The sequence below is a fragment of the Vitis riparia genome, chromosome 11 (genome assembly GCF_004353265.1).
Source record: "Vitis riparia cultivar Riparia Gloire de Montpellier isolate 1030 chromosome 11, EGFV_Vit.rip_1.0, whole genome shotgun sequence".
Classification (NCBI taxonomy): domain Eukaryota; kingdom Viridiplantae; phylum Streptophyta; class Magnoliopsida; order Vitales; family Vitaceae; genus Vitis; species Vitis riparia.
This window is the reverse complement of record NC_048441.1, coordinates 6,937,045-7,009,133: the sequence shown is the minus strand read 5'-3', so window position 1 is coordinate 7,009,133 and position 72,089 is coordinate 6,937,045. Positions and strand designations below refer to the sequence as shown.

At 36.1% G+C, this 72,089-nt stretch overlaps 3 protein-coding genes across 4 annotated transcripts in view; 1 reads left to right on the top strand and 2 right to left on the bottom strand.

Annotated features, from left to right (window-relative positions):
- LOC117925492 (proteasome subunit beta type-6-like) overlaps positions 1–9,595 on the bottom strand; it is a 14,077-nt gene extending 4,482 nt beyond the window's left edge. Inside the window, exons 1-5 of the mRNA XM_034844510.1 lie at positions 9,405–9,595; positions 9,095–9,171; positions 7,692–7,747; positions 4,994–5,066; positions 4,278–4,389 (exon numbers count right to left, since the gene is read on the bottom strand). Coding sequence (XP_034700401.1) covers positions 4,278–4,389; positions 4,994–5,066; positions 7,692–7,747; positions 9,095–9,171; positions 9,405–9,504 — 418 coding nt within the window. The 5' untranslated portion in view covers positions 9,505–9,595. The remainder of the gene's footprint in view (positions 1–4,277; positions 4,390–4,993; positions 5,067–7,691; positions 7,748–9,094; positions 9,172–9,404) is intronic.
- Positions 9,596–37,311: 27,716 nt separating this feature from the next.
- LOC117925207 (DExH-box ATP-dependent RNA helicase DExH10) lies at positions 37,312–66,820 on the top strand. 2 transcript variants are annotated; one of them, XM_034844141.1, is made up of 17 exons: positions 37,312–37,399; positions 37,829–38,871; positions 39,331–39,645; positions 39,774–39,878; positions 39,982–40,050; positions 40,333–40,500; positions 40,583–40,654; positions 40,761–40,877; positions 48,078–48,299; positions 48,382–48,540; positions 49,314–49,403; positions 49,555–49,647; positions 50,565–50,718; positions 58,628–58,776; positions 58,869–58,964; positions 65,703–65,795; positions 66,381–66,820. In XM_034844141.1, the coding sequence occupies exons 2-17, from the start codon at positions 37,897–37,899 to the stop codon at positions 66,489–66,491; spliced, it is 2,988 nt and encodes a 995-aa protein (XP_034700032.1). In that variant the 5' UTR covers positions 37,312–37,399; positions 37,829–37,896; the 3' UTR covers positions 66,492–66,820. The 2 variants fall into 2 exon arrangements, with proteins under 2 accessions (XP_034700032.1, XP_034700033.1); XM_034844142.1 differs by lacking the exon at positions 37,312–37,399 and adding an exon at positions 37,435–37,772 and having other exon boundaries at positions 37,874–38,871.
- Positions 66,821–66,945: 125 nt separating this feature from the next.
- On the bottom strand, positions 66,946–68,873 carry LOC117925208 (cytochrome P450 CYP73A100-like). The gene is made up of 2 exons (XM_034844143.1): positions 67,965–68,873; positions 66,946–67,856 (listed from the first exon to the last, which is right to left on the bottom strand). Exons 1-2 carry the CDS (start codon positions 68,825–68,827, stop codon positions 67,121–67,123), a joined length of 1,599 nt encoding a protein of 532 aa, XP_034700034.1. The 5' UTR covers positions 68,828–68,873; the 3' UTR covers positions 66,946–67,120.
- Positions 68,874–72,089: the final 3,216 nt, after the last annotated feature.

Below are 72,089 nucleotides of genomic sequence, written 5' to 3'. Positions count from 1 at the left end.
GAAGCTTGCCTTAGGCAAAGCCAAGGAATTCCAAATAATACAACTGGGAAAGGAACTAACTTCCCAGTACCAGGACGCCATAAAGGTATTTGACGGAAAAAAATTTGCTCTTTGCCTCTATCCAAATCATCCTATCGTCAACTTCCCTATTCACTGCCTTCCTTTGCAGTCTTGAAAAGAATCACTCCACATTTTCGATCTTCTAATCATTTAAATGTCTAGATTTGCAAGAATTCCAAAAACCCCCTTCATTTGAATAATCCCCATAAATCTGCATAGCTATGGAAAATAAAGAAAGGAAAGATTCACACAAAGGCTCATGTCCACAGCACTTACACATCTCCCATTGCCCATCAAAAAGGAGACTTTATTGCTAAAAGGATCTCAATCCTTCTTGATGACATTCCATAACCCAACTCCATACCTCATCTCTCACTTCATGAGAATGCCACCACCCTTCATCTTCCCCATATTTTCTACCTGTAACCTGCTTCCAGAAAGTCCCCCTTTGCAAAGCAAAATGCTAATTCCACTTGCATCGAAGGGCCTTGTTAAGCAAAGATGGACACCTAACACCCAAGCCACCCTTCCTCTTATCTAAACAAATAGTCGCACATTTACTAAATATGGTTCTCTCTAAAGCGCCCCCCCCCCCCCCCCCCCCCCCCCCCCCCCCCCCCCCCCCCCCCCCCCCCCCCCCCCCCCCCCCCCCCCCCCCCCCCCCCCCCCAACAAAAAGAAATCCCCTTGAATATGCTCCAACCTCAATCTAAATACTCTTGGCATGCAAAACAAAAACATAAAATAGACAAGCAAACTAGATAAAGTGTTTCATATTAGAGTGAGTCACACCTTTGGAGATATATTGACTTCTCCACAATGGATGTCTTTTACGAAACTACTGTCCCAACCCGTTCTAAGATGCTATTGATTTAAAAGGGGCATCCAAAGGAAGACCTAAGCAAGTGGGCGGAAGATTTTGCACTTTACAACCCCTCACTCTAAAGCCAAATCTTCCATTTTCTCTACCCTCTAGACTAGAATCAACTTGCTCTTGTCCAGGTTTATTTTCAGCTTTGAAATGGCCTCAAACCACATAAGCAATCAGCTTAAGCCATTGGATCATAAGAAGCCTCATAGAAAACTATACTATCATTAGCAAACAACTCATGAGATACATCCAACCCCTCTCCACCTTTGCTCCTCACCCTAAACCCCAACAAGAAGCACCCGTCCCTAGCCCTCTTGAGATGGCAACTGAGCGCTTGCATGGCTAGCACAAACAAATAGGGTGAGAGAAAGTCTCTTTGCACCAAGCCCCAAGAGCTTTGGAAAAATCCAAACGAGATGCCATTAATAAGGATAGAGAGTTATGTTTTTTCAATGTCAAGCTTGCACAACACACCACAACTATTACTTTTCAACATAGAGTCAATAGCCTCATTAGCTATAAGTATTGTATCTAAAATTTGTCTTCCCTCCACAAATGCATTTTGGAACTTGGAAACCACTTTACCCACCACCTTCTTTAGTCTATTTCCAATACTTAAGCTAAAATCTTATAAAGGCCGCCCACCAAGCTTATATGCCTAAAATCTTTAAGGTCTTTTGCCCCAACTCCCCCACCCCCACCCCAACCCCAGCACACACACACAACACCTTTCTTTATCTCATTTTCCTTTGTTAATCAAACCCCAATAGAAAACTTAGTATCACAATACCTGGTTTTGCAAAATATCTTTAACAAAACAAATTTCAGAAAACTCCACTTCATATGATTAAGTATTGCAAACCTTTTCACACTTATCCATTGCAGAGAAAAAGATTGGGTATTTGAATTTAAAACGAATCTCATCACACCATCTATGAAGGCAAAAGTTAAGGCAACAGTGGGTTGTATTGCCATTTTTCATGCTTTCACATTAGGAACCTACTCATTTATTCATGTCTTGTATTTTTCTTTTGGAAAAATGATAATTGTAAGGTAGTCATGATTATTTCCTATTTGAGAAAACTAACACAGTAAACCACTTTTTACACTTTGAATCTCAACATTTTTGGAAGAGCTCCAATTAATTGTGGTGACCATGAGGGTGGGTGGTATTGGAGGTGGCAATGATTGTGTTACAGAGGTTGTGTAGTGGCAGTGGAGGCTGGGATAGTGGCAGAGGCAGTGATGGGATGATGGTGGAGGTAGAAGTGCAGATGGGATGGTGGCAGCAGACAGCAGAGGTAATGAGGTGGTTGAGAAATGGCAGCAGTTGTATGGTGGGAAGAGGGATGAATGTAAAACCAACAGGGCAAGCATGGCAGGAGATGGGGACAGGGGTGAGGACAGTAGTAGTGGTGGTGGCAGCAGTGATGTGGTGTTTGTGATGAAGTGGTAGTCATTACAGAGGAGGTGATGAACCAAATCGTGTTGGTGGCGCAGCACTTAATTCGCAGTACTTTGTCTAATCTGCCGATCTATTTCATGTCTATTTTCTAGTTGCCTAGGGCAGTTAGAATGAGATTGGAGCAGATTCAAAGGGATTTTTTGTGGGGTGGTGGGGCTCTTGAGCAAAAACTTCACTCAGTAAGGTGGTCGATCGTTTGTTTAGATAAAAGAAAAGGAGGGCTGGGGGTTAAGAGTCTTGGGACATTCAATAGGGCTCTCCTTGGCAAGTAAAGTTGGCGCTTTGCAAATGAAAGAAAGGCCCTTTGGAACCAAGTGATTAAAAGGAAATATGGGGAGGAAAGAGGAGGGTGGAGCTTTTATGAGGCTAGGGAGGCTTATGGAGTTGGGTTGTGGAAAGCAATTAGAAAGTTGGGGCACCTAGTGACCCCTTCTTTTGACTTTGTGGTGGGTAATGGAAGGAAGGTGAGATTTTGGAAAGACAAGTGGTGTGGAACCACTCCTTTGTGCAAGTCCTTCCCTTGTTTATTTGCTCTAGCAACTTCAAAGAGGCTTGGGTAAATGAAGTTTGGACAACTGCGGGGGAAAGGGGGGGAAGTTGGAGCCCTTGTTTCACTAGGTCTTTCAATGATTGGGAGATGGAAGAGGTGGGAAGGTTGTTTTGTTGCTTGGATGGGAAGAAGGTAAATGTGGGTGAGGAGGATAGGGTGAGGTGGATGGACTTGAAGGATGGCTTGTTTTCGGTTTAGTCTTTGTTTAGAGCCTTGCATCCGGTTTCTCTTGTTTCTTTCCCTTCGAAGATTATATGGAACTCTTGTGTGCAACCTAAATTAAGTTTCTTTGCTTGGGAGGCTTCGTGGGGAAAAGTTCTAACTTTGGACCGTTTGCAAAAGAGGGGTTGGGCTTTGGCTAATAGATGCTTTCTGTGCCAAATGTTTGAGGAGACGATTGATCACCTCCTTCTCCATTGTGAAAAAACAAGGGAAGTGTGGATGTTGCTCCTTTCTTTGTTTGGAGTGTCTTGGGTGTTTCCCTTTTCAGTAAAGGAAACCCTCTTAGGGTGAAGGGGTTCTTTTGTGGGTAAAAAGAGGAAGGCGGCGTGGCAAGTGGGACCGTTATGTTTTTTTTGGGTCATATGGAAAACAAGGAATAAAATTGCCATTGAAGATAGTGTGTTGTCCATCCAAAGGCTAAAAGCTTCTTTTATGTATTTACTGTGGTTGGAGACCAAATTGTGGATAAAAGGTGGTACTTCGACCTTAATAGATTTTATAGATTGGGTGGGTTCGCAGTGAGGGAGAAGGTTTTTTGTTTCCTTCTTGTTTTTGGGTTCAGATGTAAGGGGGTGAGTGTCTCTATACTGTACTTCTTTGGGTCGCTATTTTAGCGCCTCTTCGTAATACAATTTTTTTGCTTATTTATCAAAAAAATATGGTGCTGGTGGTGCAGCAGTAGTGATGTGGCATAGAGCCTATAAAATAAAACTTTAGGAAGTATGGGAACATAAGGGTCTTTTTAGGAACATTTTCAAAAAACGGTTTTCAAAATAGTTCAGTAGCCCATCAAACTTGATGCATGTTGCCACCCAAAAAATGAACCAGTATAGATGGAATGCAATCACCCTAGTGGATCTAACATCTTGCTCTTTGATATCCATACTGGGAGCAACCAATTAAGAAGACTCAAGAAAAATTTATGCTTCTCACTAGAAGATTCACCTACCGATCATAGAATAGAACAAGATAGGCATATTTAAAGCAAAAGAAATTACAGGAGAAACAGATAATCACCATCAACAAGCCAAAAAGAGCAATTCTCAAAGTAATAAGTGATCAGAGCAGAATCATCATAAGGATAATTTTTATCATAAGATGAGAACACACCTCCAATGGCAAAAGGCTGCTCCAAAATTGTCCCTCCAAGAGGCACTCCATATATTTTACCTCCCTCATGCTTGTCCCATCCACCAACAATCAGACCAGTTTGTAGCATATTCTGTCAAAGTGTAAAAAGGTAAATGAAAAGCACACCAAAAATGTGATATATGATTAGCCTGTGGAAATACACGTGCAATTGTTTGTTCCTTTCCTTAACAAGTTATTCACGTATTTGGAATATTCATCCTCTGCTAATCCATATATATGTATGTATGTATGTATACACTTCATATTCATTCAACAATGATATCTAATGCAACATCTAATAGATGGAAAGATGGAAACAATGCAAAGTTTCTTAGGAATATCTTGCATATCTTGGCCAATCTTCTTTTTGGCTTGAGAATAACATCCTTCACAAGCTTAGTTATGATATACTTGCTATCAACCACCAAATTTGGAAGGTAACCAGCTCTTGCAAATTGCCCACTATGTAACATATTTTTTCATTATCCGCAATGTAACATATTACACAGTCTATTGACCAAACAAGTCCAATGGAGATATGAAAGAATTAATTCAAAATAAATAAATAAAAGGACCTGTATGAGAAAAAAAGGCCAAATTTGTTTAATAGTGTGAATTTATAGACAGGACCCAGAGCATTTCCCAAACTGTAATAATTTAACAGATTAAGATACAATAAGAAAATAAAACCATACCTTATTATTGTATGATATTAACCTGACAAGGTTTGCAGCAACCTTGACAGTGGCAGGTTGCCCAAGCTGTATACTACATGAAACATTATGGCTTGAGTAAGAGTTCCATATTAAAAAAGAAAAAGTTAGAAGCATCAACAACAAAAAATTGCAGCTGCATGACTAGTACAAGTAACAACAACAAAAACAAGTTAAATTAAACCCTAGGTGTCTTGTTCCCATAAGTATAACAAGAAAATCCAAGGACATATGTCTATGACAGAATCAAATACAGGGGAAATAAAATAATGGAATATAAAAAATAAGTGCGAAAAAATTGAGTAAGGCTTAAATTATATTTCTATACTAAGTTCCAATGAAACAGAAATACATGACTACAGACAAAACCTCCTTGGTAGAGCAGCCTAAGGATTAAACAATGATAGACCACAAAGATCCATAAAAAGGGTATGCAAGAAATGGCATATATCACATGTTAAAGAGTTTCATTTTTTACTTTCTTTCAGATTGCTAACATTCAAAATTCTGACCAAATTTTTTATCAGGAAAAAATTTGATCGACTTTGATCAATTAAGCCATTTAAAAGAAAGCCCATGATGTTTGTATGTTGTCTTGATTTGTGCTTTGTATGACCTCCCTTGGCTTGTTTAACCTTTTTTGGGAACTCATTGGCAACTCTTGACTCTTCTTCGTTTGAACCATATTATGATGGGGCCCATGCCAAGACATACTTTTTTTGGAAATATAACAACAACATTGTCATTGCAACGCTTTTTTGATAGGCAAACAAACATACATTAGTAACATCTAATGAAAAGATATATGTGTGTGGGGTGGGGTGAGGGGTTGCACCCCAAATACAAGTGAGGCATACAAATGATCAGGGATTGAAAAATTGGGAAATATCGGATATCGGTCGTCACCGAAACGATAATCGCCACCGATTATCGATCCACGGAAATATCGCCAAAAAATCGGCAAAATCGTCGATATATCGGCGAACTATCGGTGAAGCACCGATAAATGGGAGAAAAATCGCAAGTGGATCTGACGCGCGAAGCAACCGGAGGTATTTTACCAATTTTTCGGAAAATTTCCCGATATTTCCTACCAGTCCAGCCCGCACAGTTGTGTTTTTCAGCCTGGCTCAAAAATCGTGGATTTAGGGTTCGTGAAATTTAAATCCAATGGCACAACAGCAAAGAGACCCCTAAAACAGATCCAGAAAACACAAGGAGCAAAAGAAAAGCAATTTTTTTTGGTTTTCTTTGGGGGTTTTGAATGGATTTTCTCGGAAATCAAACGAGGATGAATTTTCCCGGAAATCGAATGGGGGATGGATTTTCTTGGGAATCAAACGGGGGTCGCAAAAAAAAATAATAATAACATGATTAGAATAGTACCTGCGAGGATTGAGATTTGAGAGTAGCAGAGGAAAATAGGGCTTTTTTTAGGGATTCTCTCGTTGGAGGACAACTTCAGAAAAGGGTTCTTGCTGCCCGAGAGAGAAGTGGGTGCCTTTTTTATTTTTTTATTTTTAGATTTAGTGGAGATAAAAAAATAAAAAATAAAAAATAAAAAAATCATGAGAACAATTTTCCACTCTCTATATAAATAATTATTAATTACCAACCTTTATTTTGATTATTAAATAAATTAATATTAATAAAAAAAGTTGTTACCACATATTTTTAATAAAATTTTAAAAATTAAATCTCAAATAAGATATTTTATATAAATTAATTTAATTTTTCATTTAAAATATAATAAAATATGTTTTAATAAAAGTATTTTAAAATTTTTAAAATAAATATTGTCTTTAACAAGATGAACTCCCTTCATCTAACAATATAATGAAACCACATCGATATCTTCCTTAGTATAAGGACTATTGCAATCTCATATGTATTATATTTATATATAAATTGTTTTTATTCAATAAAATCAAATATTTCTTAACTCAATTTTAACTTTATACACTTTCAAAATTCATATATATTATTTTTAAAATTCAAATATCGAATCTACCAATATATCTCTGTTTATGATATTTTTCTTCTTAATTATATATATATATATCAATTACACTTACAAGATAACTTTAAAATGTGTATTCTTACTTATTTTATCATTTTTTGAAGTTTTTTCAAGCATTCCTATTAATTTTAAATAATTTTCACTCCACCAATATTTGTGAAAAAATATCCACCGATATTTCTCCGATATTTCCGATATATCCTTAAAATCGAAGTACCGATATATCCGTAAAAACCGATATTTCAATCCTTGCAAATGATGCCTACAGATGGGGAAAAAAACAACCAAAAGCCACAACAACATTGCCACAACTTAGCACTCAACCATTCAATAAAGGTTATCAAGGGCAAAGAACCAGCTTGAAGAGACTGGGCAGACCATAAAAATTATAACAAGTTCTAATGATAGATAACCATTCAACAATGATAAATGATAACAAGTTCTAATAAAAGATGCCTATAGATGGAAAAAAACAACCAAAAGCCACAACAGCATTGCCACTCCTTTGCACTCAATCTTTCAATAAAGTTTATCAAGGACAAAAAGGACCAGCTTGAAGAGACTAGAACGACAATAAAAATTATCACTAGTTCTACTAATAGAAAACCATTCAACAACAATAAATGGAAATTGTAATCGAAACCATCAAAATTCACTTACGTGTGCTGATGGAGATAGTAACGCACATAATCAGATAAAATTTGAGAATCTGCCGCCTGAAAATGAGCAATGTTGTGAATGGATAACAGAAATAAAGCCACACTAATGTATAAGTCACTAATTTTCAAGTATTCCACTAATTTAGTTATTTCACTCAAACAATGTGTCTGATTTCTGGACTAATCAACAACTCTATAACAGATTCATGTCATGCAAAAAACATTTACAAGCTTTTATGCATAACGCATTTGAAAAGAGCATAAAGTATTGAGAATAGTGCATGCCTTGATAGAAATGGGTAACATGGTTCAGAACTTGAGATAGTGATGTCCAATTGAGATATTGTTCTTAAGCAACTCACTAACTAAATAAAAGCAAACTGTTCTCTCAGCTTCTGAAAAAGTGTTAGGCACACGCGGACATTTTGTTGTGTCAACAAGCATCCGATTTACTAAACAAGAGGGGGGAGATGTGCCTTCTATATCATAGCTTAACACATGTGGTAGATATTGTAATTAGCTTGATTATGTCTCTCACTGGATATGCAGCTTGGGCCATTTATGCTTATCAATATAATTCGTGATTACTCTAGACCAACAAAAACAGAATTCATAATCTCTGAGTTTTAGACACATTGTCATATGGCATGCCTAAAGGTCCTCCATGAGTAAGAGATACAATAATGCCCATTTAAATCCCACCAGGGCCATGATTATCCTATGCTCACAACATGCGTGCAGTTTAAATCCTACGCACCCAAAAAGGTCTACAAAACCTCCTTGAAAACAGAATATAAGAAAGAAATGGGAGAGCGTTCAATGATGTCGAATGGGCTGACCAAACCATCAAATATTCCTTTTTGTTTATTTTTGTAGATTGGTCATTCATTAAGTAAAGGGTGGGCTTGTTTGTCTTTGTGATGCCTAGTGTTTTGGGCGTTTAGTGTATACTTCGCATGTACTGTTTTCGCCATTTTTTGGCTTTTCTAATACATGCTCTTACTTACCTATCAAAAAAAAAAAAAAAAAAACAGAATAGAAGAAAGACACCATCATTGTGCTTGTTACAATTTCTACCTTTGTTTAGCTCACTCCTAGCATGATTTCTTATTCATGCATCAAACCATTGTGAATGAAACCAACTTTGCTTTAGCTCACCCAAAGTCCCGAGTGTTAGGAAAGTTAATTAGAACAGAGAACATACAAAAAATTTTGCCCTAGGGTGCATTGAATATTATTTTTGAAATCCACGCGGTTTCACAGTTGGGCAAAGTATATAAGAAACCTGGACTTGGACCATAAATGAAAAGAAAACTCAGAGCACGGGCTTTCAATAACAGATCTTATATAACAAAAAAATCAAACTTAGCATGACATTATACGGAAAAGCGGAGAAAGCATTACCGATCCAGAACGACACAAGTAGACATTATCAGTCAGCTGCGTGATCTTGTCGGATGCTCGATTCGCAACATAAACTCCTGAAGTAAAACAAATTACACAATCAAAACTAATTTCAGGAAAATCCGACGCCAAAACAAGATAGGATTTTCAAATTCTATTAGAGGCCAAGAAAGTAACAATGCACGATCTAAACAAGCGGAATCAAATCTCCGTTTGGTTGCCGAGAATGAGCCAGTGAAAATTTTGTTTGGTTTTCCCCATCTTCTCGGAACCAAACAGCTGAAGGTGCAATAGAGAGTAGAAGTAGAACCGGTGCTAGTTCGAGAATCGGCGCCAAGAACGACGCCTCCGTTGTAGGTGACGCCGATGATGGTGGTGCCCATGGAATGAGGTTGATTGAGATGGTCCATTTTTAGAATCCCCGAAATCACAAAACCCTAGAAATGGAAGAAGAGTTGAGCTTTCTTGCCTGTCAAGCCACTGTATTTGGTGTTCCACCTCCAGATGATCAATTGTGGGCATTTTATATACCAACACATATTTATATAATTATACCATTATTTTAAAAAGGACCGGAAATAAAAACTTTTTATTCTATTATAATAATAATAATAATAATAATAATCAACTTTTTATTTTAGAAAATAGTTTTTGATGTTTTTAAAAATAAAATTATGTTTGAAAACTGAATTTAAAAAAATAGTTTTTGTTATCAAAAGCCAAAAAATAATGTTTAATAGTGTTAATAAAAAACATGTTTGGGAAGTGTTTTTTAAAATAGTTATAGAAAATAGTTTTTGATGTTTTTAAAAATAAAATTATGTTTGAAAACTGAATTTTAAAAAATAGTTTTTGTTATCAAAAGTAAAAAAGCTATGTTTAATTGAGTTAATAAAAAAACATATTTGGGAAGTATTTTTTAAAACAATTTTAGAAAACAGTTTTTAATGTTTTTAAAAACAAAATTATGTTTAGAAACTAAATTTCAAAAAATTGTTTTTGTTATTAAAAACAAAAAAACCATGTTAAATTAAGTTAATAAAAATATTTTTTAAAACAATTAAATGTTTTCTTCAATTAACTTGATATTATAAATATATAAATAATTTTTACATTAACATTTTATTAAAATTTAAAACAAATTATTCTACTTTGAAAATTATTTGCATCAGTTTTAATTTTTTAAAACAAAGTACTAATTTGTAAACAAATCTAACTATAGTTGATTTTAATAAAAAATTTATTTGTACTTGATTTTTTTTTTTTTTGTTATAAATGTTGAGGGGTCACCCAGTCGTGACAACAAAAGATACCTCAGAATTAGTGCTTTACGCCCCATTGCCTCTCGACAACTACGTAACCTTTTGTCGGACCCTATCCTGTGAGGTAAACCCTAGGGATAAGAGCCAACACTTCATCACACTATCATGTAGTGAGAACCAAGGAGGAAAATGTCGAGATATATCAGTGATATATCATGTATCGGGAGAGGTCGACACGATATTTCGTGGAGAAAAATCGGAGGAGAGATATTTCCGTAAAAATTGCCAAAATATCGATGATAAATCGGCTCGGGGAGATAAATCGGCGATTTTGTGAAAAAATCGCCTCTGGTGGCAATAAATCACTAATATATCGGCAATTAATCGGATATATATCGCCGATTTTTTGGCGATATTTCCCTTCCTTCATGAAGCATGAATAGACGACCCAGATCACGCCCGTGTTGATCCGATGCCCTAAATGTGATTCCAACGGTAATATAGCAATCCAACGGCCAGATTGCTCCCAGTTTTTTATCCAACGGCCAAAATTGATTTTCAATGGTAAATTAATGTTCCAACGGCTATTTTGGCCCAAATTTCTTCTATAAATAGCCCAAATTTCATCCATTTCATCCATTTTGCTTTTATTATTTATTTGCTCTCTCATTACTCCAATTTTTATTAAGGTTGCTCAATTATTCAATCATTTTAAGGTATTTTTGTTTTAAATTGTAATTAATTTTGTTTTCAATTGTAATTAATTCATGTATTTTCAATTAATTAGTATGTTTGCAATATGGATGATTTAATGTTATTTTTACATTCAATTGTGATTAATTTTTATATTTTTATTGAATTAACTTAGGTTAATTTGATTATTTAATTATAAATTGATATGTTTATTTTGGATGATTATTTGTGATTTATTTTCACATTTAAAATTAAATTAAACTAATTAACTTAGCTAAATTATTTAATTAATTTATTAACATGCTAAATTATTTAATTAATTTAATTAACATGAACTAGTATATTTTGAATATGAAATATGTTTATTTAATGAATTTAATGTGTACAAATTATTGATATTTAATGAAATGAAGTATTTTATGTGACTTTATAATGAGAACAATTACAAAATTAACATTTCTTATAGATCGACATGATATAATTACATCTAATATCGCAAATTATATCATGTGTTAGTCCAAGGGTTCTCCTAATCGGGTTTTGCTGATAACAAACCATGGTTAAGTGTCTAATTGGTTTAAAGATTAAGAATCTTAGGTATAAACTCGAAAATTCATCAAATAACCAAATGGATACAAGATCGAGACACTTGGAAGACTTGTGATAATAGGAAACTAATGTAAGATGAATGCATGAGTGCACTTAGGATTTTCACACGTTTCATGCATCTTTGAAAACTCGGTTTATTCTTTAAAAAGTCGATTTCATTAAAACCCGAGTTTTTAACTAATGTACCTTAGGCAAAATGTTTCAAAATTGGCTTAATAAGTTACCTAAAGACCTTGCCTAAGTGTTAGAAAAGAAATGAATTAAAAAAATAGGTTTTCGGGGCCAAAAAGGCTCAATCGGTAGAAGCTATGGCCAATCAGCTCAACTGGTTAAGGAACCGGTCGAGGAAGGTCAAAAACCGTCTCTCTCTCCTAGTAGCCTTCTTTTCCCGATCGAGGTGTTTCTCTTACCGGTCGAGGATCGGTCAAGGTTCGGTTGAGGCAACGATAACCTGTTATGCATTAAATGCTCCAACGGCTAGTAAACCGGTTGACCCCTAGCTCAACTGGACGAGGTTAGCTTTTGTTGTTTTTTACTCCCGAGCTTGGAAACCTATAAATTGAGAGCTCTACTTCATTTATTGACAAAAGAACACTTGCATTCAATAGCCTACCTACCTGTTCTTGATAAAAAAGCTCTCATTTCTTTCATAGTGCATTAAATCACCACTTGCATATCATTTAGTTCACTCTTGTGTGTCATCCTAGTTTTATCTTGTATTTGAGCTATCTTTAAGCTAGGTTGAGGGATTATATCTTGTAAAAATCTGAGTGTTAGAGCCTTCAAGAGGGTTGAATCTTGAAGAGGTTGTGTAAGAGCCCATTAGAGTCGGAATCCAAGTGTAAGAAGATTGGAAGCTTGGTTGAAGCTTCAAGTTAATGGAACCCTCACTTGGTTAGGAGGTTGAGGAGAGTGGACGTAGACAAGGAAGTGTCGAACCACTATAAACCCGAGTTTGAATTCTCTAAACTCTATCTCTTTACTTTGTTTATATTGTGTTTGAATTTGTTGTGATTGAAAAGATTTTAAAAACCCAATTCACCCTCCCCCTCTTTTAGGTGTTTTTTGTTAACTAAGCATAGCCTTCGTTTTCTCAATATGTATATCAAAATTTTCAATAAAATAACTTTTAAATGTCTATTATACTTATAATTATATTATTATGAGGTTTTCTTTGCATTTCCATGAGTTTTTAACAATTTTAAGTTTACCGATATTTTTTTTCAAAATATCCGCCGATATATCCGTAAAATCAAAGTACCGATATATCCGTGATTACCTATATTTTCATCCTTGGTGAGAACACCCCATAGGCTCAACATGCCTCTTAAATAGGGAGAGGACTTATAGCACCGCTAGCTCTGATACCATTCACACTTAGGACATATAACAGTTCATGCATACAAAAAATTAATAATTCTGTTTATGAATCAAAACAGAAAAATAGAAAAAACAAAAATTTAATGTCTAATTTATAATAGAAATTGAACACAAGAACATAGAAATTGAATCTGAAATAAAACTTTTGTATTGAAAATTATATATACTAACTTGTTGACAACATAGGGATATGAATACAAGGGAAGAGATTTTTAGAAAGAGAGAGATTACAAAAGCTAAGAGAGATTTTTATAGAGCAGTCTTGAAGGCTTTGATCTTCACTTTCTCCGCTCCTATCGCTCTGTCTTGTGATGAGCTCTTTGTCTTTATTTATAGAGGAAATTAACGGATTTGAAACTTGACGAAGTCCACGGGCTTAAGACTTGTATAAATCCAAAAATAATTTGAGGAGACAATTGGGTGGTCTTTTGCTTGATTCGAAAAAATAAAATTTCATGTCAGGAAGGCTTAGGTCAACACTATTTCAATAGTGTTTGATTTTATTTATTTATTTATTTTTGCATTTTATACTTCTCTTCTTTTCCAAACTTTTTATTATTATTATTTTTATTTTTATTGGATAAGTACAAGGAGACAAATGTACAAATATACAATTGTACAAAAGATTTTGAAATCTTTCAATCGAGCATCTCTAGGAGAATTTTTTCAAACTCTCTTCAAGCTTGCTTTTCTTGAACGTAATCTTTTTTGTATTTATCAACAAGATAGGAAAATTGGGTTTGGAATAGAAGAGGGACTTTAGGAAAAACATTTGTAGAGATGATTTTTTGAATATTGTCCTCAATGATAAGTTTATAGTTAGAAGAACTATAAATCTCAAAATCAAGGTCTCTTGCTATCATTCTTGACCTCCAATGACGAATTTTTTTTTTTGAGGTTGACTTTAGTACAGGGTCAAGGGTCCTCTATACCAAACAATTGATACTTTCTGTAATTAGCTTTAAGAAGGATGATTTGTTGGGCTGGGTAGACTTCTTCATCATTCGACCACTCAGGAGGCTTACTTTCAATAATGAGTTGAACATATTTGAATTATAGGATAAAGACGTTTAATATGCAAACTATTAATTTCCTTCCAAATCCATTAGTTTGCTCAGGATTGGAGAAAATTAGTTAATAAAGTAACCCATAATCCATGAGGAGAGCAAGGGTCAATTATATTGACTCATTGTTGAATTTAATGATTATTGGTCTATATTTGTCTAAGTTGATACTGGCCTTATAAATACTATAAGTGAGGGCACACTTACAATCTTGCATTTCTAATGGAATTGCCCTACACAAGGGGTCAAGCTTTGGACACTCAATATTGGTGTTGCCATAATGAGTATGCCAAATAAAATTCATCAATTGAATAATAACTCCAAAAATGCTACGGTCAGCAATAAATTACATTATATGCTCTTGCTCAGCTTCCCCTATAACTGCCTTCAGACTTATTATCTATCTAAGGTCTTGAGGGAAATTTAAAATCTTTTGTTTATAAAAATAAATTTTTGATTTTTGAAATTCTAAACTTTCTTCATAAAGTTTTGGAAATTCATTTTGAAGGAATTTTGAAAATGTGATTATTGACTTTTCTTTTGTTTCCTGCAATTGAAAATTTTAAGATCTATATCCATTGGGATGCAATGTATATCAGAACTTGAAAGGTTAGAAAAACTATCTAAATTATCATTAGTATATTTAAAATGAAAAGATAAGACATTTAAAGCTTCTAACTTTTGGCTATCACTTCGTGCATTCCAAAGGTTGTCTAAAATGCATTTCTATGATCTGTCTAAATTTTTTTATGTCTTTATGAATTTGAAATGACAAATTACTTTTAGGAAATACGGGAATAGTGAATTTCCCAATCCTAATCCGTTCTTGCTCTATCTATAAAGAAAATTCAAATGTTAGTAAATTCTTGAAAACATAAATAAGATATCTAAGCATTTTATCTTTAGTATACCAAAATTGAAAATATATTGAATTTATAAGGGGCAGATAATTATGAATAAAAATATTTAAAGGAGTTTTTGAACCTTTTGAAATTAAATTTATAAATTTATAAGAACATGCACAAATACCATTAAATCTTTTTTATCGTCTGATTCATTTTGACTTGATTTTACACTTGATATTTCTTGAGTTATTAATATTTGATTTTCTTCTTTTGATTCATAATATTCACTAGAATCTTTTTCTCTTTCTTCTTTATTAATCATTAATTCTATCATTAGATTTTTGAGTTTATCGCTTATTTTTAGGGAATTAATTTTGTTTTCTAATTGACAATCTTTTAAATAGTAACCTATCTTGCCACATTTATAACAAGTTGAAGTTTTCTTTTTGAAGGTTGCTTTATTATAATATTTTGATTTATTATTATTATTATTTACAAATTTCTTTTGATATTTTGACTCAATTAATGACCTTTTACCCTTTGTATTATTTTGTTTATTTTTTCTTTTTGAGGGGGCTATTGTATTAAATTGAATGTTTTCTTCAACTAACTTGATATTATAAATATATAAATAATTTGTAAATTAAACACTTTATTAAAATTATATAATACAAATTATTCTATTTTGAAAATTATTTGCATCAAATTTTTTTTAAATAAAGTACTACTTTGTAAACAAATCTAACTATAGTTGATTTTAATAAAAAAATTATTTGTACTTATTTTTTTTAGTTATAAATGCATCATATTAATATCTATTTTCCTTAAAAAAAATTGTCTAAATTACATGTATATTAATGCAATCAATATTAATACAAATAAATATTATAACACTAATATCATATTTTAATATAATATATTAAAGTTTCAGAGTTTATTGATGATAATTTTTTAGATAATATATACATTCACTTAACAATAATTAAAATAGGAGGAAGAAATATGAAAAATAATAACAAATAAATGACGACCAATAAGTAGAAGACAATTTTAAGGATTTGTTATAGGTATTGGGTGTTGTAAGTTGGCAACTAGTTGTTGAAGTTGTAGATCATACTCATGAACTTATGTAAAGCAGTTCAAATGTTTCTATAATACAAAAATTGTTAAAAAGAATGAAATATGATGTGTGTATTCATTAATATCAATTTATTTTCATGAGTTAGTTAAATATACTTACATGATATAATGGATAACGATAAAATCAACAACCATTGTTCTTCTGTGTTTTCGGCATGAAAATGCACATACATCCACACCTACAGTAACACATGAGTCTTTTGTCCATCTTACTTTTATAATTATAAATCAAATTTATAAGCAATATTTAATCGCTAGAAATTACAACATACATCACATAACACTAATGACAATTAGTTAACAACTATATATAAATTCTGACATATAATTGAAGTATTAAAAAATATTTAGAATTAAAAATAGTACAAGCCATGGATTGATATTGATATAATTTGCCCACATCACTTGAGTAATTTGATTTCTACAGCTGTCATAGTTGATGCACTTTTATTTGATAAATCAATTGAGTGGCTTACGCTACTTATGCACTTTTCTTCACTTTAGATCGAAAGATCTTCTATCTCATTTTTCTTAAACAATTAATCATTTCATGTCGATAGACAAATCCAATTATGAAGGGTACAACATGCAACAACAATTGATAATTTTCAACTTAGTTTATTTTAGACCTTCCATTTTGTCCTTTTAACAGGTGTGACACCAGGTGTCTTCCCATGCTTCTTTTTTTACTCGTAGTTGTCTCTTAGCTGCCTTTCGAGCTTAATTTAGGCTTCTTAGACACACCTAACCCATTAGGCACACTAGGCCCGTTTAGTTGCGCTTGGTCCATTAGGTATACTCCTAGGTCACTTGACTCATTTCTGATCACCCTACATCACTTATGCACTTTTCTAAACCTTCTAGGTCACTTAGCACATTTTTTATCATTTAGGCCCATTTAGGTACACCTAATCCATTTAAGCTCATTTGGACTCTCACTGTCACCTTGACCACCTTTCGAGCTTAGGTTAGATTTCACTTAGTTGCGTTCCCACTTAGCTCACTTAAACACCTCCTTAGTTTAATTTCCACCTAGTTCACCTTGGCACTTCCCACTTAGGTCACTTAGGCGCTTTTCACCTAGGTTACTTAGATGTTTTTTTAGGCTTGATTCCTTTAGATTGATTTTTTTTGATAATGCACATCTTTAGAAAAAAGTTATGAAGGCATAGTTAGAATCCTTGTGATTCTAATGTAGTCTGGGTTCCTGTACAAGCACCTGAAGAGATAAAACCCATAGGTGTAAGTTGGTCTACAAGAGGAACGAAGGAGTAGAAGGAAAAAGTTGAGATTTATGTGGCTAGGTTGTAGCTAAAAGTTATAGTTCAAAACACTGTTTCGAATATAGGAAACCTTTTCACCAGTAGCCATATTAAGATCCATCAGAGTATTCTTACCTATTGCGGTGTATCTTATTTATGAGATGTTGCAATAGGATGTCAAGATAATGTTTTTGAACAATTATCTTGTTATAAACATCTATACTGTTAGCCCAAGGGTTCTCCTAATCAAATTTTGATGATAACAAACCATGGTTAAGTTACTAATTGGTTTGAATTGTAAAGAATCTCAAGTATTAATTTGGAAATTCATCAAAGGACCTAATGGATACAAGATCAAGACATTTGGAAGACCTTTAATCATAGGAAACAAATGTAAGATGAATGCATGGGTGCACTTAGGTTTTCCATATCATTGCAAGCATCTTTGGAAAACTCGGTTTATGCTTTAAAGTTACAATTTCATTAAAACCTGAGTTTTATCAAATGTACCTTAGGCAAAACGTTTCAAAATTGAGGCTACTAGGCCGACCGGCTCAACCGGCCAAGGTACCGGTCGACCGGTTCCCTTTGCCAGATCGAGGTCCGGTCGAGGAGTGCAAAAACACTTTCTCTCTCTTCCAGTGGCTTTCCCTTCCCGGTCGAGGTATCCTCCTTCTCGGTCAACCTCTGGTCAAAGTTTGGTCGAAGCAACGGTAATTTGCCAAAGCATTAAATGCTTTAACGGCTAGTGAACCAGTCGATACCCAGCTCGATCAATTGAGGCTGCTTTTTTATTTTCTTGGCTCCTAAAGTTAGAAACCTATAAATAGAGAGCTCCACTTCATTTATGATATATAGAACACCTGTATTTATTTGTCTACCCACTTATTCTTGCCTTAAAATCTCTCATTTCTTTCTTGGTGCTTTAAATCTTCACTTGCATATCCTTTAGTGCACCTTTGTGATTCATCCTAACTTTGATTTGTATTTGAACTATCATTGAGCTAGGTTGAGGGATTCATTCTTGTAAAGTTGAGTGTTAAAGTCTTTAAGTGAGTTGAATCTTGAAGAGATTGTGTAAGAGCTCATTAGAGCTAAAATCCAAGTGTAAAGGAGATTAGAAGCTTGGTTGAAGCTTCAAGTTAGTAGAACCCTCACTCGGTTAAGAGCTTGAGGAGAGTGGATGTAGGTAAGGAAGTGTCGAACCACTATAAAATCTGAGTTTGATTTTTCTAACTCTATCTCTTCATATTTGCTTCTATTAAGCTTGAATTTGTTGTGTTCAAAAAGAATTTTAAAAACTCAATTCACCCCCCCCCCCCTCCCCCCCCCTCTTGGGTGTTTTTCTCATTTAAGATTAACATTTATTTTCTCAATTGGTATTAGAGTTAGGCCTCTTGTTTAAGACTTAATCATCTAAAAGGAAATTACTATTCCATCAAGCTCATCTCACACTGAAAGTTTTGCAAAAAATAGAGCTCCATTTTTTACGGGAACTAATTATCCCTATTGGAAAACTAAAATGACTTGGTATTTACAATTAACCGATTTGGACGTATGGGACGTCATTGAAGATGGCCCAACTTTTCCTACAAAACTAGTTGATAGAGTCATGGTTCCAAAACCCAAGCAAGAATGGAATGAGTTTGATAGAAGAAATTTTCAATTAAATGTGAAGGTCGTTTTCACCTTGCAATGCGCTATGAATAGAAATGAATATGATAGAATATGTCAATGCAAATTGGGTAAATAAATTTGGAGATTGCTTGAAATAACTCATGAATGAACAAATCAAGTGAAAGAGTCAAAAATCAATTTACTTGTTCATAGCTATGAATTGTTTTTTATGAAAGAAAATGAGAATATTGTTGAGATGATCACTAGGTTCACTGACATTGTTAATGGTCTTGAAACATTGGGAAAAACCTACAAGGAATCCGAAAAGGTGATGAAGATCTTGAGGTCACTCCCATCAAAGTGGCATACAAAGGTCACCACAATTCAAGAAGCCAAAAACTTTACCAAGCTACCTATGGAGGAGCTCATAGGGTCATTAATGACATATGAGATTAATTTGGCAAAGAAGCTATAAGAAAGTGAAGACAAAAAGAAAAAGAGCATAACTCTCAAAGCTACAACTAAGGAAGAAGAAGAAGTTGAAGAATAAAAACAAAGTCAGATGATGATTTAGCCCTCATCACAAGAAAGCTCAGCGAATACATGAGGGGTGAAAGTTTTAGAGGAAGAAGGTTCACATCTAGAAGAGACCTTTCTAAAAAGGAATCTTCATCTCATGGTGACAAAGAGAAATGGGAAGAGCAAAGAGATTTGGTGTGTTTCAAATGCAAGAAACCGAGACACATTAAATATGTTTTCCTCTATACAAAAGTGAAGCTAAGAAAATAATGAAGAAGACAATGATGGCCACTTGGAGCGAAAGTGAAGAATCCTCCAAAAAAAAAAAAAAAAATGAGGAAGAAGTGGCAAACATGTGCTTCATGGCAATAGATGACCTTGATGAGGTAAACTCTAACTTTAGTGATGAAGATATGCCTGATGTTTTTAAAGAATTGTATGAGGATTTTGAAAGACTTAGTTTGAAAAATATTTCTCTTTAAAAGAAAATTCAACAACTTGAAAAAGAACTTGGAGAAGTAAAAGAAAAATTTTCAATTGTTGAAATTTCTAAAACTCATCTTCAAAAAGAAAATGAGATTTTGAGAAAGAAAAATGAATGGTTGACCTCATCTCTTTTAATATTTCTTGAGGACAAAAATATTTTAAAATGATTCTAACTAGCCAAAAATGTGTTTTTGACAAACAATGACAAGGATTCAAATCTTCAAAAAATCAAAATTATTTTAAAAACTGTTTTGTAAAAGAATCCACAAGTGCAAGTCCTTCCACTACTTGCAATTTTTATGGAATAGGAGGGCACATTAGTAGTACATGTCCTTTAAGAAATTGTTCTCAAAAGAATTCAAATGCAAAAGTTAAAAAGGTTTAGATTGAAAAATCCAAGGTCACAAACCCTCAAGAACCCAAAAAGACATGGATACCTAAATCAACTTGAGTTTTATATTGTAGGGTTCAAAGAAGGATAAGTAGTTCTTGGGTAGTGGATGCTCAAGATACATGACAAGAGATGAATCCAAGTTTGCTTTCCTTACAAAGAAAAAAGAAGGATATATTACATTTGGAGACAATGCAAAAGGAAGAATCATTGGTCAAGGCAGCATTGGTAATGACACATCCTCTCTTATTGAAAGTGTTTTATTAGTAGATGGTTTAAAATATAACCTTTCAAGCATTAGTCAACTTTGTGACAAATGTTTTAAAGTAATTTTTGAAGCATCTCATTGCATCATTAAGGATATTCAAAATGATAAAACCATCTTCATGGGTCATAGATGTGATAATGTTTACACTATAAATATTTCAAAATATGAGGACCATGATAGATGCTTTTCAAGCATGCATGATCAAAGTTGGTTGTGGCATAGGGGGTTGGGACATGCTAACATGGACCTCATTTCCCAACTCAACAAATATGAACTTGTTAGAGGCCTTCCCAAAATAAATTTTCAAAAAGATAAAGTTTGTGAAGCTTATTAAGTGGGAAAGCAAATAAAAAACTCTTTCAAAAACAAAAACTTCACTTCCACATCTAGGTCACTTAATTTGTTGCATATGGATTTATTTGGTCCCTCTAGGACACCAAGTCTTGGAGGAAAGTCTTATGCATATTTTATTATGGATGACTTCTCTAGATACACATAGGTCTTGTTTTTAAGCCAAAAGAATGAAGCCTTTTATGAATTTTCAAAATTTTGCAATAATATTCAAAATGAAAAAGGTTTTCCAATTACTTGTATAAGAAGTGATCATAGGAGAGAATTTCAAAATATTGATTTTGAAGAGTATTGCAATGAGCCTGGAATTAACCATAATTTTTCGGTTCCTAGAACTCCTCAACAAAATGGGGTGGTTGAAAGGAAAAATAGAACTTTTCAAGAAATGGCTAGAACCATGCTAAATGAAAACAATTTAGCAAAATATTTTTGGGCCAAAGCGGCTAACACTTCTTGTTATGTTTTAAATAGAATATTGTTGAGGCCCATTATTAAGAAAACTCCCTATGAGCTTCGGAAAAATAAAAAACCCAACATTAGTTATTTCAAAGTCTTTGGGTGCAAATGTTTTATATTAAACATCAAAGACAATCTTGTAAAATTTGATGCAAAATTGGATGTTGGAATTTTCTTTGGTTACTCAACTTCAAGTAAAGCTTTTAGAGTTTTTAACAAAAGAACCATGGTTGTAGAGGAGTCCATCCATGTTATTTTTTAATGAATCTAACAATTATCTCCAAGAAAGAGAGAGTTTTGATGATGATTTAGGTTTGGAGACCTCCATGGGAAGATTGCAAATTGAAGATAGAAGGCAACAAGAAGTAATTGGAGAGGATCCCAAGAAAGAAGAATCACCATTGACACTACCCCATTCTCAACAAGTGCAAGGTGAATTAAGCCAAGACCTTCCTAAAGATTGGAAGTTTGTCATCAATCACCCATAAGATCAAATTATAGGTGATCCATCTAGTAGGATAAGAACTAGATCATCTCTTAGAAACATTTGCAATAATCTTACTTTTATCTCTCAAATTGAGCCTAAAAATATCAATGATGCTTTAGATGATGAAAATTGGATGATTGTTATGTAATAAGAGTTAAATCAATTTGAAAGAAGTGAAGTATGAGAATTAGTACAAAGACTTTCAAATCAAAGTGTTATTGGGACTAGATGGGTGTTTAGAAATAAAATGGATGAAAATGACATAATTGTTAGAAATAAAGCAAGATTAGTAGCCCAAGGTTTTAATCAAGAAGAAGGGATAGATTATGAAGAAACCTTTGCCCTTGTAGCTAGGTTGGAAGCCATTAGGATGCTACTTGCCTTTGCATGTTTTAAAGACTTTGTTTTATATCAAATGGATGTGAAAAATGTTTTTTTAAATGGCTTTATAAATGAAGAAGTATATATTGAACAACCACCTAGTTTTTAAAGTTTTAACTTTCTTAACCTTGTTTTTAAACTTGAAAAAACACTTTATGGTTTAAAACAAGCACCTAGAGCATGGTATGAAAGATTGAGTAAATTTCTTTTGAAAATGGGTTTTAAATGGGAAAAATTGACACAACTCTTTTCATAAATACCAAATAAAAGGATATGCTCATAGTTTAAATATATGTTGATGATATTATTTTTAGTGCTACTAATGTCTCTCTTTGTGAAGAATTTTCTAAGTGCATACATTGTGAGTTTGAAATGAGTATGATGAGAGAACTCAACTTCTTCCTTGGACTTCAAATCAAGTAGCTAAAGGAAGGAACCTTCATCAATCAAGCGAAGTATATAAGAGATCTTCTCTAAATGTTCAACATGGAAGAAGCCAAAACAATGAAGACTCCAATGAGCTCATCCATCAAGCTTGATAAGGATGAGAAAGGTAAACTACTATGTATAGAGGCATGATAGGTTCTTTGCTATATTTGACCGCTAGTAGACCTGACATTATGTATAGTGTATGTTGTGCTAAATTTCAATCTTGTCCTAAAGAGTCCCACTTAAGTGTCGTAAAAAGAATTCTTAGATATTTGAAAGGGATAACAGACATAGGCTTATGGTATCCTAAGAGTGATAACTTTGAATTAATTGGTTTTTCGGATGTCGATTTTGTCGGTTGTATGGTTGAAAGAAAAAGAACTAGTGGCACTTGTCATTTCCTAGGACACTTACTTGTTTCATGACATAGTAAGAAGCAAAATTTGGTAGTTTTGTCAATGACGAAAGTCGAATACATAGTAGCCGGTTTATGTTGTGCACACATTCTTTGGATGAAACAAACACTCGGTGATTTTGATTTATCTTTTGAGCATGGTCCTATTAAATGTGATAATACTAGTGCCAAAAATATATTAAAAAATCTTGTGCAACACTCTAGGACTAAGCATATAGAGATTAGACATCATTTTCTTAAAGACCATTCATAAAATGATGACATAACACTTGAATTTGTAAGCACAAAAGATCAACTTGTCGATATCTTTACAAGAACTCTAAGTGAATAACAAATTGTTGATATTAAAAGACAACTTTGGGTGATTTCTTTATAATCAAATGATTGCTTAATGAATTCTTAATGAATATACCTTCTAATTGTATGAATTTCATGTCATATGCATCATATAGACATATACTTAGATAATGGTCAATTTTCGACCAAAAATCAAAATTCCCTAGGCATTAGGCATAAAAAAAATTGGGGATTTCAACTGAAAATGGCAAGAAGAGGATCACGAAACGAGAAAATACACAAAAGTCAAATCGTTGACCGCGTTGACCAAGTAGTCGATAGGATTGGTCGATCGGTTTGTCGGGACTGGGGATTTAAAGAGACTCCTGCACTTTGTTTTCTCCACTATTCTCCTCCATTTCTTTATGGTTTTATGATTTTTAGCTTTTAAAGATGATTTTGAGCAAGGTTTAGACCGATTAAAGGATTTGGATTGGATTTCTGGGAAGATTGGAGCCTAGGGTTTCCGTTTTCGACTGCATTTTCTTTTTCCCGCGCATCACAATCGGATTCTTCTCCATTCCCGCTCACCTAGGGTTTCGATTGTGAGTGTTTCTCTCTCTACCAACCTCGTCTCCTTTGTTTCTATCTTTCTCATGGCTTCTAAGAGAGAGTCAGTTGCCACTAGGGCACAGGACAAGTGCCCAATTGAGTCGTCTCAGTCAAAGGCTCGTCGAAATGCGAGATTTGACACCACCCTATTTAGTTCCATGGAGGATTATCAGCGGTACAAGCAAAAGTTTGCTTAGAGGAAAGTAGTCCCAGGGATAAATATCAATTTATCATAACTCCAACATTTCGGATTTGAGGGACTTTTCAATAGGATGGGTTGGTTGCCTATGGTGATTGTTTCGGAGTTGATTTTCCTGACTCTAGTGCAATCATTTTATTTAAGGGCTACTTATGGCATTGGTAGCCCGATTATTTCCATCTTTAGAGGAGTTGAGATTCATCTAGACCCGGAGAGCATCTGTCGTATTTTCAATATTGCTCCGGTTGGACTTAAGGTGTATGAGTCCAAAATTTGGCCCCCTTTGTGTCAAGATTCGAGCCTAAAGAGGTCATTCAAAGGATTTACGGACTTGCAAACGCCTAAGGGATAATGATGCACATGATCTCATGTTGTAAAAGCACGACCCACGTACTCCCCTATAGTCACTTCCTTACAAGAGTGTTCAAGGATGTCAGGGTTGATTTGAGCAGAGAGACAAATTTTGAGGTCCCTATCAGTTATGACACGTATGATGATCTATTGATGGGGCAGATGAAATTTGAGAAGGTCCTTAATGGTTCTTGGGTTAAACGAGTAGAGACCACCAGCATAGGCCCGGGGACAGGGAGAGACACATCCCGGAGTAGAGGAGGAGGCCAAGATACGAGAGATGGAGGGTGAAGTAGACCCTCAAAGAGGCTTTCAATAGAGAAGGCCCGAGTTTGACATTCCTCCACTCCAGTCAGAGGGTGTTCAGTTTGAGGCCATATTTTCTGAGTGGATGATGTCTGAGCCGACTTATACAGCGGGACCATCTTCTTAGCCATCATTCACTGAGCTTCCTTACATAAAGATACCACCTCATTAGGCACCTCACGCCCCTGATCCTGTGGTTTGGATGGATTTATCTGCTCAGATTAGCTCTCGCGGCACTTGCATGGAAAAGCTTGTTGTAGTCAATGATACTCAATTCTACTCCATGGAAGATCGCATGGATCAGTATCAGACTGACTTCACCTCTCAGTTTGAGTATTTGTAGCAGAGATTTGAGTGTATGGAGAATAGCACGGATCAACATTAGGCTACGTTTGAGCATCTTCAAAAAATGATTGAGCGCATTGAGGGTCGCCTGGAGAGTCAGCATGAAGAGATGATGACTTACCTACGCTCTGTGTTTCCACCTCCACCTCCTCAATCTTGATTTCATAGAGACCCCTTTTGTTTCTTTTTTATATTTCTAAAAGGGGAAGATATTTAGGATCTAAGAGACTTACATGCATATCATTGTCATATCATTTATTTGGATCATATATATGATAGACTTATATGTTTCATGTACATTTGACTTATATATGATATGCCTATATTTTTCTTGACTTACACTATTTCTTATTGAAAATTCATTTTTTCTAGCATGTCTTGATTATCTTGGTTTTAACTTCATAAATTTTGATTGATTGATCCATGATTGGTTTGAGGGGAAGATTCTTCTTCTCCTAGATAACCAATGTTTGTCATCATCAAAAAGAGAGAGATTGTTAGCCCAAGGGTTATCCTAATCAAATTTTGATGATAACAAACCATGGTTAAGTTATTAATTGGTTTGAATTGTAAAGAATCTCATGTATTAATTTGGAAATTCATCAAAAGACCTAATGGATACAAGATCAAGACATTTGGAAGACCTTTAATCATAGGAAACAAATGTAAGATGAATGCATGGGTGTAGTTAGGCTTTACATATCATTTCAAGCATCTTTGGAAAACTTGATTTATGCTTTAAAGTTACAATTTCATTAAAACCCGAGTTTTATCAAATGTACCTTAGGAAAAACGTTTCAAAATTGGCATATTAATTTACTTAAAGACCTTGTCTAAGTGTTAGAAAAGAAAAAAAAAACAGAAAAATATAGGTTTTGGGGCCAAAATGTTGAATCAGTCGAGGCACTAGGCCAACCGGCTCAACCGACCAGGGTACCAGTCAACCGGTTTCCTTTGCCCGATCGAGGAGTGCAAAAGCACTCTCTCTCTTTCTGTAGCCTTTCCTTCCCAGTCGAGGTATTCTCTTTCCCGGTCAACCTTCGGTCGAAGTTCAGTTATAAGCAATGGTAACCTACCAAAGCATTAAATGTTCCAATGACTAGTGAACCGGTCGACCCCCAAGTCGACCAATTGAGGCTGCTTTTTAATTTTCTTGGCTCCCGAGGTTACAAACCTATAAATAGAGAGTTCCACTTCATTTATGATATATAAAACATCTGCATTTATTTGTCTACCCACTTGTTCTTGCCTTAAAAGTTCTCATTTCTTTCTTGGTGCATTAAATCTTCACTTGCATATCCTTTAGTGCACCTTTGTGATTCATCCTAGCTTTGATTTGTATTTGAGCTATCATTGAGCTAGGTTGAGAGATTCATTCTTGTAAAATTGAGTGTTAAATCCTTCAAGTGAGTTAAATATTGAAGAGATTGTGTAAGAGCTCATTGGAGTAGGAATCCAAGTGTAAAGGAGATTAGAAGCTTGGTTGAAGCTTCAAGTTAGTGGAACCCTCACTCGGTTAGGAGCTTGAAGAGAGTGGACGTAGGCAAGGAAGTGTCGAACCACTATAAAATTTGAGTTTGATTTCTCTAACTCTATATCTTTATATTTACTTCTATTGTGCTTGAATTTGTTATGTTAAAAAAGAATTTTAAAAACCCAATTCACGCCCCTGCCCCCCCCCCTCTTGGGTGTTTTTCTCATTTAAGATTAGCCTTTATTTTCTCATATATGATGTAGCCCGATATTTTCACAACAAAGGGCCTTGTGTATAGAAGAAGGTGTAGGAAAGCATGGTGGTCTTTATGATCTTGTATGTTGATGACATTCTACTCATTGGTAATGATGTAGGGTTATTGTCATTAGCCAAGATTCGATTGTCTACTCAGTTCCAGATGAAAGATCTAGGATAAGTGTAGTATATTCTTGGGATTAAGGTCTTTAGGGACCACAAGAATAGGAAACTTGTTCTATCTCAAGCTACCTACATAGATAAGCTTTTGGTCAAGCATGTGATGCAAGATTCCAAGAAAGGTTTGTTACTTTTTAGGCATGGAATTCTTCTTTCTCAAGATTAGTGTCCTAAAACACTTGAGGAAAAAGAATGCATGCAGTCAATACCCTATGCTTCTTCAGTGGGTAGTCTTTTGTATGCAAAGTTATGTACTAGGCTAGATATTCGCTTTAAAGTGGGTATGGTATGGTGAGTAGATATCAATCTAATCTAGGTCCAAAATATTGAATGGCTATCAATCATATACTCAAGTATCTTAGGAGAACAATGGATTATGTGCTTCTACTCCAAAGTGTTGAGATACTTTAGAGGGTGATAATATGGTTGATAAGATACCTTCTGTGGAGAACCTAGTGGATCCCTTCACCAAGACATTGACAGGGAGAGTCTTTGTTGGTCATAGGGATAACATAGGTTTCAGCTGAGTATCTGGCATGCTTTATAAGCTTGATGCTTTGAGGACTAGAAAGAAAATGTTAGGATAAAACCCTTAAAAGTATGACATGATGTAATAAATTTGGAATTCATTAGTTATTCAATGATATTTCAATTTCACTTTTATCTATCCTTATTCCATGTATTATACTTTATGAGCATTCTTGCCTGCATTTTTTGCATTGTATATGACTTAGGTGCATTGGGAGTTTTATATAAGATCTAAGTCATGGGTTCCTTGCAAATAGATGACTTGTTCACAACCAGTTCATGGGTCTAAGCAACACATTAAAGGTTGTAGTGTGTCACCTTTTAATTGGAGGGATGAATGGTCTTGGCTATTAGGATAGGTTTTCCATGGTGAGTGCACTAGTGTGTATGGTTACACATTGGACAAGACCTACGGTGAGTCATGACTTAAGGCTATAAAGTAGTCATGACCTCACCAAGTTGCTTCATTTTATTTTCTCTCAACCTTGATAGAATATTAAGTTTATGCTAAAGTTAGCAATGACTTTGACCTATATATGAGATTGTAAGCTGATCATATATTCTCTATGGATTGGATCATTATTGATGGAAGACAACAACAAGAAGTATTTTCAATAGAGTCACCATGATATTAAGAAGGTGTGTTCATGGAAACTATGGTCATAGTAGTTCCTTAAGTGGAACTTAACATAGGCTTTTTTGAGAGCTAAGATATGTTAATTAAACACACAATAAGAGGATTTGTGACTCAAGGATGATAGATATAGTCTTGAAAGGTTGATAGCTTTCACCTTAGTAAACTACGAACACTAGTTCATGGGGAGACTGAAAACAATAGATGACAGGTTACGAACCTGAGCATTTGGTGTCTCGTTGTTATTTACATAGGATACTAGAGTTCAGTTGATTCTCTATAGTGGGATGTTGAATAAACTTTAGAATTGGATTATGAGGGAGCCAGTATTCCTATAGGTCCTAATGGTCCTTGATTTGAGCTCATATACCTTGTTGGCATGAGTTATGGGGGTCGAATTAGCTCTACGTTCACTTTTGTGCATAAGGGCATTTTGGTAATTATGCAAGGTTGCATAAGGGTAAGTGAACAAGGTCTTTGGATTGGACCAATTAACTAATTAGTAAACCCTATTGGGTTAAATAATCAACTAAAATCCATTTGGGGCTAGATTAAGTGACCTAAGCCCATGTGGGCTCAAGTCACTTAAGCCCAATTAGGAACCCTATAAATACCCCATAAGGGTTAGGGTTTTTATAGCTTTTGTCTTCCACCATCCAAAGAGATTGAGAGTCATAGCCTCCATCTTCTTTTCCTCCTCACTAGAAGTGTGCCAAGATCAAGGTTCGAGTGATCGAGAGGAAGACTTCGGGTTTACAAGACTTCTGCGATTTCGATCTTCTTCTTCACCATGTGGATTTGATTAAGGAACACCTAAATCTAAGGTATGGTTTTTTATAGCACTTTTTGAATCCTTTTAAAGGATAAAAATGCTTTTTTTCCATTGTGCATAGGATTTAGAAAAAGCTTAGAATAGTTATGTATGTTCCTAACCTAATCTAGACTTGGGAAACAAAGAGATCTGGGTTTTTCCCATCGATAATCCTATGGGTCCCAATGGTCCTTGCCTTGAGTTCATATTCCTTGGACACGGTTTACAAGGGTGTATTGGTAATTACGCAATGTTGCACAGGAATAAGTAAGTCGTATCTCTAGACTGGGCTAATTGATTAATTAGGGTCTTGTATGGTCAATTAATCAATTAGCAACATTTTTGGGCTAAATTAAGTAAACCAAGCCCATGGTGGGCTTAAGTCACTTAATCTTAGTAGTAAGCCTATAAATACCCCTTTAAAGGTTACGGTTTCCTAGTCTTATCATTCTCTTCTTCAATCTAGAGAAATAACCCTAGCCTTTATCCTTGAGATTTCCACCATCTTAGTGCCTAGGCACAAGGAAGAGTAATCGGGTGGAAGATCATGGTGTTTAAGAGATCTATTACGACTTTGAAGTTATCTATAACAATTGAAATTGATATGGGAACATCTGGATCAAAGGTATATGGCTTTATTATCTACAAATATGTTTTCTGTGACATCCTTATTTTTTTTTTAATACATGTCTATCTGTTGCGATAGATTTAGATAACCTATAATAGATTTGCATACACCCTACACGACCCAAGGCACGAGAACGAAGTAATCTATAGTTCCCAACATTTAGTATAGCACACTTAAGCATCTTTAGGTCACTTAGGCACTATCTTAATCACCCTAGGTCACTTAAGCACTCTCCTTATCATCCTTGGTCACTTAGACATTGTCCTAATCACCCTAGGTCATTCAGAAACCGTAGGCCCACTTAGGCTCACCTAGGCCTCTTTAGGTACCCTTAGGCTCCTTTAGGTACCCTTAGGCCTATCTGGGTTCACCTAGGCCCATTTAAGTTATTAGGCCCGTTTAGGCACGCCCTAGCCCGTTTAGGCACGCCCTAGCCTATTTAGGCACCCATAGGCCCATTAAGACTTATTAGGTCCACCTAGGTCGCTTAGACCCACTTAAACACATTTGGCTCATTTAGGATCACCTTACCTTTTTAGGTCACCCAAGCCCTTTTAGGTCATTTAGGCCCATTTGGCCCATCAAGGCTTACTTAGCCCACCTAGACTCACCTTAGGCCTACCTAGATTCACCTAGGTCTACCTAGGTTCATCTAGGCACACTTAGGTTCAATTAGGACCACCTTAATTACATTTAGGTCACCTTTTACGGATTCTTTGTGTGACATTGTATGACTTGCATGGTTACATGGCTTGCATGACTCTTTATATATATATATATATATATATATATATATATATATATATATATATATATATATATATATATATATATATATATATATATATGTTTATTTATTTATTTATATTATTATCAATCACTTGTGTTTTTTTTTTTTTGTTATCTTCATTTTTTTAATTTTATTTTTTTATTATTTTATCGTTTTCTAATTTATTTATTTTTCATTCAATTATTTAATTTAATAAATTTGATGATTTTGCAAGGAAACTTACCAATGGAAAAGAAAGGGTTGACATTGGAATTTATTTTTTTTAAAAAAAGGAGATTTAGTTTTTTTTTTTAATTGGAAAATTGATTTTTGTTTTTAAAAAAAGTAAGAGATGAAGTTTTAAATTGGAAAATCATATTGTTTATCTAAAAAGATGGGATATGTTTGAAATTAATTTTTAAAATGACATTATAATTTTATTTTTTTAAAATAGTTTTTTAATTGGAAAATAATTTTTTTTTAAAAAAAAAACGAGAGATTAAGTTTTAAATTAGAAAATCAGATTATTTATCTAAAATGAGGGGATAAGTTTGAAATTAAGTTTTAAAATAATATCAATATTTTTTGTTTTAAGAAGATTTAGTTTTTTTTCAATTGGAATTTTTATTTTTATTTTTTTTTTACTTGAGAGATTAAGTTTTAGATTGGAAAATTAGAAAGTTTTTTGGAAAATAGAGATGATAAGTTTTAAATTTTGAAAAGAAAGTTTAAAAAGCGAAGGTTATGGTTTGGGAGAGTTAAAAAGAAAGGTGGGCACTAAGAGATAATAAGAGGCAATGAAAGACTACACAATGGGGGAATCAAAGGGGATCATGAGAGATTTTTTTTTTTTTAAAAAAAAAAAAGAACATCACCCATTTTTATTTTTTTATTTTTTTTGTGAAGAAAAAAATAGTAGCATCTCAACATTGGAAAGCACGCACAACCCATTCTTGCAATACCACACATAGGCTTGCACTCCAAAAAATCCCTTCGTAGCCCACACTCATCTTCGAAAAAGAGGGAGACATGATCTAAAAATTCTTGTGAATGCTTTCTGACCTTGGCTTTATTTTTTGTGTAATTTAAACACTTTAAGTGATATGTATGATTTTTTTTTGTGATTTTAGGAGACCTCTGCATGTTTTTTTAAATTCAGTATATGCATGTCATTGTTTTCTGCTCAGTTTTGGACCATCTGGAACTTTTGGGTGTTTTTGTTTAAATTTGTTATTTGAGTGATTGCTTGGTCGCATGGTTGATAAACTAGACATGTATCATATGTTCTCTAGAATTTTTTGTAATTTAATTCACATTCTAGATTTTTTTTTTTTAGCATTTGTTTTGTGAAAACTTCTATTCTGACAACACATTGAAAATTCTTTATGGTGTTTAACTTATATTTTAAACTAGTATTGTTAGTATATCTTGACTTGGTTTTGAATTTTATTCTCTAATGTAGACATAATGAGGATGTTGTTTGATTTTTTCCATGACAAAATAATGTTTTTAGATATTTAATCAAGATTTTTCTTGTAAATGCTATTAGTCAACCCCTTTGCCACATGTCTTCTCTTGGTCACTAATTTTGACATTTTTAACCCTTTTATACATTAGCCTAGCTTTAACATTGAACTGCATGTATGTCATGTACGATGGTTAATATTATCTAGGGTCTCAAACTAATTTTTAACAATGTATGAAGGCTTGCTTTGTTGATTGCATGACATGTACATCTTCAAGTTTATTTTTTCCTTGTCAACCAATCTTGCTAAGTTCTTACTATTTCATTTGAATTATGCATGTACAATGTGTATTAGGATTCAGTGTTGTTATTATTTGTCATTATATTTGTTCTAATACACTATAGCTTTTTGGAAGCACCTTATAAATTATGCTTACTATCCAGGTATGCCTCTCCCTCTCTTTATCCTTTTAGTTTTATAAATAGGTATACTTTGTGTGTAAAATACCCTCATGCTTGATTGTGTTTCGAATCGCTTTGACTAGTGTCTAGTCTCTCGAATATAATAGAATGCTTGTTGTATGTTATACTTCTTGTTGTTTGAACTAACTTTGATGTCTTGTAATAACGCTTAAGTTGCGGTTTAGGTACGCATACTACAATTTCTTTATGATTGCGTTTTGAATTCTTGTTAGGAATACTAGTAATAATAGAATTTTGAAATCACCTTAGCCTACCTAGCTATCCTCAATCGACTGACTAATTGTCATACTTCCCTCACCTCAACTAGTAGAGATCTTTTTAGGGCTTAGAGAGGTGCTACCTTTTTTGGGTACCTTCCTAATAGGTAACCTGATCCTCGGATGTAGATTCGGGTTTTTCAAAGACATGAGGAGTCATTTTTATAAGGGTTTTGATTTCTTATTTTATTTTCCCTTAAAAAAGATATAATAAAAATAAGTGGCGACTCCAATTTTTCCATATAATACAGTTTTTCACCTAAAACGGCAAGTCTCACAATCAAGTAGGAACGCACGTCAAAAATGCGTATTCACATGCATCTTGCTCTATTGCTCAAATCTCATCCTCTTCAATGAGAACCTTCTGAGTTGGTACGATTGGAGCGACGTCATGTGAACCATGGGGAGAAAGAGGAAACATAGAGCCGTACACATGGCTATAGTGTTTGGCCTAGGAACTCGTGTCTAAAAAAATGTGAGATGCCTGAACCCCTTGAGAAACATCAAACTTGAACCCAACATCCTCCAAGATTCAAGAAAAGAGAAAAGCGAAAGGAAAACCACCGAATCGAAAAGAACGGTTAAGATCATCAAGTTAAGGCATACCGAGTACACACTTGATAGATCGGAAAGAGACAAGGAAGGATTGGCCATACATGGTCGCTCATAAGGTAATGTTAGCTACTACCAAGTGCATGTTGGCATAAAACATCTATATACGATGGGAGTAATAGGTCCCCTGAAAATAAAACAAGGTCTCCCACACTCACTCACGGATGATGGTTGGGAGAGAAGTATCTTGGAATGCGTGAAGGTTGACAAGATGCTTGACCTCAATATGGCGGTCATGGAAAGAGGCATAAAATCGATCATGAGCTTTCTTATATTAGAAACACTCCACCCGGAGGGCATCCAAGTATAAAAGAACTTGGATAGAAATGCTCTAAATGAGCTCAAGTGACCTAGGAGGGGTTACCTCTCGCTAACGATGTCGACTCACCATCAACAAGTATGTAGAATATGAAAAGGCACGAGAAAAAAAGAAAACTATGAAGGAAAACTAAACCGCTAGAAATGTTATAAACGAAGTACTAAATAATACTATATTGACGAAAACACGAAAAAACTAGCAAACTAACCTCAAATGATGAAAGATAGAAGCCTAGAGCACTCGAACCAACTAGGAAGAATAAAGTGGTTCAAATGGTATTCTGAATGGCTTTAAATAGCCTATAAGAGTGAGCACTCGATGTAGTAATGCGCTCGAGTGTCACAAACACTAATAGTGCTCGAGCATTCAGATCGCTTGAAGTGGTGTTGGATACAATTTATGGCGCTTAAGTGCTTAAAGAGCTAGTGACAACACTTGATGCAGAAACTCAACACTAAGAAGAAAAAAAACACTTACAAAAAGACTTTGAAACTTTACAAATTCACAAAAGGACTGGAAGAATGGTAAGAAATAAAGAGAGAAACAACTTGGGGCAGAATCATAATGCATTTAAACTCTCAACATTAGATTGATCAGTAATATACCAATTCAATTTCCTAGATGGTATACATCAATCCATTAAGAATGAAGTTTCAAGTCCAAATATCAGAGCTAATCTCAATTTTGGTTTGAAAACCTAATGCATAACTATTAGCATATAAGAGGGTCAACATAGAAACTTCAAGGGAATTCAACTTACCGTCTAATATGAATTTTGAAATTGATCTCTTTAAAGAAATCTAGTCATGTCTTTGGTCAAATTAAAAAACAAAGCTAATCAATTTGTTTTAAGATCGTTAGATTTCTATTTACATGGTCTTGTTGAATACAACACAACTTAACTCCCACTTAATTTAATCTTATATATATTATTCTTTTTCTTTTGAAAGTGGAGACATTTTACACCATGATGCCTTTTGATTTTTTTTTTTTGTTATTATTATTTTTTACTTTTATTTGTGGTTGCCTTTGCATCCACTTTGGAGGTGTTTCCAAATGTTGCAAGTGAGTAGATTATATTTAAGAACATGAATCTTAGAAAGTGTATGAGAGTTGTGCTTAACTAAAGATTCAAATTTTCATGACTCACTTCGGGAAACATAATAATGATCTTAGTCAAACAAGGCGTGTGGATAATAAGATTCGAACATGACGAAGGATCCTTCCAAATATATCAAAGCCTACTTTATGAGTTAAACCAAGAGGTCTCTCTCATGATTAATCATAAAGTGTAACTAAGGTTTAAATTCCACTATACAAAGATATTTACTTATCAGGAATCATGTACTTCAATAGTGATTAATAAATATCTAAGAAACAATCCACATCAAGTCTTGTAGACATAATATATTTCTATAGATAAAAAAATTGATATATTAAAAATCATGCTAATAAACCAAGTCAATAAACAATAATCATATGCCTAAAAGATGATAGAAGGCTAAAGGAATAAACGAAGAATGGACAATAAAAACAATCATTTTAAGGCCTATAACTTTAGATGATCAGTTGATTAAGCATATACTAAGGGATTTCCTAAGAAATTCAAACTTAAGAGAATTCAGGGGTTTTGTCAGTTGATGTTTAATAGGGATGAATTCTAGAGAGAACATTTTCTTCAACAAGATCCCTAATAAAGTGATGACGAATTTCAATGTGTTTAGTATGAGAATGAATAACATGATTCTTTGGTATACTGATAGCACTAGTGTTGTCATAGTGTATGTTCATGTTTCCTTGCTCAATCCCATGCTTTCTTAACATAACTACAGTTTGCTATCTAGCAAAACTCATTGGGACAAATTATGTTAAAAATACTAAATAAAGCCCTAATATTAACTTCACTTCCTTTATTATTGGCTTTGTCCCAATCTTGTTTAGGTTTTAATTCTCCAGTTAATCTTCCATGGATATCAAGAATCAATGGGGTCCACATCCATATTCCATTGAATTCCATACCCATTCACCTTGCATTTTAAGAAAAAATTTCATCTAGGCTTTCCAATAAGGATAGTTACTCCCGTCAAAGTAAGGTGGACTATTCAACTTATTTTATTCCATGTTAGACTTACAAGATCAATAAAAATTTGATTTTTATCCTATATGATCAATAACAATTCATTTTTTTTTTTTTTATCTTGCTTTGATACCAATTGAAAAACCAAAGTCCAATAGGGTACCACTTAGGGGAGGAGGGGAGGGGGAGTGAATGGGTGTAATTTAAAATTTTAAATAAATATTTATATGTTATACTTAGTTGATTTTCAATGGAGAGTAAATTACTATTTAAAAAGACTTTTATGATCAAACATAAATTGAAACAAAATTGCCAACATACAAACAAGGCTCAATGTCCTAGTAATAGTGACAGGTGGGATGTTGATAGACAATTTGTAGTGGTAATAATGATAGTAGGAGCATGATGTTGAATAAAATACGTGAAATTTGAGTGATTAGATGAGATCAGATGAGGATGAATGTTGTATCGTGTTTTATTGGGTTGAGGATGAGGGACTAATAAATTGCTTTTTGCATTTAGTAAAAGTAAAATATTTTGAATTTTTCTATTTAGTGAAAAATATTTAAGAACTGGTAAAAAGTTAAAAATAAATCACTTACAAGTTTGGAAGCAAATTACTTTTAATAGTAAATTCAAAAAGCAAATAATACATAAGTTTTGTTTTATTTAGAGTTCATTTATTTAGTGAAAAAAATCACAAAATTATGATTATATTTAAAGAAAAACTAGTAAAGTTATTCAAAATGAATTTAAATTTATAATTTTCTAGTTTGATTTGATTGATTTGACTTTTATGACTTTCTAATACTAATTGAATCGATTTTTAAGTTTCAATTTTTTTAAATATTAATAAATTTTTTGTGTTAAGTGTTGCATGATTTGGAAATTATTTTCCTAATAATTGTTTTTTTTTTTTGAAAAGTTTCAAAAAAATTTAAAAAACATATTTAACTTAAAGGAAGATTGTATTCGGAGATTTTAAGTAATAGTATTAAGCGGTGGAAAGAGAATAAAAAAAGAAAAATATCCGTGATACTTTATTTTTTTAAATGGTTTTTAGTTTGTTATCTTATTTTTCTATGTTTTCTTTTTATTTTTAAAAATCAATTGAAACAACGACTATTTGTTCCGTTAAATATACCCTTTATTTAACTTGATTTTTAAAAAAATCATAGAGAATAATAATTAAATAGTATTATAAATTTTTAAAAATATTTTTCTTTATTTAAAAAAATATAATATCATTTTAAAATCACACAACTAAATGGAAATTTTTGTATAGAAAAAAAATGAAAAAAAAAAAAAGAAAACAAAACTCTCCAAAAACTATTGAAATTGTAAAAAAATATTTTAAATTATGTATAGATATTATTACCAATTTATTTATTTATGATATATTTTTTTGTGTCTATTATCATTTAACATTACAATAAAAATAAATAATTATTTCAATATGCATCAAATAGAATCACCACAGTGGTATTGAAGGAGAAATAAGATTAAAAACAAAATATTTATTTAGGATCACGTCGAAAGCAAAATATTTATTAGCATTTCGTAATCCCATGTACGAAGAAAATTTGGAATGATCAACTTTGAAGGGTTTTAAGAAATTCAAAACCACACGTTGAAGGCAGTAGCCGCTCCGTCTTCACCACTGTGACAGGTAAGCCCTAATTTTCAAATCTCACTATGAGGGTTTCTGAACGTCCAAGGCCTCCCAAGTAGTGAACCCCTCACTGACAACATCCACTGTACCCCGTTTGTTTGCTCAGACACCTCTAGTAAATTATGTCTTCGAATCGTTTTGTTCTGTCTTGGCCTGTGATGGAACATATACGATTCAAAGATTTCATTTTCTCTTGCTCGTCCACATTTTCTCAGCAGCCAAACTGGGGGGCGGGATTGGGAATTAGGATTTAGGGCTTGGTTGCGCAATGCGGATGCTCTTATACGCTTGAGGATTTTATGTTTGACTGTAGCTGAAAATTTGGGGTTTTACAAAGTGGTATTAGGGTTTTATGCAAAATTGCATTCAGGTTTTATAAAGTGGTATTTTATATTCATTCAATTCTGCTTGTTTGTTTATTTGAAGGTCTTTTGATTCTGTAGCTTGAGAGATTTTGTTTTGTATCTGAAGAAAGCGGCTCGGAAGCTTTGGACATGGAAGAGTCTCCGACTCTGGGGAAACGGAAGCTACCTGAAGAAATTTCGGAGGTCAAACAGACCCCAAAGCAAGAAGAATCTGCCTCGAAGCGGCGCAATTTGACACGCACATGTGTGCACGAGGCAGCTGTTCCAGTTGGGTACACTTCAAACAAGGACGAATCTGTTCACGGAACCCTCTCAAATCCTGTCTACAATGGAAAAATGGCAAAGACCTACCCCTTCACTCTCGACCCATTCCAGCAAGTATCGGTTGCATGTCTAGAACGGAATGAATCAGTTTTGGTTTCTGCCCATACATCGGCAGGCAAGACTGCTGTAGCTGAATATTCAATTGCCATGGCATTTAGGGATAAACAAAGGGTTATTTACACATCACCTTTGAAGGCATTGAGTAATCAGAAGTATAGAGAGCTAAGCCAGGAATTCTCTGATGTGGGGTTAATGACTGGTGATGTCACGCTCTCGCCTAATGCGAGTTGCTTGGTCATGACTACGGAGATTTTGAGAGGAATGCTATATAGGGGTTCTGAGGTTTTGAAGGAAGTTGCCTGGGTCATTTTTGATGAAATTCATTACATGAAGGACCGTGAGAGAGGGGTAGTTTGGGAAGAGAGTATAATTTTCCTACCTACTGCTATTAAAATGGTTTTCCTCTCTGCTACAATGTCGAATGCTACAGAATTTGCGGAGTGGATTTGTAATTTGCATAAACAGCCATGTCATGTGGTGTACACAGATTTTCGACCAACACCTCTGCAGCATTATGTGTTTCCCATAGGTGGATCAGGACTGTATCTTGTTGTTGATGAGAATGAGCAGTTCAGGGAAGACAATTTTGTGAAGCTGCAGGACAGTTTCACGAAGCAGAAGCAGGGTGTTGGAAGCAAGAGTGTGAATTCCAAAACGAGTGGTCGAATTGCTAAAGGTGGTAATGCTTCGGGGGGTTCTGACATATTTAAAATTGTAAAGGTGGGGATTACCATGCATTTTTTTCTTTGTTATTATTCAATCAGAATTTTCACTGTCTCAGCTGGTCAATTATTATGACTATTGAGGATGGGATTGGTTTGGATGCAGTATTGAAATTGAATTGCCCCAGTGTCGTATGTACTTTCATTTGCAAATTCATCATTAAAACTGGGACAGTTGTGACAACTGAAGCCTTTCAATACAACTTATGTATAAATTTGAAATGGTGCCATTACATGAAATCCTAAAACTCATCTAATCCTCAGTTTTGATATTTAATGCACTAGTATAAATGATGGTTTGTACCTTCACTTGCTTTGTGAAGTGCATTCAATCGTTTTTTAAGGGAAACAACACTGTCTGATTATCCCTTTTATTTTTCTTGCTATCATAGAACACCTTAATCATATGTGGCATATTTTTGTTAGTGCTTGAGTTGGAAGTTTTTCTAAATTTCAGATGATTATGGAACGGAAGTTTCAACCAGTTATCATTTTCAGCTTCAGTAGAAGAGAGTGTGAGCAACATGCCATGTCCATGTCCAAGCTTGATTTCAATACCAAAGAGGAGAAGGATGTAGTTGAGCAGGTTTTCCGGAATGCGGTATTATGCTTGAATGAAGAAGACAGAAATTTACCTGCTATTGAGTTGATGTTGCCACTACTGCAGCGAGGCATCGCTGTTCACCATTCTGGTCTTCTTCCTATTATTAAAGAATTGGTAGAGCTTCTATTCCAAGAAGGCCTTGTAAAGGCCCTTTTTGCCACGGAGACTGTAAGATTATCCCAGACACCAGTGTTTTAATCAAATGTCAGATTTGTTTAGTTCTTATCTAGTCTTGGACAGATATGTTGATATAAACCAGATTTTTTAACTGTTCCTTGAAATTGAATATGTGACAGTTTGCCATGGGTTTAAACATGCCTGCAAAAACAGTTGTTTTCACAGCTGTTAAGAAGTGGGATGGTGATAGTCATCGTTTCATTGGATCAGGCGAGTATATCCAGGTGAGTAATGATTTGTGTTGTCTGAGTGATTTGTTTCATATGTTGGCTTTCTCCTGACCCCTCATATTTTTTTATTATCAACAATGTTTGTATAATCCTTAAGATGAGTGGAAGAGCTGGGCGCCGTGGCAAAGATGATCGTGGCATTTGTATCATAATGATTGATGAGCAGGTGATTTTATAGCTAATTGTCTCTCTCCATATTGTATGGATTTCTGGATCATTTATTATTAAGTGCATTTGCTTATCACATTTTCTTCAGCAACCATTACAAAATCCTTTTAATCTGGATGAACTTCAGTTTGCTGTTTAACCTTGAAGGACCTCTTATCACTAACTTTCATTTCAAACCTTCCTCCATCATTTAGCATTCAGATTTTTGGAAAGATAAAATAAAATTATGAGAATTTATTTCTTCATTTCCATAAAACTGAGATTTTTGTTACTTTTGCAGATGGAGATGAACACACTCAGGGACATGGTTCTGGGTAAGCCAGCTCCATTGGTCAGTACTTTCAGGCTGAGTTACTACTCAATTCTGAATTTACTGAGCCGTGCTGAAGGCCAATTTACTGCCGAGCATGTAATCAGCAATTCATTCCACCAATTTCAGTATGAGAAGGTTTCTGCTGAATCCCTCCTTTGATTTGAATCAGCACTTTGTGCATGATGATTAACCACCCATGGATTTGTACTCCTTTCAGGCTTTACCTGATATAGGTAAAAAGGTGTCAAAGCTGGAACATGAAGCAGCCATGCTTGATGCTTCGGGAGAGGTAATCTTTGTTCCTTGATCATTAAATATGTTCTTCTGATTTCAATCCTTAGACGTGTTTTCTGATTTGCATTGCGTACTGACTTTTCTTTTGTTTTTGTTCATAGGCTGAAGTTGCTGAATATCATAAGTTAAGACTTGATATAGCTCAACTTGAGAAGAAGATGATGTCGGAAATAACAAGGCCAGAAAGGGTTTTATATTTTCTTCTTCCTGGAAGGCTGGTAGGTGGTGAGAATGGTAAAATTGAAATTTGGTTACAGCTTAAATATCTAAATCCTTCTTTCATATATTATTATATGTGGGAAAATATAATAATTTTTATCATTCAAAGAGAATAATTCGTACGGCCTATAGATATAGAATGAATTGGCTAACTTAGGAAACTTTGACTATTCTATTCTATTTTGAATAGGAAACAATAGCTGTCCATAAATTAGGCATTATTCTATATCGATTAGGAAACTACTCTATTTTGATTTTACAGTTATACACAGATTTCCTAACATTTAGAGAATCTTAGGGTCTGTTTCCTAACTGTTTTCGATAATAGTTCTGAAAAACAGTTTTTGAAAACTGTTATCTAATGTTTTGTAAAACAAATGTCTGTTTGGGAACCTAAAGTATTTTAACCTATTTTCTATGTTTTTAAATATGTTTTAAAAATAACTTTTATATATAGTGCTTTATTTTTAATCATTTTCCATATTTGTATAATTATTTTTTAAAGCAACCCTTAGGAAACAAGTGAAAATAATTGAACACAACTAAAAGATGTTATCTGAAAACACCCTATTTTCTATTTTTAAGAATAGAAAACCGTTTTCTATTTTTTGGTTGCCACTCGTGTCTTTTTGGAGAACAGAAAACTGTTTTCGAAAACAATTACCAAATATGACCTTAGATTTTCAAACGTTCCTCCTCAAGTTGGTTAATAGATGTTATCTATTCTCAACTTGCTTGTGATTGCTTGAAATGAGGGATTAATGCCTTAGTTAAGATTTGTGCAAGTTGTCCATTTGTTGAAACATTTGGTGTACATGTCAATACACTATCCTCCTTTTTTTATGAAATTATTCACTTAAATATGTTTGGTCCGAACATGTTGAATTGGATTATGAATAATGTTGATAGTGGACTTGTTATTACAATAGGATTTCATAGGTCCTTGCTACTTGATTCTAAGATCTTCAAGAATGATTTTTGGCCATAACAGTTCACAAATTCCATGTGTCATGACTTTGGATTCAGCTTTGACACTAATCTTGCCTCAACCATTTGCTTCTTGCTTTTCCAAGTCACTAAGTTTCCTCCTAGAAAAGTGCAGTAGCTTGAGGTCGACCTTCTGTCCATAATAGGTCCTCCAATTTGCATTTGTATAAGCTTCTAAACTTAGCTCTGCATTCTTTTTTAACATTATTTCTTTCCTTGGGGTAGATTTAAGATGGTTTATGCTTCTATAAATTGCTTGAAGATGTGTTTCTTTTGGATTGTGCATAAACCAACTTATAACACTTATGACATATGCTAATCGACCGTGTATGTGATAGATAAATCAGTTTGCCAACTAACCTTTGGTACCTTTCTTGGTCTACTATTGCATCCTTATCCCGCCTTACCTTATGGTTCAACTTAATAGGTGCATCAATCGGTTTACATCCGAGCATTTTTGTCTCTTTGAGAAGATCAACCACATGTTTTTGTTGTGATACAAAATTCCTTCTTTCAAATGTGCCGCTTTGATCCCTAATAAGTACTCGAGTTTCCCAAGCTCTTTTATCTCAAATTCCTTAGCTAGCCATTTCAAAGTAGGTCTCTTTCTTCTAGGTCATTGCCCATCACAATTTTTTCATAGACATACACAATTAACTTAGTGACTCCCTTTGAGATTGAGTGCTTTATGAATAGGGTATGGTCTCCTTAACTTTGCTTATACCCCATCTCCAATTTAACCTGCATACTTTATTCTTGTCAAAACCTAGTGGAACCTCCATGTCTATGTCCTCTTCTAATTTACCATGCAAAAAGGCATTTTTAACATCAAATTGTTATAAATACCAATCAAGGTTAGTTGCCAAAAATAGCAAAACACGCACGATATTCATTTTGGCCATAGGTGTAAGGGTTTCTTGATAATCCACCTTTGTAGGTTTGAGTATAGTCCTTAGCTACCAACCTTACTTTTTCTCTCTCTGAGACCCATCAACTTTATATTTAATCGTAAATACTTATTTGCACCTTATTAGTCTTTTTCCTCTTGGAAGATCAACAACTTCTTATGTTTGGTTTTTGTTTGGTGCTTCCATCACCTCACTAATATCCTTTTTCTAGTTCTTATCTTTAAGTGCCTCCTCATGTAGTGTTTAGGGAATGCCAAGGAAGTTCAATTGAGTGAGAAATGTTTTGTGTGTTAATGAGAAAATTTTCTATTGGCGGATTCAAATTAAAACCAGCTGATCATAATCCGTTGGGTTCAAATCTGTTAGAGTTTGATTCAAATTCAATCCAACTTATCCAAATCGGCTGGTTTCAAATCTGTTAGAGTTTTTTCTTTTAAAATTACTTTGTTTTTAAATTTTGTTATGCTCTTAAAAATGAAGGAATCGGTTTTTTTCTAATCTAGCATACAAGTCATTGTATTATGCACTTTATTTTTTTCAATGAATGAATAAAAATAAATAGTGTTTTTGTTCATTGTTGTCACAACCCAAATTTTGGGCAACCTAGAATTTAACTCTTGATCCTGGGTCAAAGGTTTGACCCTAAGGGTTACACCTATCCAAGTTGGTCGTCAATCCTGATAACCTGATTTTTTTTTAAGAATAAATTTACATCTAATCCCTAATAAATTTATTAAGCTAAGATTTACTATATATATATATATTCCCTTTTTCCCAAAACCCACCATCACCTATTCACAAGTATAATAAATCCACCAATAGTCTTACCACCCAATGTAATAACCTAAATATTTACAATAATCTCTACGTCAAAAATATTTTACAAACTAACAAAATATAAGTGGTGAGCATTTCCATATTGCTTAGTTGGGTGTTTTACATCAAAATGGGTTAGAAATTTTAGGTCAATAGAACATAATCATATGCCAAAATATAACATTATATACATTAAATGAAACCTCAACCATACAAATTTAAACCAATCAAAATTATCATTTTTCTTATTCAATTATGTCTAACATATTGACAATTCCAAATTTATAAAATAAATAAGTCATTTTAGTCTTGAATAACATATTTAAACATACAATTGATAAATAATACAAATCCTTCTTCCAAATGCAAATGATCGAGCTGTGGCAAAAATTAGACCTAACCACAAATCGTGATTGGTATTGCCCAGAAGGTGTAGTGTGGTACAAAAAACTATTGGATATGGAAAGAGTCCATGATTTTCTTGTAGGACTCAATAGAGAACTTGATGAAGTACGAGGACGAATTCTTGGAATAAAACCTCTACATGCTATTGAAGGGGTATTTGCTGAAGTCATGAGGGATGAGACTCGAAAACGGTTAATGCTAGATCCATGCCAAGTACTGAAAATTCTGCTTTAGCAGCTTGTGGTCCAGAAAACCAAGGAGACCCTTGCAGCAACAAAAGGGGACAACAGTGGTGTGATCACTATAAGAAACTATACTACACAAAAGATAATTGCTAGAAAATACATGGCAAAGCCAAACAGATCAAGAAACCGTGACGGCAAGGGTATTCAAGTAGCTGAAACTGCCATGTTGTCGTTAGGAGAAGCTACAGCTTGTGGTGCTCAAGGAAAGAGCATGACCAACCTTAATCTCACCAAGGAACAAATGGAGCAACTTTATAAGTTGCTAACTCTAGCAAAGCCTGGTATCTCTCTCTTGCCACAAAAAGGTACTTTCTTGACTGCACTTAGTGGAATAGCTGAAAAAGGAGAGCCTTGGATCGTAGATTTTGGGGCAATAGACCATATGACAGGTTGTGAGAAACTCTTCTTTGCTTGTACTCCTAGCCTTGGAAATCATAAAGTAAAGATTGGTAAAGATTGCTAATGGATCTCTTTAAGTTGTTGCGGGATTGGTACCATTAAGCTTAGTCCCAATATAATCCTAAGATCAGTTCTTCATGTGCTTAAACTTTCATGCAATCTTCTTTCCATTAGCTAGATTACTAAAGATCTAAGCTGTGTAGTAAATTTTACACAATCTGCTTGTGTTTTCCAGGACTTGACTTCAGGGAGGAGCATTGGCAGTGCTAAAGAACATGGGGACTATATTATTTCGAGAAGGACACTTCTGTGATAGAACAAGTTAAAGTTCAAGCTTTCATTTGCAAATCTTCTCTTTCATAAAAACAAGAAATTATGTTGTGGCATTGTAGGCTAGGCCACCCAAGGTTTCCTTATTTAAGACATTTGTTTCCAACTTTATTTCAAAATAATGAATCAATCCAAGGTGATATTTGTCAGTTAGCTAAACATTAACGTCCTTTCTTACCTTCTCAACCATATCAAACGTTAAAACCTTTTGCTTTGATACACAGTGACATTTGGGGTCCATTTCGAGTTCAAAGTATTACAAATAAAAGGTGGTTCATTACTTTTACTGATGATCATACTTGTGTTTGTTGTTTATCTTTTAAAAGAAAATTTTGAGGCTGAATTTTTTTTTTTTAAATTTCTATTCCATGATTCAAAATTAGTATAATGCAAAAATACAGGTTTTTCACACTGATAATGGGAAAGAATATTCAGTCTATTCTTGGGGATTTCTTGCAAAAAAATGGGATTATATATCAAAGTTCTTGTGTAAGCACTCCAAAGCAAAATGGTATATTAGAAAGAAAAAATTGGCATCTCTTAGAAGTAGCTCGTTCCCTAATAATATTCATCATGTTCCTAAGGGGGGGGGGGGCATTGCGAGTCATTCAATTTCAAACACCTTTGGGTACTCTTGATAGTCTTTATCTGCAAAATTGAGTCTTCTCTTCATTGGATCCAAAAATCTTTCGTTGCATCACCTTTGTCCATGTTCATGAACACGACCAAACAAAACTTGATTCAAAAGCTATAAAATGTGTGTTCCTAGGATATTCTGCAACTCGGAAGGGCTATCAATGTTATTCTCCAAAAAAGCATAGGTACTTCACTTCTATATATGTCACATTCTTTGAAAATCAACCATTTTACACCAAAAATTCTCTTCAGGGGGAGAAAGAAAGTGAAGAAATTTTTTGGGAAACATGTGGGGAAACACCCATTCCTCTACCGAGCCAAACTCAATTCCCATCTCATCCTAATTTTGAGCTACCAAGTCAGCCAAGTTCCTTGAGTTTGTTTCATTCCTCTTGTGTGTCTGAGCTAATGATGCCTTTTTCCAACGAACAAAACACGACAAGGAGAGATTTGCTAATGCAATCGGAGCTGCTTGTTTATTCATGAAAGAAGAAAGATTAAGAAAAAATAGAAAATCCCATGGTTCTTTAGCAAGGTCAAGAGCCCGAACCGAATTCAGGTACATCTCATTCAAACGTTGATTCTAGTCCTAAATTTGTTGATCTTGATGTTTCTATAGCTGTAAGGGAGTTCGATCTTGCACACATTATCTTATTTCTAATTTTGTGGCATATGACCATTTATCTTCATCTATATGAGCTTTTGTTGATAATCTATCAGGTGTGGAGATTCCAATAGATATATAAGATGCATGGAGGGATCCAAAATGGAAAATGGCAATAATTGAAGAAATGCAAGCCCTTGAGAAAAATGAAAACTGGTATATTGTGGCAAAACCTAAAGGGAAAACTTCGCTAGGCTGCAAGTGGATCTTTACAATTAAATACAAAGCTGTCAGGTCGATTGATTACCAAGAAATGTTCAATCACATTGCTAAACTAAATACCATCCAGGAATGGTGATTTAGAAGAAGAGATCTATATGGATTTACCACCAAATTTTGATGAGGAAAGAAGTAATGGAAAAGTGTGTAAACTGAAGAAATCCCTCTACGGCTTAAACAGTCACTACGGGCCTGGAATTGAAGATGTTCAAAAATCTGCCTATGAAGATTTACTATGACAAAAAAGCAACGATTAACATCTCTCATAATCCTATACATCATGCTCGTACCAAACATGTTGAAGTTGACAAACATTTTATTCAGGAAAAAATTGACGAAGGAACAATTTGTATGACATGTTCTCACGTCTACTCAAGCTGTTAATCTTCTAACAAAGGGAGTCATCAAACCACTGTTTGAGAAGTAAGTAGACAAGCTGGGAATGTTCAATGTATTTAGTCTAGCTTGAGGGGGAGTGTTGGCGGATTCAAATTCAAACCAGCTTATCCAAATCTATTGGTTTTAAATCTGTTAGAGTTTGATTCAAATTCAAACCAACTTCAAATCTGCTGGTTTCAAATCTGTTAGGGTTTTTTTCTTTTAAAATTACTTTGTTTTTAAATTTTGTTTTGCTCCTAGAAATATGGGAATCGGTTTTTTCCCATTCTAGCATATAAGTCATTGTATCTGCACTTTATTTTTTTTCAACGAATAAATAAAAAATAAACAGCGTTTTTGTTCGTTATCTTCTTTTGTTGGCTTTTATTTTCCTAGGATATGAAGTGAGATGTAGGATATTGAGTGCACTTCCTGGTTCCTTTTCTAATGGCAATGGGTAGGTCTAGGTCATTAACATCAGGACAAGAAGGAATAAGTTCTGTACCTAGTGTTGGCTTTGGATTCTTGGACCTGCATAAGGTTAAGAATAAACATTGTAGTAAACTTGAAGAGGGTAGCTTAGCAGCAATGGACCAAATTTGTCAGGAATGACAACCATAGGAATGACAGTTTCAGACTCAGATTCAATGAAAACAGTACTTGGTATTTCTGGGATAATTGCTGGAATTTCTAGGACAACTTCTGGGATGGTGATAGTGGCTTCAGACTCAGGTGTAGAAGAACTTGCTGGAAAGTCAAGTAGGATCAGGTCCTGGTCTTCCATAGATGATAATGACTCCCTTGAAGAGAAGGATTTTGAAGGAAATATTGTTTTTCAGCAAACGTGGCATCCATGGATACAAAGAACTTCCTTGAAGGTGGATGATAACACTTGTAACCTTTTTTGATAGCAAAGTAACCCATAGAGAGTCAGAGACACTTGTAACCTTTTGCCTGTATCAGTATGTCAATTGATAATTGCTTGGTCTTTTGATAAATTGCTTTGCTTTTGTGATTTTGTTCTGATTTTGTGTTATTTGTTCAAATTTCAATTTACATGTAATATTTTCTGAGTGCTTTATCTTAACTTAATTTTTGAGCTTGGGTATGGTAGTGGCAATTTTTAGTAATGGTGGTTAAATTTGATGCTTTTTGGTGCATGTAGTGGTGGAATACTCAAGAAGTGTTTGCCATCTTCTCATTATTTTTCAGGTTAAGGTCAGGGAAGGTGGAACAGATTGGGGGTGGGGAGTGGTGGTTAATGTTGTGAAAAAGGCCCCCGCAGGAGGCACATTGCCTTCAGCCCTGTCTTCTTCACGTGGTGGTGGCTATATAGTTGATACCCTACTTCATTGTTCACCTGGTTCAACTGAGAATGGCTCACGTCCAAAACCGTGCCCTCCTCACCCTGGTGAAAAGGGTGAAATGCATGTGGTGAGTTGATATTCGTGCAAAACAACAGTTTGATGCTTAATTGTTTTTTGGGTGAGGCTGAGATTTACATCATCTGCCTTAGGTCCCAGTTCAATTGTCCCTGATCTCTGCTCTTAGCAAACTAAGAATATCTATACCTCCTGACCTCCGGCCATTGGAAGCAAGGCAAAGCATACTGCTTGCAGTCCAGGAGCTAGGAACACGCTTCCCTCAAGGCCTTCCGAAGCTTAATCCAGTCAAGGTATTTATTAACTAACTTGCATTATTTTATGGAAGTCTTCAGTCCAACTATGAATACTCCTGTCAAATGTCAACTGGTAGATTAACCATTTGATCAGATTATAATCCTTTAGGTAATGGGTCATGGTAATCAATTACATCATATCTCATTGCGTTTTATCATTAGGCCCTGTTCAGCGCTTGTATCTGAGGTGGTAATTGGTTTATGTTAAATACTATTTGTGTTTGTGCTGGGGTTTTGCTTGCAATGTTATTGTACAGTTCGTTTTGTGCTTGATTTTATATATTTATTTATATTTTTTTAATATGATGCAACTGAGGTGTGTCATCTGTTTAAGTTGTATAATAACTATGTTAGTTTGGCTGAATCTACAGTCTTCGTTCAATTCACTCTTTCCAGAGCCTTATCATCCATTGTTTCTGTGCATTCTTTTCAGTCATTTCATTGCCCATCTAAAACCTCCCAGGTTTGACCTGTACAAGAACACTATCTTCCCCTTATCATCATCACAATCTTCCCCCTCATAATAATTCTTGGTTGCTTTCAATTTTATTTTCAATGCTTTAACAATTTTCTATTTCTTGTTCATCTCATTAAATATTTTCTCAGAGGAATGGAATCACTCTCAGCTGTTGGTCTTTAAATTTGATCTTAAGTAGAAGAAGAAGAAGAAGAAGAAGAAGAAGAAGCTCGGCATATATCTAATTCATTTTGCGAAGTAATTGATTAAAGTTGCTACTTTTATTTTTCTCAGTATTTCTGCTTTTTGGCAGGACATGGGTATTGAAGATCCAGAATTTGTTGAGTTGGTCAATCAAATTGAGGAACTTGAGCGGAAATTATTTGCTCATCCACTGCACAAGGTTTGCCATATTATGCAGTGTTAGCTCTCATTTGTTTCTTTTGAATTTGTGAAGGTGTCAAAGAGCCCAACTACTGCTATAAGATGTCTTGCAATGCTGCTGTCTTCAAGTGATTTTACCTAAGTATTACTTTCATCTGATTCTTACGCAGTGCCAGGATGAGAATCAGATCAGAAGTTTCCAGAGGAAAGCGGAGGTGAATCATGAAATTCAACAGCTTAAGACAAAAATGCGTGATTCCCAGGTATTTTTCTCTTCAAATGTTCCTTTATCTCAGTCTGACGCATGTTTGAAATATAGATTGGAAAACACACTTGCAATCGATGAAGAGCCAATATTATACTGCATGTATGATACATCTTTTTGCACATCTTGGTGGGCTGTAGTCACTTGCCAAGAAAGCCTTTGGTATGAAATATGATTCAACTGATTGCATGTATTGCAGTGTGAATATTTAGATATTGCTTTTGCATGGATGCTCCAAATATTGAAGCACTTACATAATTTGGAATTGGATCATCTTTTCCTCTTGGTTTTCAGATGGGGAAATCTTTTATACTGCTCTTGTACTTGGTTTGTGCCCTGTCTGTCGTCCCTCATATGATATTTCTCCTTTACCTATAAATAAAATGGTATGAATTATCTTCCTGGGTAAATCATGGTTTTGGAAATTCTCCCAAGAGGGGTTAAAAAATGTATAACCTTTGTAACTTTGCATGTGGCTGTATGAACAAGCGGCATGAATTATAAAGTTTGTCTTCTTTGTACTTTGCCCTATCTTTGTTTCATCTATCAAAATCCTTTGTGTTCTTTCACGTTTGCATTCTCTATTACTCTCGGACTGTAGTTTTCACTTGATATTTGTTTTGTTACTTGTGGTGTGCTCTTGGAGGTGCAAAAAAGAATTCCCTTCTGGCATTGAACATGCAGAATCTGGTATTGATGTTTTTATCTGGATTATATCATCTTTTCTATTCATTATGATGCAGACAATATAATATGTTTTATTGAGTCAAACAGCCAGGATACTGACATGTTTGCTAGTAGTTGGGATTCTAATTTCCGAACATACGGTGTTAGCTATGTTGGTTTTCAAACAAACCTGCATTTTCATGATTTTTCCTGTTCTATGATTTAATTTATTTTTAATTGATTTTGTAGCTTCAAAAATTTCGTGATGAACTTAAAAACCGTTCACGGGTTTTGAAAAAGCTTGGCCATATTGATGCTGATGGTGTCGTCCAGTTAAAGGGACGGGCTGCCTGCTTGATAGACACTGGAGATGAGCTCCTTGTTACTGAACTGATGTTCAATGGTAAATTTTTAATCACTCTTACCTGATTCTTACCTATTATCAGTGTTAAAGGAAGAGGGCAATTTTTCTCTTTGGTGTGCCACTGTGTTTTCACACTTGAAATGACTCAAATGACCCTCTCTCAGGATTATTTATGAGAGTGCTCCCCATATGATCTCTTGTTACCTTTCAACTTCTTCCACAAACAGCCTTCCCTCCTCTTTCAACTAGTACCCATAATCCTACATGTTATGCCTCATGCATGTAGCAAATGTTTGTGTCTAGTGTCAATTAAGGCTTGTTGTCAGGCCAGCTGGGGCTAGGCTTGGGCTGTGGGGCACTGTGCCATCAGAATTGAATTAGAAATTTATAGTAATGTTAGGCCTCTGGCTCTCTGCCTGGCTTAGCCTGATTAGGATTTTTTTTTTTTGATCAGTAAATGAGATTTGTATTAAAAACGCCAAAAAAGGCAGACCAAAGTACACACGATGTATACAACAACAGCCAAAAAGCACCAAAAAAAGAAAGAGAACAAAAAGATACTCCCTTCCTCAAACTGACCCCAACCTATCAATGAAATCTACTATGGACATCAATCTTTCACCTATAAACAGTTTGGTCCAAGTTAAGAAGTTACACAAAAACAAGTATTTCAACCTTTGGATTGAGAATTCCACATTCTCAAAAGATATTCTATTTCTCTCTTTCCAAATAGTCCAAAAGAGGTATAAAGGAGCTGCCCTCTAAACCTCTTTCCGCTTTCTTCCAACGAAGGAACCATATCAGCCTAGCAGAGTTTCTCTAACCGTGGATTGCATCACCCAAAAAACTCTAAAGAGAGAGAATAATAGGTCCCACAACACCCTTGCCTTGTCATAATGCAAAAGGATGTGGTCAATAGACTCCTCATGAGACAAACATAGGAAACAACGGTTGGCTAAAGACCACCCCCTCCTTTGAAGCTGGTCAAGAGTCAAAGCTTTTCCCCAAGTTGCCTCCCAAGCAAAAAAGCACACCTTAGGAGGAACCCATGCATTCCACACAACACTAGAAGGGAATTGCACTACCCTTCCTGTCTTTAAGCTAGCATAAAGAGATTTAACAGAGAAAGTTCCACTCTTTGTATCAACCCAACATACTTTATCCTCTTTACTCTCTTCTACCGCTTTATCTTGAAGTCTTGCAAAAAAGCATTCCACAATTACAATCTCCTAATCATTTAGGGGGGCCTCAGGAAGTTAAGATTCCAACCACCCCCTTGTTAGAATGTTGCCACAACTCTACCACCCAAGCATCTTTAGAGTTAGAAAGAGCAAATAAAGAGGGAAAAGAAACATTTAATGGCTCATCCCCGCACCACTTATCTTTCCAAAACTTTATCCTTTTCCCATGGCCCACTGAAAAGGACAATTTAGAACTAACTACATCCCACAACTTTCTTATGGTCTTCCATAACCCAACACCATAGCCTCCTCTCACTTCCTTAGAGCACCAACCCCCTTCCAAATCCCCATATTTAGCATTAATGATTTGTCTCCAAAAGGCCTCCCTTTCTGAACCCAATGCCAAATCCACTTACAAAGGAGGGCCTTATTAAGCGAGTGAAGGCGCCTAACACCTAGGCCCCCCGTCCTTCTATTAGAGCAAACGGTATCCCACTTCACTAGATGAGGCTTACTATCTAAGGTCTCGCTTCCCCATAGGAAGTCCCTTTGAAATTTTTCCAACCTTAACCACACAAGCCTTGGCATCCAGAATAGAGACAAAAAGTAGATTGGCAAATTCGATAACATACTTCTAATCAACGTTAGTCTTCCCTCTTTGGAAATATATTGTCTTTTCCACAAAGCCAATCTTTTGCGGAATCTTTCTTCCACTCCATCCCAAGCCACCAACGAATTAAAAGGGGCGCCTAAAGGGAGCCCCAAATAGGTGGTCGGGAGCACTCCCACTTTACAGCCTAATACAAGAGCCAACTCATCAAGGTTAGCCTGATTAGGATTCTGAAAACCAAGTCTTAGGGGTTTTGATGCCATATAGTGGTGGTTGATCGGTTGTCAAAAATGTCATTTTTCTTTCATTTCATTTTTTTTGCAAAGACAGATGCTATCTACATTACTAAAATGTTTTCCTTGAGAGGTTATTCTCTTACATGGGTTACCCAAGACTGTTGTTTCAGACAAGGATGTAAAATTTTGAGCTATTTTTGGAGAATACTATGAAGGTTGATAAATACAAACTTAATTTCTGTTCATTATTCCAACACTAAACAGGTGGGCAAACTAAAGTTGTTAATTGTAGCCTTGGTGATTATTTAAGATGCTTAGTGGGTGCTATGTTGGTAATTGAGACCAATTACTTCCCATAACAGAATTTTCTTGTAATAGTTCAGTGAACTGGACCATGGGATACTGTCCTTTGAAATTGTTACTGTTTGCAGCCTTAAAAATCCATTGATTTGATTTTACATGAGGGAGGTTCATGATTAAGTAGGAAGGAAGTTTGCACTTAGCAATGAAAAATATGAAGTTAATGCTGATCTTAGGAGGCATTTTGCTGAATGCAAGGGGGTATGGTTATGATCCATACAAGACCAGATCATTTTCCTAAAGATGTTTATACGATGCTACATTCCAAGAATACTGGTTTGTATATAAGATTGTCTGAGAAAATCAGTTCAAATTATTTTCCTAAAGGTGTTTATAAGATGCTACATTTCAAGAATGCTGGTTCATATAAGATTGTTCAAGAAAATCAGTTCAAATGCTTATGCCCTTGAGCTATGAGATGATATAGCTATTGGTATTGTGTTTAATGTTGAGGAGATATTATATAGAGATCACTGTGATGATGCCCTTCATGATGAAATGGTTATTCAATAGCCATTAGAATGAAGCTTGAAGGAAGAGATTGAAGAGGTGGTTGAAAATCAAATTGTATCAAGGAGAGGGGGATGCTACCAAAATATTTGATCAAGTAGAAAAATTTCTCTTTTTCTAATTACACTTGGATTACATCAGAAAAATTTTATTTGATAAATGATGATCTTTATGAGAAGTATCATTCCTTTTACTCATCCATGTCAAAATTTTCCAAGTTGAAGAGAGAAAATGGAGAGCAATGTTGAAAGTATCTTTTGAAGACTCAAGTGAAAAGGAATTCCAATGCCCCCACTTTAATTTGGGATACCAAGGATAATTTAAGTTTCTCTTGGGACTTACAATAATTAGTTTGGGTGGAGCCTTTGTTAAGATTCTATTTTAGGTAGCGGTTTACTTTTTGTCAAGTTTCTATTCCTTAGTCTTCTTATTATAATAGGAAAGTTTTTATTTTTTAAATAATATTCCTTTCCTAGATCTATTCCTTTTCTTGTAAGACAAGATAAGGGATTAGGAATATTGTTCTGAATGGGAAGAGTCATAAGAGTCTACATATACAGTACACCTATGTGATCTTTCAAAGAACAAAAGTTTTTAACATCTTTTATGCTTCCTTTGGGGGTATGCTTGTCTTTTTCCCCAATGTGATTGCTTGGGAAACCTAGGTGGGATTGCCTAGAGACCTTGGTGTGATTGCCAAAGACCTCTTTCTTATATTTCAGCCATTGTTAAGTCTTTCATCTTTTTATATTACTCAAAAACCTTCTATACTGCTAGAAATCTAAAGATTTTGCATCACCTTGTTTTTAAATAATGCTTACTGTTGTGACAATCCTTGGAAGAGCAGATCCAAACCTTTTCAGATTGGTAGTTAACAGAGAGGCTATAGTTGGATACTGCTGCTGTTGGGCTATGATAGGGGTTATGGGAATCCAAGATTCTCTATGGACTTTTTTTTTTTTTTTTGATAAGTAAGCATAAATTGTATTAAAGGGCAAACCGCCATAAAGCATACAAGGAGTATACAAACGCAGCCACACCCCAAAAAACAACAGAAACAAGCAGCCCCAAACGGCCCTTAAAAAGCCGCTAGCCACTCCAAAAAGGTTAAAAGCGAAGAGGACTCCTCTCCCATGTACAATCTAGCCCAACTCCACAAATTACAAACAAAATAATTTTTGAGTTTCTGTATGTCTAACGAGCCCCCCTAAAGGCTAATCTATTTCTCTCCTTCCAAACCGTCCAAAAAATACACACCGGTATGGAATTCCAGATTTTTTTCCTCTTTTTCCCCACAAAGGAGCCCCTCCAACTAAGTAAAAACTGTAAGACCGTCTCTGGGAACACCCAATGAACTCCAAACAAAGCAAGGATGATATCCCAAAGAACCCTAGCCACTATACAATGTAAAAGAATGTGATTTACACTTTCCTCTTCACAACCGCACAAAAAACAGCAATTAGGAAGCTGCCACCCTCGTCTTTGGAGCCTATCCAAAGTAAGGATCTTCCCCCATGTAGCTTCCCAAGCAAAAAAGGCAGCTTTAGTAGGGACCATGTTCACCCAAATGCATTTAACCGGGAAGGCAATGGTATTAGGAGCAGCCAGCAGATTGTAAGCGTGTCTGACTCCAAAAATACCTTTACCTCCGCCTCTCCAAACCACCAAATCCTCTTCTTGGGAGATCTTGACGTCCCTCAGCATGTTAAACAAAGCTCCTATTAAATCCAGCTCCCAATCATTTGAGTCCCTAGCAAATCTGATGTTCCAACCCCCTTGACCAAGGCTAGAGTCCCAAACCTCGTTGATTGTTGCATTTTTATGCACCGCCAAAGTATATAACTGGGGGAAAATTCTGGACAGCACCTCCTCACCACACCAGAGATCCGTCCAAAATTTTACCTTAGTCCCCTTGCCCACCTTAAAACTTATGTTATCCCAACACCAATTTGCCTCCTTCAATATCTCCTTCCAAACCCCGACCCCAAACGCCCCACGCGCTTCATTTGTCCTCCACCCAAGGCCCTCTTGACCATATTTCACCCCAATCACTTTCTTCCAAAGAATATCCTCTTCAAAGGCAAACCTCCAAATCCACTTACTCAATAAGGCTCTATTGAGAAGATCAATCTTCCGTAAACCAAGCCCTCCATTCTCCTTTTGAGTACACACCACCTCCCAATTAATAAGATGTATTTTCCTTTCCATTCGCCCCCCTCCCCAAAGAAAGTCTCTTTGCATTTTTTCAAGCCTTTTCACTACTAACTTGGGCATCCGGAAAAGGGACAATTGATAAATAGGAATGCTGGCCAAGGTGCTCTTGATAAGGGTGATTCTCCCGCCCTTAGAAATGTATTGTCTTTCTATGGACTTCAATGATTGGATGTTGGACACAGTGGTTTTGTTTTTAGATCTTATTCCATACTGGGAACTTGGGGCTGAAAGGAAGGATGGGTTACTTCAGAGGCTTGCTTTATGGTAAATTTTCTCTCTAATCTTTCTTTACGGCCATCTGCAAGAGTGGGGTGTTTGGCTCCCTGGGAAACCAATATAGGGATGAAGGGCTTAGGTTCATTGATCAATGAATTTTTTCTGGGATTAGATGGATGTTGCCAGAAATGATTAAGCTCCATTGGTAACATGGCATGACAATTTTGCTAAAGGGGAAAGGAAAAGGAGGTGTTCCACAACCCTCGTATGTAAATGTGATGCATACGGAGGTAATAAAACAAAAAGCTCTTTGAGAGGGCAGAGGTGTCAATCCAGAAGATCAAAGAGGTTGTCTTACCCTCCATGCATGGACAGTAGAGTTCATTCTGGGAAGGAGGTCATCATTGTTAGATTTTGTCGATATGATTGGGCCTTTAGAGGAAATGGATATTGCTAGTTTTTCTTCTTTCTTTGCTTGGTGTAGCTTGTATACCTACCTTATAGCTTAGTTGCTCCCCTTTCTTCACATCCAATTGTGTACATCTTATTACTTTTTTCCTATTAATTGGAAGTGGGATATTATGGTTGCTAACAAGTGAGATTAATTAAGGGAAAGCAGCCATTAATTTTTGAATTTTGATGAAAAAGATTATGGTTGCTGGCAATGTGTGTTAATTGATTTTTCAATGGATAAATAGAGAAGCCATTTTCAGCCATTTCAGAGAATTTCAAAGAGGATGTTCATTTGTGAATAGCAATTAAAACAGGTGTATTTTTTTTTTTTTTTTTGGAATTTGACACTCATAAATAGAGGGTATGTTATGGTTGCTGGTGGGATTAAATAAAGCTGCAATTAATTTCAGAATATTAGATGAAAAGAGGATTATGGTTGCCTGCAATGAGAGTAATTAGGGGAGAGCTGCCATTAATTTTAGAATGTCTGATGAAAAGGGATTATGGTTGTTGGCACAAGGATTATGATTGTCAGCAATAGGATTGAATAGAATAGCTGTTTAACACCATCATAGAGCAAATTAGACCATCTGTTTCAGAGTAAATGGAGGGGAGTAATTACTTGTAATTGGAAGAGGCCTAGAGGCCCTCTTTTAGAGCAGATGGAAGAGTAGTTAATTGTATATACCACTTGGAAGAGGCTGTTTAGAGCCAATGAAAGGGGATAGTAATTTGTAAATAACACTTGGAAGAGTATTTTTGGGGGAAAAAGAAGTAAACACCACTCCTCACACTGCTTAAAGGGTGCGTTAACTGACTATATTATGGCCATCAATGGGATTAAATTAAACAAAGATTTCAGTTTCACAATAGTCGATAGAAGGTGTTTTGACTTCTTTTGTGGAGAGAGATATTATGGTTGATAGCAATGGGGAGTAGTCTCTGATGATAGGATCAATTGAACAGAGAGCAGCCATTAATATGACAATACTTGGTGAAAGGGATTACAGTGTCTCACAGTCGTTATTGTTAGTGATGTGATTAAATAGAATAGCTGTTTTCATCCCTTTTGGTGCAAATCGAAGAGCTGTTTGAAAGTAAATGGAAGGTGATATCCATTTGCAAATAACACTTGGAACTAACGTATTTTGTAGAAATGAACAAGCAGGCAAAACTTCAAACTTCTTTAGGCATAGAGATGCTAGTTAAGGGTATTATGGTAATTGAGTTGATCAAATGAGAAGCTATTAATTTTAGAGTATCCGATTAAAAAAATGATTATTTTCATATTTTAGAAGATTGGTATTACGGGGATTGTCAGGACTTGCCTTATCCTGCTCCTAATAGGATGCTTTGGGGGAGGTTTAATTTGGTTTGGGATTTTGTTTTTGACATAGAGAAGGGTTGGGGAATGTTTGGGTATTATTCCACCTAGCCCTGCCCCACCTTGATTATATATAAAATAAAAATATAATTTAATTGAACCTTTTCATTTTTTTTCCCTTTCCCTTTTGAACATATATAAAAGAAAAATGCAACTTTATATGTCTTAACAAAATAAAATATATAAATTTATGGAACGATTAATTTATTTGTTAATTTGGGAAGGGAAAAATTTATCTATTAGAAAAAAAATTAAATTGGACAGGGTAGGTATGGGAATCCACTTTCCCATAACCACCCTGCCCCACTTTGATTCAGGTTTTGGGATGGGGATGGCAATGCATTCATATAATCAGGGTGGAGATGGGATGGGGGTTGCCCGCTCCATTGACATCCGTGATCTCCAATGATAGGATTTGTTAAGAGAGCAACCACTACTTGGTTCCTATATATTTGTGCATATACACATTTGGCCTCCTGCTATTTGAAATGACATTTTTCTTCTTGTTTCCTGTTCATCATGTAAGATCCCTTCTGTTTATTAGTGAAAAACTATAAGAACTATTTTTTTATTGGTAAAAGAGGGGGAAAAGGTCTATACATGTATTTGGGCTGGCTAGTACCACAAGGGCAAGTGCAAGCCAGACCAGGAACTTGAAGCTAATGAGGCCTGCTTTCATGGGCCCATTAAATGGTGCTCAGTGATCAGACAGGCCATCGTGGTGGCTTATTTTCATATTGGGACATATATCTGTATCTGTGGATTCTGAGCAGTTTTCAATCAGGTACATTCAATGACCTGGATCATCACCAAGTAGCAGCTCTTGCAAGTTGTTTCATTCCAGGAGACAAATCAACTGAGCAGATACATTTGAGGACAGAACTTGCTAAACCATTACAACAACTTCAAGATAGTGCAAGAAGAATAGCAGAGGTGTGTTATCTACTAACTTAATTTCTTGCTTGTTATTTTTCAATTTAACCATGAAAAATGTTAAAAGCAACTTCCTCTAAAAATGATCACAGATACAACATGAATGCAAATTGGAAGTGAATGTGGATGAGTACGTGGAATCAACAGCGAGGCCATACTTGATGGATGTGATCTACTGTTGGTCAAAGGTAGGAATCCAATTTTGATCAGTAAAGGGTGCAGTGATGCCATCTTTCCTTAAGTGGAACTTATATTTTTTTTTTTATCCTTGTCTTCAGTCTTTGAATGCTCTTTATTAATGAAACTGTTTAGGATAATACTGCCAAATAAATTGCTTAGTAAAGCCATATATTCCCAATTAAGATTCAAATTAAATCTCTCTTTATTAGGAATGGAAATATTCTAGATGGCATCTCTCTCTCTCTCTCTCTCTCTCTCTCAAATATTATTTTGGGTATTACCAAAACTTCATCTGTTTTGAAAACATGATTTTATTTTGGGTGTCACCAAAACATTGCCTGTTCAATAAGATTTTGTGATTGACAGATAAGATGGTTGATTTTTTATTTTATGGGTTTGGAGGTGGACTAACTCCTTATTCTATGAATTTTTGAGATGATAAAGGTGTAAAAGCAAGTGATGGGATTGATCATGTAGATGTTTATAGGTCTTCAGATATATTCTCTTTAGTAATTGATGAGGATGCTTAGGGGAGGAAGAAGTCGGTTTGTGGTGGAGTCCAAATTGTTTGAGATTGTGGTTGAGGATTCGGGTGGAAAGCTGAAAGGATGTATATGGGAGAGAAGTAGGGGTTTTGCTTCTTGGATTAGATTTGGGGAGGCTAGTCTTCGTTGTTTTTTGGAAGGCGTTGAAACCTGTTGTAGAGAGGTTGATGATCAAAGATGGGTTATTGAATGGATGGAGGGAAACAGAAAGTTTAGAATGGAGCGACAACTGAACAAGGCAGGGAGGTTCATCCTATGCTCTGTTCGAGATATAGAAGCTAAAAGATATAGCATTATTTTCCCTGAAGGGAAGGGTCAGGCCAGTGGCTGGAACTCTTTAGCCGTGAGGTTGAGAGGTCTTGGAGTGGTCCTGTCAGAAGGCTTAAAGTTTACCAATGTGCCAGAGGTTCCGTTGAAGTCGAAAGGAGTGTTGAAGGTTCAGTGGAAGGAAAAGTGGGTGGAGACGATGTCTTTTGTAGATGCTGTTAAGTCGACCCCGAGAAGAGTAGGTGAGTCAGTGTGGTTAGAGGTAAGGGAAAAAGAGGTGTGTGGAAGATTAGATCAGTTGAGACATTGTCTGATAGGGAGGTGGGGTTCTATCTCAGCCCCTTTACCTGAGTTGGAATACGTAAGGAGCTGGTCCCGCCAGAATTGGGAGGTTAAGGGGAAGATGACGATTGCTGTGTTAGGCAGGGGTATTCTGATGTTTGATTTTGAGCTGGCTCAAGAGGCTGAGGGTGTTTTGGCCAGAGGCAAAAGAAGCATTAAGGAAAATTGTCTTATCTTGGACAGATGAAACCCAGAGGTGGGGTGTTCCTGCAAGATCTCCAATGCCGTAGAGGCATGGGTAAGGGTGGTCGGGCTCCCACTCCATTTCTGGAGTCTTGAGGTGTTCAAAAGAATTGGAGATGGGTGCGGAGGATTTATAGCAGTGGATGAAGAAACCAAATCCATGTCTGAGTTGCAATGGGCTAGGATTCTGGTGAAGCGTGCGGAATGGGAGGTCCCTAACTCTGCTCATATAGTTTTGGGGTCGGGATGCTTTTCTCTCCAACTGTGGTGGGAATCTTCACCTTGGTTCTCGCAGGTGGTGCCGGTGGGAAGCTCCTCCGGGAAGGGCGGGCTAAGGGTAGGCGAAGAAGCTGTTGGGTCTCATCGGGTGGCTTACTGCGGGAATCAAAGGGAGAAGGTGGAGCAGTTGAGGTTGCAGTCGAAGGTACAAGACGTGGCACTCGCTGGAGGAAAACCACCCATGCTTTCTGGTGAGGCCTCTGCAGAAGAGACTGATGAGTGAAGATGGGCTGGTGGTCCAGTCGACCTAGTGGGAGGGGGTAGGGAGTCCTCTCCCAACAGTCTGGATGAACTTGGATGTGGGCTGGCAGGCCCTTGCAGTGGGCCTAGCTGTGGACCTTCAGCTTTAAGTTGTGGGGAGGCCCAAGGCCTTTGTCTTGTGAGCCGGGTGGATTTGGGCCGGGATCCAAGGCCCATTCACTTAAAAGGTCCCTTAAGTTACAGAGAGGGGGTGTTGGGTGAGGCCTATGGGCCTGTTCGAGCTGTCACAAAGGGAGAAGGGGCCTTTTATGGGGACGAGACCCCAATCTCTCCTCCTAGGGCTCGTGTTGTGCAGTCGCCATCCAAAATCAAGGGTGCAAGTGGAGGTGCAAGCGGAGAAGCCAACCCCCTTGTCGGGTTGCCGAGAGACTCAATGATGCTATGTTCCTCACAGTTGATGGATCGGGGGCACTTGACTGACGAAGCGGTTTGCGAAGAGGCATCCAGGTATGTCGATCTTTGTTTTATTCCATTGGGGGCCGGGATCTCTCTTCTTCTTCTCCTTTTTCTTTTGGACGAGTTACGTTGAATGAGGGGTCTTTCGGTGGTTCGGCTTCCGTGGTTAACGAAGAGGAGCAGACCTCGTTGAGTATCATTCTGGTTGACGGTAGCAATGGGGTGCTAGCCTCTAAGGGAGAGAAGCCAGTGGCTGGAGAAGGTGCGGGAGGGGAGTTTGAGGGGTTGCTTCAGGACTTGGATGGATGCCGTTGGGACGACAACTGCCTGGCAAGGTTTAGTAATTTTTTGGGCTTCTCTACGGAAGGTTTTGAAGGCGAAATCTTGAATTTGCTCCTAAGGACTAAGAGAAGAAGTGAGCAAAATCTGAAGAAGGCCTCGTCAAGGACCACTAAGTTTGATTGGGAGTTGAAAAAACTTGAGTGGTCTATTAATTATAATGGGGCGAGAAAGGAGAATTCTCTGGTCAGAGAAGGTGGGGTTAGAATCTCGACTGTTAGATGAAGCTAAAGATTCTATCTTGGAATGTTAGAGGGGCTAATGACAGAAATAAAAGGAAGGTAATTAAGGCCCTAATCAGGTCGCAAAAAGTGGATGTGGTGTGTTTGCAGGAGACCAAAATTCAAGAAATGTCCCAAGGGGTTATTCACAGTCTTGGTGTGGGAAGATTCTTAGGTTGGGGAGCTGTGAATGCAAGGGGGGCAGTTGGAGGGGTGGTGGTTTTCTGGGATAAGAGAGTTTTGGAGTTAGTAGGCCTGGAAGTGGGAATCTTCTCAATTTCGTGTCAGTTCAAGAACTGCGAGGATGGGTTTATGTGGTTCTTTACGGGGGTCTATAGACCTACTTTGAAAAGTTATAGAGAACCTTTTTGGAAAGAGTTGGGTGCCATTCGAGGACTGTGGTCTAATCCTTGGTGCATCAGTGGGGACTTCAACGTTATTAGATTTCCCAGTGAACGTAGTAGAGAAGGAAGATTGTCTGGGTCCATGAGAAGGTTTTCGGAGGTGTTAGATGAGTTGGCTTTAAGAGATTTGCCTCTTCAGGGGGGACCTTATACGTGGAGTGGAGGGCTAAATGGCCAATCCAGGTCAAGACTGAATCGCTTCCTGATTGCACACTCTCAAGGCCTATGTTTGATCACTTCCCAATTCTGTTAGATGGGGGTGGGGTGAGGAGAGGTCTAATTCCTTTTCGTTTTGAGAATATGTGGTTGAAGGAGGAGGGCTTTGAGGAGCTTCTTAAGGGCTGGTGGCAAGGTTTCAATTACAGTGGGTCTTATAGTTTTGTCCTCTTAGAAAAACCAGAGGCCTTACAAGTTAAGCTGAAGAATTGGAATAAGGAAGTCTTTGGTAAAGTGGGGGTGAACTTGAGGATGGCTTTGGACAAAGTGTCCTTTTGGGATGATCAGGAGAGGCAGAGAGCTTTAAACGAGCAAGAGTTAGAGGCTAGAAAGGAGGCTAGGGAGGATTTTAAAAAGTGGGCGATTATGGAGGAAATCTTGTGGAGGCAAAAATCAAGAGAAACATGGTTGAAGGAAGGCGATAAGAACATGGGATTCTTTCATAAGATGACAAATTCTAATAGTAGAAGGAATTGTTTGAAAAAGATTAAAGTTAATGGTAACTGACTTTCAGAAGATCAAGAAATTCAAAGGGGAGTGGTGAGGGCCTATCAGGACCTGTTATCGGATCCTGGTGGCTAGCACCCGAGTATGAGCAGTATGGAGTTTGATAGAATTGGGAGTGAGGAGGCTGCCAGGCTGGAGGAGATGATCTCAATGGAAGAGGTGTATCTGGCCCTCTCAGAGTTGAATGGGGACAAGGCTCCTGGCCCATATGGTTTCCCCATTGCTTTCTGGCAGTTTTGTTGGGATTTTGTCAAAGACGAAATAATGGGCTTCTTTAAGGATTTTTTTGAGAGGGGGAAATTTGTTAGAAGTCTGAACTCCACGTTCCTGGTTTTAGTCCCTAAGAAAGGCGGGGCTGATGATTTACACGATTATAGACCCATCAGCTTGGTGGGAGGCCTGTACAAGCTTCTCGCCAAGGTCCTAACTAATAGGTTGAAGAAGGTAGTGAGTAAGGTGGTGTCTCCTACCCAAAATGCCTTTGTTGAAGGAAGGCAAATCTTTGATGCTGCATTAATTGCTAATGAGGCCATAGACTCGCTGCTGAAAGGGGATGAAGCTGGTGTGTTATGCAAATTGGACCTAGAGAAGGCTTACGATCATATTAACTGGGATTTCCTGTTGACAGTGATGCAAAAAATGGGTATTGGGGAGAAATGGGCTGGTTGGATCAGGTGGTGCATCTCCATTGCTTCTTTCTTAGTTTTGATTAACGGATCGCCTGCGGGTTTTTTCCAGAGCACTCAAGGGTTAAGGCAAGGGGACCCCATTTCCCCTTGTTTGTTTTAGGAATGGAGGCCTTAAGCTGCCTCATTAACAGAGCAGTTAGGGGGGGCTTCTTGACCGGTTGCAGGTTAAGGGGTAGGGGTGGCAGTGGGATTCAAGTGTCTCACTTGTTGTTTGCGGATGACACGTTGGTTTTTTGTGAGGATTCCCAAGAACAAATGGCTATTCTAAGCTGGCTTTTAATGTGGTTTGAAGCCATTTCTGGTCTGAGCATCAATTTGAACAAGAGTGAAATTCTGCCGGTGGGAAGAGTAGAGAACGCTAAGGTTTTGGCTTTTGAACTGGGATGCAAAGTGGGTTCTCTCCCCTCCACTTATTTGGGGCTACCTCTAGGTGCTCCTCATAAGTCGGTGGCTATGTGGGATGGTGTGGAAGAAAGGATGTGGAAGAGACTTGCTTTGTGGAAGAGGCAGTTCATTTCCAAGGGGGGGAGAATCACTCTCATTCGGAGCACTTTGGCTAGCATGCCGATCTATCTTATGTCCTTGCTGCGTATGCCAAGAGTTGTTAGATTGAGGCTTGAGAAAATCCAAAGGGATTTCCTTTGGGGTGGGGGTGCGTTGGAGAAGAGGCCTCATCTTGTGAAGTGGGATGTGGTTCGTTCTCATAAAATGAAGGGTGGTTTGGGGATTAGAAAATTTTCTATTCTCAATAGGGCCCTGTTGTATAAATGGAGTTGGCGCTTTGCGGTTGAAAGAGAGTCCTTTTGAAGGCTTATTATCAGTAGGAAGTACGGGGAAGAAGGTGGGGGTGGATTTCTCGTGAGCTTAGGGAGAGCTATGGGGTGGGGTTTTGGAAGGAAATTAGAAAGGAAGGCGTTCTGATGTTTAAAAACGTTTCTTCCACTATAGGGGATGGTAGAAGGGTGAAATTTTGGAAGGACATTTAGTGTGGAAGCATTCCCCTTTATGAGGCTTTTCCTTCTTTGTTTGCCTTTGCGGTCTCTCAAGATGTGTGGGTAGCGGATTGTTGGGACTCTATGGGGGATGCATGGGGATGGTATCCTTGTTTCTCTAGACCCTTTAACGATTGGGAGATGGAGGTGGTGGTGAGTCTCCTTTCGTTCCTTCAAGGAAAGAGGCTTTTTGTTGGGATGGAGGATAGAGTGTTGTGGAATGCTTCTAAGAATGGGATTTTCTCTGTAAAATCCCTTTACAATACTCTTGATTCTAGTGGTTCAGTCCTGTTTCCTTGGAGAATCATTTGGAGCCCTTGTGTGCCTACAAAGGTGGGTTTTTTTTGCTTGGGAAGCTTCTTGGGGGAAGGTTCTAACCCAAGATCAACTCAAAAGGAGGGGCTGGTTTTTAGCAAACAGGTGCTTCTTGTGTTGTGATGAAGAGGAGACAATAAACCACATCCTTATTCATTGCCCCAAGGCGAGGGTATTGTGGAATCTTGTGTTTTCATTGTTTGGTGTTAATTGGGTCCTTCCGCTTACGGTTAGAGACACTCTCCTTGGTTGGTCTGCTTCCTTTGTGGACAAGAAGCGTGGAAAGACTTGGCGGGCAGCTCTTCTCTGTTTATTTTGGACGGTGTGGAAAGAAAGAAATATGATAGTTTTTGATAATGAGGCTTTGTCGATCCAAAGATTGAAAAACTCCTTCGTTTGTAATCTTTTCTCTTGGTCTAAGTCTTGTTTAGATGGAGAACCCCATTCCTTAATTAACTTTGTTGATTGGTTGGGTTCTAATCGAGGGTTGGTGAGTGTTTGCTTTTTTGTTGAGGGGTTTCTTGTGTATACTCCTTGTATGCTTCGGGTTGCCTTCTTGCTCCCTTCTTCTAATAAATTTTCTGTGATTTATCTATCAAAAAAAAAAAAAAAAAACTCCTTATTCTATGAGTTTGTCAAGCTGTCCTGGTTTGGGTGATTGAAAATGGTTTAGTTAGTAGGATTTCTTTGTTGTTTTTTTATTAGAGTTTTCATTTTTCTTATTTTTCTTTTCTTTCCTTTTTCCCAGTTAGTTTAGCATTCAGCTGTTTTCCTTTTGTTTCTTGTCCAGGGTGCAACTTTTGCAGAGGTTATACAAATGACTGATATCTTTGAGGGTAGTATCATTAGAAGTGCTAGAAGACTCGATGAGTTTTTGAACCAGGTATGTTGATTGAGTCTTCGGAAGCTTCATTCTCTTCTCCTTGTGAAGGAGGGCAGTGTGTACATAAGACTGTCTTATGATGATTGTACTTGCCTCCAAAGAAAGAAAAAGAAAAAGAAAAAAAGAGGAGCACAAAAGAAAAGAAAATTCCTTATCGAATCCATGGTTATAAGTACCAGAGTTGTCACAGTATCAATGCAGTTCCATTAAACTATGATGTTTGAAAACTAGTTTTTACAATGTAAAAGAATGAAAAAATAATAAAAAACTTGAAACATATTAGAATGACAGAAGGTAGCAATTTCTTCAGACTACTCACTGAAACATTAAGTGGTCCTATTGTCAATGCCGCATTGCAGAATACCCAGTATTTCACCTTTTTAAGTATGTTGGAGTCAGTTTTCCCTTGAACAGGCCAACTGAACATGGTTGTTAATTTCTTGAGCAGCCTCTTCTTACCTATGTTTGTTGATGAACTGAACTTACACAGCTTGTGAAATTGTGCTTGAATAGTGATAGCTTGAAAATTGAAGACAGTGCACTAATCCCATTTTCTGGATTTTTGATTTCCTGGGCCTTGTTCAGTTGCGAGCTGCTGCTAATGCTGTGGGAGAAGCTAATTTAGAGAACAAGTTTGCAGCTGCCAGTGAAAGCCTTCGTCGGGGTATTATGTTTGCAAATTCCCTGTATCTATAAGATGTTTTTCTAGGGCTTTTGTGGTTCAGGGCGTATGCATTCCAGGGAAAGAAGTTTCCTTCTGCAGTAGGAAGTGCTGAGTTGCCATCTGAGATACCGTGAACCGACATAAATGGTTCCATTTGCCTTCTCTTTTCAAATGCATTGAGTTTCCGTTTTTGCAGCATTGTGTAGATTTTCTTGTTTGACCCATTTAACCCACATTGTATACATGCAAAATTTAGGAAACGTTGGAAAAGAACACAACAAATAACAGAGTAATTTCTACATTCATATTTTATTTGGATTTTGCTGTTTATAGCTGTTAATACCAACACTTAATTTCTGTCTCTTTCATGAATGATGAGAGTGACCCTTCGTGGGGTCTTTGGCTTGGGAACTCAGAAGCAGTAGGTTCTACTTGGTCCATGGAAGTTCCAAGCATCCAAAGGTTTTCCTTTCCCTTTTTCCGTCGTTTCTGAAACACAAAATTATTCTATTCATTTTACTCTGAAAGAACGGTATCCATCCTTTACACATCAACAGCATGACTTTTTGGCAACAAATGGAGAAAAAAAAAAGGGGGGATTGTAAAGTATAACTGAACGATGAAACATAACAAAAACTATTATCCAAAGTTTTTGACTGAACTATGCGGTGATTGGAGTGAAAGCGACTGTAGAATGGTTGGCGATGTGCAGGCTAAACTGGCCTCCTTTTTCGGACACGTCAATCTTCTCCACCCCAATTGGAGGCCTCATTTCGAAGTTCATGACCATTTTGCCGATCACAAGGGCTAGGATGGGGAGCGCGAGTATGATCCCCGGGCAACTCCGCCTGCCCACCCCAAATGGCAAGAAGCGAAAATCGACCTTCCCACCAGCTACAGCGTCTGTGGCAGACTCCTCTTGCAGGAAGCGCTCTGGGCGGAACTCCTCAGGATTCTTCCACCATTCGGGGTTGTTGGCCAGCCACCAGGCATTAACCACCACCTTGGACTCTTTAGGGATGGTATAACCGCCTAGCTTAGCTTCTTCAAGGTTCATATGGGGTACGAGGAGGGGAATTGGTGAGTGTAACCTGAGGGTCTCTTTCACTGTGGCCTGTAGGTATGGAAGTTGGTGGAGGTTGGATTCAGTGACTGCACCCCCCTGGAGGACGGTGGTGATTTCATCCCGAATCTTGGATTGGACATGTGGATGGTTAACCAGTTCAGCAATGGCCCATTCCATGGACCACAGAGTAGTCTCTATAGCTGCAACATTTATGTTCTCCACAATGTAGAGCACATTTTCTTCACTGATTTCTCCCTTGTGTTGAGCATCTATTATGTGATCAATGGCACACCTGATCTTGTGTTTCTCTCCATTAGCAGCCATTATTTCCCTGTTCATACAAAAGAAACGAGTTAGAGTCAAAACTCCTAAATTTCAGAGCCTGTACATTTGACATGCATGTTGATTGAAAAACCAATGAATTACATGCATGGTTTACCTTCTTTTCTCAACATAGTAATTGTTGAAAAATGCAAGCCTACTGCTCTGCAGCTCCCTGCACTTGTTCAAGTAACCTCTCAAAAATGGCCTAAGCAGAGGAATGAAGTCTCCATAGTTGTAATCAAAACTCTGAGCCAACCGGCTTCTTTCAGAGTTAAACCGCGTGGCCTGGATGAACAGAGGATCCTCTTGAGACTCAAACTTGGCATCGAACATCATCCGGTACATGATATTGTACAGCATCAACTGCAGACGCTTCCTGATAACCAGGCCTTCACTCTTCACACTCTCCTTGTTCCTCAGGTCATCGACCACTAGATCCATTTCCTCCTCCCACATTTCACTGTATTGGTGCACCACCTTGTTAGTGAAGAATGGAAGAGTCATAATCCGACGCATTTTCCGCCAGTGGTCGCCGTAGACGGTGAACACCATGTCCTGCCCGTTCCCCGTGAAGATATCAAACACCACATTCCGCGGCCGGGATCCAAACTCCACACCTTGTGTGTGCAGCACCTGGCTAGCCAGCTCGGGATCCGACACCACTGTCAAGTTTTTTGACCCAAGTTTCAGTAGGAAGACCGGACCATACTTTTGTGCCATGGAGGCCAATAGCTGGTGATTCAGGTCATTCCCAACTTGGAGCCAATTGCCAAATATGGGTATGGAGAGAGGCCCTGGAGGGAGGGAGGCGGAGCGCTTGGAAATTGAGTAGAAAAGGTACAGAATTAGAGGAGCCAAAGGAAGAAAACGTGCTATATTGGGAGAAATGGGCAAGTAGGAGGCCAACAACCTAGTGGATGAGAGGAGAATGATTGTAACAAGAGTGAAAAAAAAGGGCTTATTGAGAAGATGGGCCATGTTTTTTTCTTCCCCTTCTTCTTTTGTGTGTATGCAATCTGTGGATTGAGTTCAGAGGAGCGGATGGAGCTATATATATATATACATAGAGGAGTGACAACTGACATCTCGTGAGGGTTGGTAGAGTTGGTGGTGCAATGGTTTTGAGAAAATCTATGGGCCCTCTTGGAATCAGGGTAGGAGAATGCATTAATCCCTTGTTCAAGTCAAAAAAATGGGGTGGTTGACTGGTTGGTAGGTGGAGTGCCTCCAGCTTGGACCAATTTGCTAACTGCTGAATCATCTCGGTTTTTTCCCATTTTATAATTGATTGAAAGGAAAAACAAGGTTTCGGATGCCCCACATCCTGGCTATGTCAGCAAAATAAAATAATTGCTATGCCTCTTCCACATCAAGTCTTTGCTTGCATCAGCATAAATAGAGTGAGCATGTTTTTGAATGAAAGTAATAACACAATCTTGGGTGAGATACATATGATCACATTTTTTTGACTAGTCAATTTCTTGTATTTTATGAATGCTTTAGAATAAAATTGAAATATATTAAAATGATGGGTATAACTGATATATTCCGAGAATCGATTACTAAATTAGAAAAATTATCTGATGACGATTTAACGGTATGGTTAAGGTTTAAATTACGATAAAAAGTTAAAATTATATATAAATAATTAAAAAAATTAAAATATTTCATCATTTTATCTTCGATATTATCAATATTACATTGTGATAAAGATAAAATATAAAGGCATTAATATTTTTTATTTTATTAAATAAAAATATTATAATATTCAATTGTCAAGTAAAAAATATTCAATATCTTTATTGTAAGTAACAAATATAGCATGCAAAGTGTTTAGCCCTAGTGACAGTATATTCCAAAATTAACCTTTTGGACAAGGCTGAAGCCTCCTCTCCCAGAGAAAAGGTGGCACTAGTTATGAACAATGAGAAATCAGTGAAAACTTTGGTCAGTTTTCAAAAAAGACACAAGTGAAAAACGTGTGAGTTTTGAGTTCAAGAATGGTGGAGCCTGCCACAATCTCCACCGTGCTATTTCTTTGACCTTTGAAAACATGACCCACCGGTTGGGTCGGCTGACTCGCCGGTTCTGATCGACTAATTCACCGGTTCAAAGGTGATTAAGGGATAAGGCGGTTCAAAAGTTGAACCAGACAAAACACATGATTGCGTATCTTAAAAATTAAAGTCCATAAGGTAGTACAAGTTACCAAATTGGACCCATACACCTTCCGTATCTTTGCTGATGTATGAACCAAATACAAGGTTGTTTTGTTAATGGGTTTTGAACTCCCTGGTTCCAACTGGTCATTGACAGGAATGGAGCCAAGTTGACACTCGCCGCTTAAGTCTATTAAGGCCTTTGCCTTCTTAAGGTTGTGGTTTCCTATGGTCAAAGTGATGATAGGGCAACTAGGATCTTATGTTTGGATGGTGCCTACTGCTAAACTATGATTGCTTAGTCCAGAAGCCTTTTCTGGGCACTCATCCCCTCTTACCATACACGATTGCTTAAAGAAACTTCTAGGAGAGGGATCTTGATTATGGTCGACCTTTATGGGTTTAAACATTTGTTGGAAATGCAAGTAAGGCTTGCTTCTCATTGAGCCCATGTCCTTCGAAAGAAATTTTAGTTTCTTGATGTGATGAACCTACCTAAAAGGTGGGTGAATAAGTATTCTTTGAATTACACCCTAAATTAATTAATATTTCATTATTTTAGATTTGTTCTTTTATATTAATTCTTTGGAAAGAGCATAAATCTCATACAAATATTATAAAAATCAATTACGTAAACGAACATCAGATGTAATGGGGAAAAATCACCCAACAACCCACTAGGTGCTAAAAATCATGAGTGGTATCTTGATCGTTAAATAATTCATTAATTATATATAATAAAAAAAATAATGCACAGTTTTACCTAATTGGATGCACCTACTTTCTAAAGTCTTATATCATCAGCATCTATACCCTTTTTCCATATCCTTGATGTAATACTCCTCTATACTCCTTAATGAATTCCTCAAAGTCTTTATCAAAGTTTACCTTTGTTAAAATTGAAAGTTACTCTAAAAAAATATCTTAAAAGTTTGAAAGATAGAAATTCAATGTTTTGGTGAATGCCTAAGCTTAGGGTTTATAAAAGTTCATTGTCCTTTTAAATAAAATATCTTTATTTGTATTTATAAAACCCTTTTTACAATTATGGAGAGTTTTCTAATTCTAAAATATCCCAAAGATCCTTTATAGAATCAAATACCAGTTTAGAGATTAAAAAAAATGATTTTAAAACTTATTAAATATAATCCAAAAATTCTTTTAAGAATTAGACACAAATTTAGAGATAAACATAATTTTAAAACTTATTAAAAACAATTTTTTGGAATTAAAAATATAGTAGAAACCAAATTAGGAAATAAAAAGTATTCTCTTCCTAATTTTTTGTATTAACAACTCCAAAAGCTTTACCAAATACATACTTACCTTAAATTTTATGACTTCAAAAACCCGAATTTAATGAAGTTCCAAGTTGTCTTGAGACAGATAGGACCTAGAGAAGTAAGTTGTATCTAATTAGCAAGAATGAAGTAAAATTGTTAATAAGATAAAATAAACTAACAATCACCTTTTTTGGCAATTGTGTGACAAAATACATAGATACAATGAGACCCACCATCATAACTCTCATAGAATCTCATTGAACCCTATCCTAATCCTAGTCTAAACCACTTTTTTTTGCAATAATGTTGATTTCCTATAATCTACATACACTTAATAATAAACATGTGAAAAGCATAGTGTAGCAAAAATAGAAAGATAACCTAATAAATAAATTTAATGAACTTTTTTACTCCGCATTTTTGTCGCAAAAATAAAAAAATGTAAGAGATTTAATAATGATAAAACAATTGCAGATAAATAAACTACCAAATATCCAAATTCAATCCAATTGGGAGAAAACAAAGTTTCAAAAGATAATCCAAAACACAATAAAAAATTTACTCTCTCTAATATATCAAGAACATTACAAATCTATGAATCTCTAAATCTTATTGACTCAAGTTCCTAAAATATATTTTATCGTTATAAGGAAGTTAAAATTGTACCCCAAATTCTCAAAAATCAAGATTGAACACTTTTGATACTTCTCAGAATACCTAAACATTCTTAGAATTATAATTTGAAGAAAATTAGTTAGAAATTAAGTAATTGAGATATGATTGAACATGAAAAATTAT

Coding starts and splice junctions, on each gene's coding strand:
- LOC117925207 (XM_034844141.1), top strand. CDS start 37,897: ATGGAAGAGTCTCCGACTCTGGGGAAACGGAAGCTACCTGAAGAAATT. Junction 40,655..40,760: donor TGCTTGATGCTTCGGGAGAG/GTAATCTTTGTT, acceptor TTTTGTTCATAG/GCTGAAGTTGCTGAATATCA. Junction 58,777..58,868: donor GTGCAAGAAGAATAGCAGAG/GTGTGTTATCTA, acceptor AAATGATCACAG/ATACAACATGAATGCAAATT.
- LOC117925208 (XM_034844143.1), bottom strand. CDS start 68,827: ATGGCCCATCTTCTCAATAAGCCCTTTTTTTTCACTCTTGTTACAATC. Junction 67,857..67,964: donor TACTATGTTGAGAAAAGAAG/GTAAACCATGCA, acceptor TTGTATGAACAG/GGAAATAATGGCTGCTAATG.